Source organism: Beta vulgaris, chromosome 6 (assembly GCF_026745355.1).
Source record: "Beta vulgaris subsp. vulgaris cultivar EL10 chromosome 6, EL10.2, whole genome shotgun sequence".
Taxonomy (NCBI): domain Eukaryota; kingdom Viridiplantae; phylum Streptophyta; class Magnoliopsida; order Caryophyllales; family Amaranthaceae; genus Beta; species Beta vulgaris.
This window is the reverse complement of record NC_079207.1, coordinates 2,028,070-2,100,158: the sequence shown is the minus strand read 5'-3', so window position 1 is coordinate 2,100,158 and position 72,089 is coordinate 2,028,070. Positions and strand designations below refer to the sequence as shown.

The following is a 72,089-nucleotide window of genomic DNA, read 5'->3' as shown; positions in this document are numbered from 1 at the left end:
ACACTAACTTTTCTTTTCTTTGGTAGCTTGACAAAAAGAGTGTTTCTTAGAATTTCCACAATTTCTTCTAAATAATTTGACTATTTCAATTGGATTAGTATGTTTTCTCGCTATTATTTATACCGTACGTTAACAACCTTATTTCAAGATGCTCTCATTCTAGTCAAATCGAACGTAATTCTCACTTTTTTGATGGTAATGAAATCAAACTTGAACAAAAAGCTCTATTATCAAGATACTATGATTTCAATATGTATCATATTATGTTATATCGGATAAAAACTTGAAAAATTTGCCCAATGTAGTGCTTTACATCAAAGATGAACTTTTATTGTTGTTGAGTATATGTGGTTGTTTGACAATCGGCTGGTGCCTGTTGGCTAGTTTAGTTGACTTGTTTGACTAACTGGAAGCATTGGCTATATGTAGGGCTGTTCAAAGTGCGGTCTGGACCGCACCAAACCGCAACCCAAACCGTTTTTTCGCGGTTTGGGTTGGTTTGCGGTTTCAAAATTGCGGTTTGGGTTATGATTTCAAGCAAACCGCGGTTTGCGGTTTGGGTTGGGTTTTAATTTTTGTAAACCAAAACCGCACCGCAAACCGCAAAGTTACATATTTAAAAAAAAATAAAATTAAATACACTTATGAAGGTGACATACAAGTATAAATTGAAAAAAGAAGTTTGAGGTAAAAAATTTAACACTTTTGATAAATCATTATATATGTTTAATTATGAATTCAACTTCATATCTATTTGGACTCTTAGTAACAATTTTTTTTTAATCTTAGATTACAAAAGTAATGTCGCGGAGGAAAAAATGGTTAAACCGCAACCCAAACCGCACCAAACCGTTTTGCGCGGTTTGGGTTGGGTTGGGTTGGGAAAAATTGCGGTGCGGTTTGGGTTGGAAAATTTTCAAACCGTATATTTGCGGTTTGGGTTGGGTTACATCCCAAACCGCACCAACCCAAACCGCGAACACCCCTAGCTATATGTATTGGCGTTTTAAGCTGTCTGTTTAAGCCGACTGTTTGCATAAGTAATTGGCAAAACTAATTGGGGCTGTTGGCTGTTTATTAGAGAGTTTGTGAGCGAATAAGCCAAAAGCGAATCCAAAAAGCTGCTCCAGGCAGCGTTTTCATTTTAGTTTAAAAGTCAGCTTTTCAGCCAACCAAAAACCAATAACCAAACACTTTTTTGGCTGTTTGATCAAATTGAAAAACCAAAAAACAATGAAAAAAGTCATTTACTAATGATGAACAGTGCACTATAAAAGAGTAAAATAGTAAAAAGAATTATTAATTGCAATATGTAAGATTATCACTCTATAATGGCAAGAGTCATAATTACATTAATTTTGTTATGGCATATCTGTAGGTGCTAGTAATAAATAAATAATGATGTGAAAATGAAATGGCGGCTGAGCTAAGTGAGTATATCTATTCTGAAAGTAATTAAATTTTTCTCCTTTTCAATTTAATCATTAATGCTGCGCTAAAGAACCGTATGCCATAATGACCCCCATTTGTAATGATTACCTTTTCCAAAATCTCTCATCAGTCCTCCCCTCCACTTCCATACATTGCCATTATCATACATCAACATCACTATCACCATCAACATCACCGTCACCATCATGTGATGATCAAGACATTTCATTACCATTAAACATAATAATATCATATCGATCCTCTCGTTATTTTTCTCTGGCTAGGGTCTTGTTCCTTTCTTGCTTTTTTTTCTTTCTCAACTAGATCGATCATGCTATGCATGTTGTGGTATCACTATCATCTATTCATGTTATGTGCTCCTCTGTTGTATGGAACAATGATACATACATACATCATACATGAGTTTAATGATGTTTAAGGCGTTAATTTAATTCATATTTAATCTTTATTTATTTTTTGTTTTTAGCTGTACGTAAAAATTGGTTTTAAGTAGTTTTCGAAATTCCGTAACTGCGGGATTTAACGACGTGGCTGATAGAGTGCCGCCAGTTTCGCATTCTAAGACTCGACCGCCGTTTTGCGCAAACTAGCTTTTCTTTTTGTGGGTCAGCGGGTCAAGTAGTTTGGCTCCGTTTTTTTTTGAGGGGACTCTGCTTTTTTTAAAACTATTTAAACAAAGGAGACTACTAGTTCTCTTAACCTTTACTCCTTCCGTTTCATTTTTATCTACATACTTTGATATTTTATGTCTATTTACAATTTCACTTTGACCATCATTTGTGATTTATAAGCGGATGAATACAAATACCAAACTAAAGATATATGTTCTCAAAATTTTGCATTGACATGCGTGAAAAGTGTACATGTGTAGATTAAAATGAAACGGGGGGGAGTATATGCAAATATTGTCACATTTGGACCCCCTTTTTTTAGACCGCAACAGCTTGAAAATAAACTGAACAGAATTGAACTTAAAAGAATTGAATTGAACAATAACAATAATTGAGCCGAATTAAAATAAACTGAACTGATAATAAGATTATGTTATTTTGGATTTATTTTCAATCCGACTCGTATCGGTTCAATGTGGCTCAGATTCTCTCTGTTTGATTCATTGAAGTTCATTTTCTCTAAGTACAAAAGAACATGGCCTTAACTACAAGTAGAGTTGATCAAAAAGCCCATGCCATAGGGTCCGGCTCGAATTTTGGGCGAATTTGGGCATAAATTTTGTGGTACAGTCGGGCTCAGCTAGAGTTTTTTTTTGTTTTGGTATGGGCAAGTAGCGAAAATTGACTTTTTATTCTAATTTTTGACCCGACTCGATTTGGGCTTGAAAAGCACGCTTTCTTTGGCCCGAAATGTCGGAATTTTGGGCAAAAAAAATTGGTCCGGCCCGACCAATGGGAAAATTTTTTGAGGCTCGACCCGACCCTAATCACCTCTACTACACACCTTTTGTATATAAGCGGTGGGAAGCCATTTATAGTAATACCATGATGACAATCTCAACTGATAAACAAATTGTATGCATACAGAATTAAATAGAAATTTAGAATTGTATTATCAAATCTAATAATAACCTCAAATAATATTGGTAAGAAAGTTCCACTAAATAAATTTTTAACATCATTTTCATTGAGCAAATATATATTAAATAATCATGTGCATATTTGACGTAATTCATTGATTATATAGTGTTTGTTTTTTTTATGTTAATTCAATCTAATTATTATGTAAGAAAAATTAAAAACACATCAAGAGTTGACTTGTAAAATAGAGATTATTAGTTATTAAACTAACTACTACTGAAAAAATTCAATTTGGTAACATTAGAGCTATCACTTATCCATTCAACACCCCGCCCCCCAAATAAATGAAAGAAAATCTGCGGTGAGGCGGGTGACTGGTGGATGGTGGGGTGGGTCGTAAATTGGTGAGTTTTTTTTTTACCCTTCACTTCCCCATCCATGGCCACTTGATTTATAAAAATAGGAAAAATTGACGATAGAGCGCGAGGTCTCCACTTTGGGTGATAATTTTTAAAAGGTCTGAACTATTGATTAACCTGTGTAGGTCCCAACTTTAGGGGGTATTAACTTTTAGCGGGCCTTAGTGACTTGAAACTGGCTTAATAGGTCATAACTTGTAAAATTTGGGTTACACCAGAAGGGTTAATTGAGGGAGGGAAGTAGGAACTAGGTGAGATTTTTAAAAAAATCGTCAGTTTTAAGTCATTGAGGCCCGTTAAAAGTTAAGACCCCCTAAAGTTGGGGCCTACACAGGTTAATCAATAGTTCAAACCTTTTAAAAATTATCGCCCAAAGTTCGGACCTCTATTGTCAATTTTTCCATATCTTTTTTATTTTTACAATTATGTTCAATTTTTTTGGTTTTGTTGAAGACATATCAAGATATTATTATTATTTGTATTAATTTTGGCAAGTATTATGACTTTACTATTGATATTTAGTCACTTTGGTATTAATTTATGGCTAAATTTTTATATATTAACTTTTTTTAGCTGTTAAGTCTACAAATCAACCTTTTCGATCTCCTTTATCACCAGTTTCCCCACCTGACTCACCTATGGTTGAAGAATGAGACAGATTTAGGTTGAGTTTGTGGCATGTGATAGATCAATGTGGGTGAGGATTTGGGTCCAGTGTGATAGAGTGGTGTGAAGTTCACCTGCCCATATTGACATGTTGCGTGCCCTAGCTGACATGTCATCTAATGCCCCGACTCTTAAGCATCAATATTAGATTAATTAATCAATTACTAGCATCGAACGACCTAATTTAGTAGGAGTGTTATCGCCGTACCTCACATCCGAAAGTATAAGGCAACATTTTTTCATAAACTAAACATATTATAATGATTAATCTCGAAAAATATATAATTAACTTAAACAAAGTTAAAGTTCCATATTTTAGAGTAAGTGGACTTATAATACATGACCATCATTGTTTCATAATTTCAAAGTTAATCATTCCTCACTACTACGTCATTCCGTTATCCCCATCAATACCTAAAACAAAAAAGCAAAATGTCATGAGCCGAGGCTCAATAACATACTACTCTAACAACATAAATTCATTTCAATTCATTTTATTTGCAATCAAGAAGAAAAAGATATCCTAAAACATTTGTAAAACCATTACGTAACCAAAACATTATTCAAATGGCATCATCATGATTCTATAATATCAATTATTAGCATTATCATCATTATGTAACTTGGCACCTGGCACATAGAGTTTTGTAGGACGACTCCTACCAATGCGGTACCCCTTTTGGGTGTACGGCGAACAATGCGATTGTTGACTTCTAATGAAACACTATAAGAGGGGGTGAATTATAGTGTGACAAATACACGTTATTTTTTGCAAAATTATAAAACAACGAAAGGAACAAGAGAAATACACAAGAGATTTCAGCAAGGAAAAACTTCCTAGGCCCAATAAGAAGAAACAACCTTGACCACAAGGGATTTTAACCAAACTTTATCTATGTATTTAGATTTTAGGAGATACCTTTAAATTTTGAAAATAGAAAAGCATAACATAATCATAAACTAGAAATCGATTTTCTATATCTCTTAAAATAATCGAAAATATTTGATTAGGAGAAACAAAATATTTTTGAAGAATTCGCCATGATATATCTGATTCGTGCATAATATCATGAAGAATAGATAAAAAAATTTTGACTTAGTGTCAGCAATAGGTCTGAAAAAGTATTTAAATCCTCTTGCAAAAAACGCCAATACTCTAAATTTCACGATACTTTTCTAATATATATACTTCATATATATCTAAAACCCAAGACAAACAAATGACGTGCTGCCACATGTACTCTTTCCTACCTCACATGGCCTCTCATTTGATATGATAATGCACTAACAAACTATACTACAATGCTCATGTTAGTGTTTGTGGGGGGAAAAATCATTTAAAAACAAATTTTCTGTTTTTGAAGAATTCAAATATATAACAGTAAATAATTCGAACCGTATAACTCAGAACAAGAACTAGTTATAGTCTAAGAAGTATATCTTCGATAATAATTATTCAATTCATATACTACCTCCGTTTCAAATTAATAGTTACACTTACACTTTTCACGCATGCCGATGCACTACTTTGAACCTTTATATCTCTAACTTTGTATTTGTAAAAAATATAAAAAGTCGATATTCTAAAACTACATATCAAGACGAATCAAACAAGACCTACATGACTATATTTTCTCTTAACCATAACTCACAAATGATAGTCAAAAGGAAATTTGTGAATAATGTCAAAAGTGAAAATGTAACTATTAATATAAAACGGAGGTAGTATATAGAGCTCAAAATTGAATGGTTGTTCACATGTTTGCTAACTTTAAAACCTAAACCCAAATAGCGTATGATAAAGTCCATCTATGATAAACATAACAATATAAATGAAGTGTATTATACGGGAGTTGACTGACAAACCATTATACTTCATCCGTTTTTTTAGATGCTACACTTTCTATTTTAGGAAATTTTAAATTAGATGTCACACTTTTATTTTGGGTAATAACTTCTCTCTATCTCTCTCCTATCACATGTTCACATGGGACCCTTTTGTTTTTCATTCTCTCTATCTCTCTCCTCTCCAAAAATTACCTAGGAGTCCGTGATTTGAAAAGTGTAACATCTAATAAAAAAAGGAGGAAGTATAAAATAGTTCAACTATGTCATATTCCTTACAGCAATAATGGTATGGTGGAGTAATGGTTGGATTTCTTACTTTCATACTTGTGGTTGTGGGTTCGAATCTTTACGTAAACAATTCTTCCTTTTTGTACTATATGAGAAAGACGTGGATGGAATGTTATTGGATGAGGTGGGGTGACACGTGGCACATATACGTTCTTAAGAACGCCTTTTAATATATTAGTATAGATTAGTTATTAGGTCCGGGTTATGCCTCGGGTAAGAAAAAATTTCATTTATTAATATAATACTCTATGATAATGAGCGCTTGTTCTCCCCAACTTATTTTCAGTTCAGTTCAGCTCAACTCCATTCTATATAACCATTTTGTTAATTATTATTATTATGTTAGTATAATTTATTTTACTAATTACTCTTATTATTATTATTATTATTATTATTATTATTATTATTATTATTATCATTATTATTATTTATTTTTATATCATTACTATTAAGTATTACTATTATTATTTTTATATCATTACTATTAAGTATTATTATTATTATTATTATTATTATTATTATTATTATTATTATTATTATTATTATTATTATTATTATTGTTGTTGTTGTTGTTGTTGTTGTTGTTGTTGTTGTTGTTGTTGTTGTTGTTGTTGTTGTTTCTATATATTATTTTGTTTATTATAACTTTACTCATTATTATTACTATTATTATTAGGAGAAACATGGTTTAGGTCAAAACACAAATAAACCTACGTTTTTTAGCCCATAAACCAATCAAATCGCGTCAAAACGGTTTATGATGCCATTTTAGCGGTCCGATCCAATTATTATTTTTATTATTAAATATTATTATATTATTAAATCTAATTTTAAAATAGTAATATTAATTTACTTCTTAGATATTAGTGTTATTATATAATCATCATCAAGTATTAATATATTAATACAAATAATATAAAATAATTATTAGTAATTATCATTAATTATTATTATTATTATTATTATTAATTTATGATTATTAATATTAATTATTTATAACTATCATTTAAAAATATCCAAAATACTATTATTATTATTGTTCATTATTATTACTTATCATTATAACTATTATTTAATATTCATATTATTATTGTTTAAATATTATTTATATATTTATTACATTCAATTATATTTATTACATTCAATTTAATTCAATTCAATTCAATTCAGTTCAGTTCATTCAGTTCGGTTCAATTCAGCTCAGTTCAGTTGTTTTATGCCGAAGAGAACAGGCCCTAACACTAAATACAACTTAGCCGAGCGGTTAAAACTCTAGTATATGTACTTGAGGTCTCGTGATCAAACCTTATACTATGCAATTTCTTAATTTTTTTTATTGTACATGGATTACATGAATTAAAATTCCTTAGGGAGAGCGTCACGTGGCACAGTTTCTTGTTTTCCTACGCTTTTTAATATATTTGTATAGATGGAGACTTTAGGTGTGTCTTAGGTGTTTATCCATGGAGACACTTTCTAAAGTGGCTCCTTGGAGAGATACCATTTGGAGTGAATGAGAGATGATTCTCCAATATGTGGAGCCCGCATACTATTGCAATTACTTAAGTTTTCTTTTCTTCTTGCAACCATTTATTGATCTTTTTTATAAAAATAAAGATGGTAATAATTACTATCCCAAAGACTATAATTTTTCTTTATTTATAAAATGAGCCTAACATTGGTTATATTTCATACACAAAATCTACTATCTTTTTTAATTTATGAAGTTAAATATTAACATTAAAAATTATTTTTTAAAAAAATAATCCACAATACATAAATTATGAAAAATGTACTTTTTTGTAATTATATTTAATTTACATGAATAACATTATTTATATAACTTTGATCATAGTATGAAACGAGGTTCATTTATTGATATGTGGATTACAAAACAATGAGAAGTTGAATGGAGAATTCTTTAAAGAGTTTTATTGTTATTAAGTACGTGTTTTTAAATATAGTTTTTTAGAGTAGCTTGAAGTGATAAAATAGATGAGAGGGAGTGGAGAGCTAGTTGGAAAGCTATATACATTCTCTAAAAACGTACAAAATTACGCTTCATTAGACTAGACGTATGTGGATTAAGCCGCCTCCTCTCTCTTGTTTTTATTTTCTCTTCTCTCTCCTCTTTCACAAAACCCTAATTTTCAACCTAGGGGCTACCACCACCCTTTTGGGCGGTGGTAATCCCTTTTTCTCCTTTTGTTATACTAATTTTTTGTGTTTATGTTTCTAGTAAACTTCGATCTTTCTCTGATTGAGAGTTTTTCTACCCATATATTAGGTTATATCTACCGATATATTGGAGTTTATCTCTCTCCATGTGCAAGTTTGGAGATTTTGTTTTTGAGTTTTTTTGTAATTCAAGATGTTGATTTGTTGATCGAAGTTTGTGCGGAGTTGCAACATATGTCAAGACTTCATTTACAATCGATCACTTGAACTAAATCCAGTTATATTTCAAAACTACAAAAGATCGACAGACCCCCTTACAGAAAGTTGCATTAGACATCAATGTGAAAGACGAGGGTTTTCAGAAGTGTTAGATCTATTCAATGATTGTGGTTTTGTCATATTAGAATGGTATTTATTTCATTTTGATATGTTTTTTTTAGTTTTTACTTTTATTGTAGATGTTGTATGACTTTGATTCAATCCACTAATGTTAATTTTTTAAAAATTTAAATGTACATGCTCTAAAACGTTAGCTAAAATCACATTTATGATCATAGGACGACGGTAGCTAAACAAAATAGGGGTAGCATATGCTACCCTATGCCACAATTTAGTTCTATCACTGAATCGTGTGAGGTTAAATATTTCGTGGAAGAAGTATATAAACACTACAAGTTTTGCTTAAATTGTGTTACAAATTTTCCTTTACATCTATAAATAACTTTCCACGCGGACCACATATATTGATATTTTTATTACCAGATAATCTGTCACAATTAGACTAGTATTAGTCAAGATGAAAAAGTTTTTTAAAAAAATTACAAACCCTAAAATTGTGTAATTTATACATTCAAAAATACTTGATGATAAAAGTAAAGTTAGTAATTTTTTTTTTTGAAAGGGACCCTCAAAGGGGTTACTTCATTGAATCTTCATAAGCCAAAGAAACAATAGACTTAATTCGGAAAATAAGATCCTCCACACACGTTGGCCACCTTCCACAGGATGAAAGTGAGCTAACTCATGTGCAACCCTATTTCCCGAACGTTTAACATACAACGGACACAAAACACGGAAGCAAGCTAAAAATATCCTCTAATACAAGGTGGAAGTCACTAGACCCCGATTGCTTATTTTTCAAAGCTTGAACCACAGTCAAACAATCCGATTCCGCCACCACCACATGCCAATAGCCCTTCAGTTTCGCCACCTTCAGGCCTTCAAACACAACCTTAGCTTCAGCAACCCGTGTCTCCCACCTCGTTGGCGAATGAATAGTTGCATATCCCACCAATTCGCCATTCGAGACCCGACAAGCCACTCCCACACCCATGCCCAACCCTCCCAATTCACCCGCATCAGTATTGACCTTCAGCCAACCTGCTTCAGGAGCACTCCAACTCGACGGATAATTCTCGCGTGCCTTAATACCCTTTCCCTTGCGGCCCTCAACAATTTCTCGAACTTGCTGGCAGGTGTGCAATGCATATGAAACAATCGACGCATGATCGATAACCTCCCCCTCGATCGAGGCACGACAAATAAAGTGCACCCCAAATCGCCCAGCAGAACTGAACTGAAATGAGTAGTGATATGTGATAGGAAAAGTATTGTCCAGAGCTGAACTGAAGTGAATTGAATTGAACTGAGCTGAAAATAAGTTGGGGAGAACATGCCTTAAGTAATACAAATATACAATTTGATAGGAGATCCTCCGTTAATATTGGAATGAATTCCTTGTTGAAAAGGAAGAGTAAATACTTCCACAATAAAATTAATTACTGATCATTTTACAAGGGTCTATAAGATTACATGAATTTTTGGGTGTAACTGTTTACACCATCATTTGGGTGTAAAAATTCATATATCATTGCTTCTTTTGTAAAAAGACCTCAAATGACATGAAATGAATGACATTGTTTGTATAGTACATGTCATTCTTGTTGGAGTATTGCATGTCGTCATTATACATGTTATATGATAAATAATGATGTAACATGTTACACCAAAGACACTCATAAAATTATCTGTTTATGCATCTACAAATCTCTTTCTATTATTATTTTACAAGGGTCTACAACTCTACGTTGATTATTTCATTGAACATGTCGGGTCGTGGAAGATTTTGTGTTTGAGATAGTGTTGATTTTTGTCTATAAACCAACTAGAAGATTAAACAAGTCTATGAATTAGGTTTGTTATTTACTGTATTATGGTCGGATCAAGAGAAATTACCGCGGTGACGAAAGCTCTTACGAATAGTTAATTAGCATATTAACATAATTGTTTGATTAGGGCGTAGAAATTGGATTATGTTCCTTGTTCAATCTTCACTTTGTCTCCTTAAGCTGTATTATTGGCTGTTAAATGTCCAACAAAAGTCTGGTGTCATATATATTTAACCCTTCTTAGTTGGATGAATAACATACAATTATAAAAAGAGCCTTCGAAATCCACAATAAGTAATTTCTACAACCTTTTTTTTTTTTTTTTGACAGGAATTTCTACAACCTTAGGACCACAAATAATGGTTGATTATACTTCATCTACAGTATCGCCAATTTTTTAGCAGTATCACACCAAATGAATTTGATTATGTAATCTACTACTTGTGTTTATACCTACTCCACCAAAAAAGAAGTTGAGCAAGTTAGCTGGATGTTGGTGTATGTCTGCATGGGATATCCCGTATACCTTTCAAAATTGGATATGAAATCAATAAAAAATAATGTTTAATTGGTGGAAATACTTCTTAAATTGCAAATATAGGTGAGCAAGTAAAAATTACACTAAAAATCAACTTAATCAATTCGAACGAGTAATTGTTTTCTCTGTAAAATAAAGGTAAACTAGTTGTTGCCCCTGGGTTATGTATAATTCGTTTAATTTTACATGCCCCTATATTAACATATACATTTAGATGACACGTGACTATCTCTAATGCTTCATAATTTTCAATTAGTATTGAGTATCGGGTACATAATAAATCTGTTATTGTGAAATCATTCACTTTCCGCAAAATGGGGCACTCTTCTAAGTAAAAATGAGTCATTTTTAAACAAATAATAGTTGTTTAATGAGTCATATAAAAGTGAGTGGGTCGTTTAGAACTAAAAGGTTACCCGGGTCTAAGGGTGACCTTTTATCTTAAAAAGCTCACTCCTATATAAGTTCATAAGTGTCTAGTTAAGACAAATAGTTAGCCGCATCTCACAAACTCATATCATACAATGGATCAGTCCTTTAAATTAGTTGATTCTATACGACAAAGTTTGTAAATCATTTCCGGGTCATAAAGACATTTTTCTATTTCCATTCCTACTTATATATTGACTTAAATTAACTACAATAATATATTTTCCTCAAATTTCTCCTTCAAATAGGTAATATTGTATTTTCTATCTTGTAAAAGGCAAAGTATAAATTAAGGTTTCGTGGAGCCATTAGAGATTTTTACAATGCACCAAAGTTGATTTGATGCTTATCATCACTATTATGGTAAATGAAAACTTGATAGGTAATATAACTTTGTAACATGGGTATATGTTAGTATATTACTCATTTAATAATTTACTTGATGGTCATTTAATATAGGAGTCGGATTCATGTGTCAACTTAACAAGCATAACGACTTCTACTTACAATAAAAAATTATTATTATATTTTATTATTATTATTATTATTATTATTATTATTATTATTATTATTATTATTATTATTATTATTATTATTATTATTATTATTATTTATTATTTATTATTTATTATTATTATTATTATTATTATTATTATTATTATTATTATTATTATTATTATTATTATGAGAGACAACTAACAATAGCTTCTTCTTCTGTTTTTACGGGAAGACAAAAATATTAATAATAAGCCATATAAATAAAGTCTGTTAGATACAGATTTAGCAAATCACAAAATTTTCACAATTGGACCAATTAATTTTAAGCTTCCAACTCTGCCACTTCAAGCTTGATGCAACCAATGTGTTTCGATGTCTTTGTATCTTTTTAAGTGGAAATATTCACAATCTAATTATGCGGTATAATTGTTTCCAGTGATGAATTGCTGAAAATTTGAACCCTCATAGATCAATATCATCTTGCAAATTATTGACACCATAAAAACAAGAAAACTCATACAAAGATAAAGGGGGAGAAAAACTAACAATAGCTTATTAATGAAGCTTCAACTCAGAAATTTTGTACTCAGTATAAGAGCATTGTCAATGGTGAACAAAAAGTTCACCAAATTTCCCTGCTTACTCATGTTTTGTTCATTTCATGAACAAAAATATCACCTCCATTCCACTCATGAACAAATAGATCATTACTATACCTCATTTCATTTTAAAAAAATATTCCGAAATATCATTTTATAGAGGGAAATAAATTACGAATTTTGGTATAATTTTTTTTTTTGATAAAGGAATTTTTCGGAAAATTCCATGAAAATTTCCACAAAATTTCTCAAAGCTACCTAGGACATGTGGCAACTTGTCATTAGCTTGTTTTGTAAAGTTTAGGATGAACAATTTGTTCACGTGATGAACAATGAACAATTTGTTCATGTCACGAACAAATTATTATCACCAATAGGAGAGGTGTTTTTTCTGTTCACTCAAAAAAATTGCAATTTCATGAACAATTATATCACCATTGGACAACACAATTTCAAGCTTCAAAAATCTACCTTAAAATGCTAAATTAATTTTTTTAGTAGACTTCTCATTTGATTAATTAAAATTCTAAACACTATCTTAAAAAAATTACAATATCTATGACTCAATTAAGAGGCTAAGACAACCAGTCAATATGGTAAACATGGAACCACAATTTCTACCATAATGTCTCAAAGTTTTACCCCTACTCCGACTGTCCAACATATGAATATATCATACCCCGGGAACATACAAACAGCAAGTGAACACAATATCCTAGAGTGATATTTTTCCCTAGTAAAGCACTAAAGCTATAACTAAAATCTACATGGAAGTGAAATTTGTAAAATTTATGCCCTAAACTAATTAAGCAAAAGTCATGAAATATTCTTTCCGTACAAATATTCCATCTTGACTCCAATCATAGTCTAGGTTGAATATATGATTAATTAATAAACAAAGTATAATGTTCTATAGCACAAAACACTACCAGCAATGTTTTTCTGATCAGAAACAAAAAGGCCACACATAATTAGGCAGATGTTTCTTCTCACATGACCAAATTCAAATAGGTTGGTACGTCCAAAAAAAAATATGAGAGGAAAATCCTTAGTCCATGTGGTAGTAAAAGATCAGATAGGTAACATGTTTCCCAATTTTTTGCTTAATTGTCCTAAATTGTGGGAACTATACCTTAACTACTAAACGTTCTGTTAAACGAGTTCTAATAATATAGTATTAGTCAGAGCAAGTATATATTGAAAATGAGGTCATCAGAGCAAGTTGATTATACATTTATACTATAATTAGTGATTATCAGTTAGTAGGGTACCTCAAGGAATATTAGTTGGGATTAACAAATTGATGATCGACATGGATTTTTTGTTGGGGAGACGATAATTCATAAACCATGAAATGTAATTTTTTTTTGTTTTTGTTTTTCTGTGCAGATGATCTTTACATGTCCTCATATAATCTTATATCACTATATAATTTTAATTTGTATAGTTTATATTCAAAGAATTAGATATTATACACCGTCTATAAATTTATTACACTAGTTATTTAATAGAAACATGTTAGTGTAGTGCTTGTACGATGCATATCTAAAATTATATAAATAAATTTGTTATTATATTTTAAAGATTTTATAAATTATTTTATAGTTATCATATAGACGCACGCTAGATAGTTCTATATATCACTACACCAAGTTTTTTTTTTTGACATCGAGAAAACTTGCATTAATTAAACAACAAACTACAACCTATTTCTAATACTATCAAACATAAAACAAAGAAACACCTAAAGGAGCTTTAGTAGCTCGTACATGCTCTAAAAACATAAACAAATAAAAACGACAGAGAGTTGCATATTAAGTATATAAGGAGTCATCGGTCGATGATTGTGCGGTTGGAGTCAAAAATCTGATAACAGATGGAAGCTGTAGGAGAAGCAAATGTCAATCACGTTCTGGACAACGAACAACGAACAATGAGGAATCCCAACGAGCATCTATCGCTTGGAATTCTTGGCTCATCAGCTGTTGAAAAGTCACATTCATATGTGACTCATGACTCTCTCGAGAGAGAGACAAAGAGAGAGTATTTGAGGTTTCTCCTTTAGGTAGGAGAAACAGGGCGTGGTGAAATCCACCATATGTAACTGGGGTGTCGCCTGCAGATTTGAATTTTTCACGACAATGACCATTAAGATCATTGTCAAGCTAAAATGAGAGATAAATATTGTGAGCTCTCGAAACACCTCTAGCTTTGGAAACCGGAAAACACATATCCGAACCATATATACTGATCATTGCCTTGACTACGATCACACTTCTCATCCTTTCGATCCACATGTTCCTTCAGCAAAGAGTCCAGAAGAACTACATATTCTACGACTATAATATTACACCACCATATTACCAGCCTTATCAACTCGAAATAAACAACTTACAACTGTTTCACGAGTTACCACCCAAACTAAGAAAAGACCCAACACAATTGTAGCTAACATGGCCACTACCAGGCGGTTGGGGATAACAACCTTCGACCAACTAAGAGGGAAGGAGACTCGACAGACTAACATGAACAGGGGAGGGGAAGGGGATGCCAACTAGCAAAAAAACAGGAGGTGAAGGGAAAACCGACGCACAACCAGGGGAGGGGGATGGGAGGCCCAGTACACCAAGCTAAAACAGGGAAGGGGAGGGGGGGGGAAGAGGAGGCCCAAACAAATAAAAATTAGGGGAAAGGGTGGTGAAAGGCCGAAACACAACTAGGGGAGGGGGCCGGGAGGGGAAGTCCGACGCGCAACTAGGGGAGGGGGAACCCGACACGACTCAACTACGGGAGAAGGGTGGAAAACCGACAAAACAAACCAAGGAAAAGAAACAGGGGGTGGGGAGGACTAATCGACGAACAAGGGAGCAAAGGAAACTCCGCGACGAAAATACGGGAAAACCACGGAGGAGCAACGACGAGACCATATCTAGATACTTCGAGTCAGAACCAAAGATAAAAAAGGGGGAGAAGGGCTCGACAGCCGTCGTGAGGGCGCGGAGGCGACTAAGGCGGTTGTCGAGCCCTAGGATTTGATGGCTAAGTAAGCGCTTAGTTTTCGCCTAGGGTTTCGCTTAGACAGAGAGCGACTTTGGGAATTGATCTTTTAAGGTAGTTCACTACACCAAGTTTAATAGAAACATGTTAGTTATTATTTTCCTACCTCGTGTCATATTTTTATCTTGTTGGGCTAGTTGGCACGACCCACAACATGGTATATATTAATATATATAAGTCAAGGGATGAGCTATGGTATCTCCCATGCAATTAAATGTCTTTTTTATTTTTAGCTAAATATATATACTTAATTGGATATTCAGATTTTGTACAAGTATATCATTTCCTAATTTAAAGATGGGTCGAAAATTCCAATAATAAACTAAATAAACATTAACAAAGTACTTGACATAATGAGAAAAAGGGTTACTCAATAAAAAAAAATACAAATTTAATTTGACTACAAAACTTTATTTACATCTAAAGATGTTTATCTCAATTTCTAAAAACTTTATAGATTACAGTAGGTTGTATAACAATAATTATAAATCACACTTCTATAATTATATTTTGATGAAATTTATTAAGAATAGACCCAGATAATCAACGCACGCATTACGTGCATAGAAGATTAGTAACCTCATAAACTAGCGATTGATATTTTTACTAATCCTTAACCCCCAAAGTACCTTATAGGCTATTACGTTAATATAGATGAAATCTGCATACACACATAATTTGTCCTAATCAAGTTTATAAAACCAAACACTGTACTTGCTTTCACCTAAAATGACCATATAATCTAAGTGATAAAATAACACAAAGTCACAAGTGCTAGTTTATCTTATTTCATAGTTTAATTTTTATATCTCTCGTACATCTATAATATATTTCGTTGATTTTTTAAATACTTGTAAGCCCATTTTAAGAATTTTTATATATTACTTGCAAATTATAACCTTGACGTTTTTGACAATATATTGTTCTCTCTTTCTCTCTCCTTGTACACGACGTTTCTTTTTTTTTATCTCTTTATATTTCACCTCTTCTTGATCCCTATTAACATTATAAAGTGCAAGTATTAAAATAGGAGGAAGTAACATTGTTTTGGTTATTAAAACGGAAATAATACTTATTGCACCAAAATGCCGGTTCTTCATGATTCTACTAAAAGAGAAACAAATTATATTAACAGTGCAATGTACTTCTTTTATTTCAAATTACTTGTTATACTACCCTAAAACAGGAATTTCGCAAACTCACAATACTTACTACATACAATAAATGGCATAAGCTTTCTTAAATCTCTATTATATAAGCCAAGGGAGGAGGTGTGGTGTCCTCTTTTGAAGGGACTAAAATACCCTTAATGATCTAATTAATCGAATGAAAAAAATTACAAAAGCAAATCATTTAAAAATTCTCATTCCAACTTGCCATTTAAAACAAGTTTAAAATGGTATATATGCATCAAATACTTCAATAAAAAATTAAATGAACAAAATATTTATACCTTATAAAAAAAGATGGCATACATAACGTGCACATGAAAAGTTTGAACATTCACTTCCTTTGGTACTCTTTAATTCAGTTAAACCAACTCATTATTTTTGTTCTTTCTGTTCAATATTTATTCACAAAAAAATAATGTTAACAATCACTCACAACCTTTTTATTTTTTTACATTAGCGAATTAATATATCTAAATTCATCTAACTGTTGAATTTTTCACATTTAAGTTTAATAATAAATAAAGTACGAATGGAGTATCTAATACAATAACAAATTTTGAAATTAACGTACGCATCGCGTGCATATGAAGGCTAGTACTGTTATAAGCAAATGATAATGGTCTCCACTTTCTCCTTAAGGCCCTGAATTTTTGGACTTATTTTCACTTCAGCTCGATAGTTTTCTCTCTCATTTTTCATTCAATTTAGCTTAATTTTATCCAATTTAGTCCAAAAGAACAGGGGTTGAATATCCAAAAAAATTCTTCAACAAATGACTTTTTATTCAAAAAATGGTTGGCCTCACATTTTTATTTCTACCTTCCTTAAAAACTCATTTTTTTTTTATATATAAAATGTATTTTTCAAATGGGAGAAATATATTACATTCCGGAAAAGTGTTGCACTCATTCATTAACTGAACTTCTATTCATCGCCCTAAAAGTACTTAAAATTACCCCCAAAAAAAGTTGAAATTACATCTCTAACCTTTTCCTCCTTTTTCCCTAAACCACCACCCACCTCACTCCACCACCATCCACCTCCTGCCACCACCACCCCATTGCCACAACCACCCACCAGCCACCTGGAAGGAGTCGAAATTATTTTAGGAAAATAATGGGCGAACGTCTGGCCTGGAGATTCGCTCCATGGGGCAAACGTCTAGCTTGGAAATTCGCTCCATGAAGCGAACGTCTAGGTAGCGAACGTTTGACTAGGACGTTCCCTCCATGGGGCGAACGTCTGGCCTGGACGTTCGCTTCATGGGACGAACGTCTGGTCAAGACGTTCGCCCATCGCCCTAAAAAAATTTCCACTGCTTCCAGGTGGGTGGTGGAGGAGGTGGCAGTGGGAGGTAGGTGATGGCGGGTGGTTGCAAGGGGTGGCAGGTGGTATTAGTGGTGTGGAAAAGAGGAAGGGTATAACAGTCTATAAAAATGAATTTGAGGCGATTTTAAGTATTTTTGAGACGACATTTGATAATTCCCATTTGTGTTAATGTTAAAAAGTAGAATATCATTATATAATAATGTCGGAGATCTAAGAAGAGACCATGGTCTTCTTTACTTCCGTTACGTGTTTTCAGGGTCGACGACGTAAATGAGAGAAAAGGTTTGACGCCTAACGAATACAAAATTGACCTATAATACTGGTATAATAATATAAAAAACCTATTTCTCCAACCCCAGAAGTCCACTACCCATAACTTTATTGTTGCGGTTGACCGGTTGTCCCACTTTGGTCTTACCAATTTTAGAACCAAAATCACATAAAAATATTAATTTTAGTTAAGACTGTAAGCTGTAGCTTGTAGCCATCCCCTGAACAACGATATCTCCCCTGCTACTATTGTAGAACTGTTCTTTCGCCTTTCGCCCATGCGCATTCTTAGGTTCCCCATTTTGCCCTTTCTTATCTAAAGCTCTTATGCAGTCATGCTTTACAGTACTCTTCACAAAGGTTATTTTTTTGGGTATCATGAATTAAGACCATGTTTTTTTAGAGCTCATCAACTCCGATCCAGTACGATTATTTAGCGGATTTGGGTACAATTTTTGGCTTGCGGTCGGGATTGGCCTGATTTTTTTTGTTTTAGGGCAAGTTAAAAATGACTTTTTTTATTCTATTTTTTGGGACGACCCGATTTTGGCCCAAAATAACGGGATTAGGGCACAAAAATTTGGCACGTCCCAATGAATAGACAATTTTTTTAGGTCCGGCTTGACCCATGATCACTTCTAGTTCTTCTGGACTTATTTTTAGTTTAATTATTAATTGCATTTTAGTTTAGTTAACTTCATTTCAGTTCGGTTGATCTTTGCCGTCCAGTTTCTCACAGTTTAGTTAATTTCAGTTCATTTTAGTCTCTCTCATCTCAAAAGAACGGGGCCTAAGAGTCCTGAATAACTTTTTCTATCAAATAATCCAACATAAAAGGATGAGACATTTTGGTAACATCTCTTGATAATATGCATGCGATACTAATGTGTTACTTCCTTTGTTCCGACATAAAAGGATGAGACTATTATTTTTAGCAATCTTTTTTTCAATAGAAAAATCTTAACAAATACAATTGCCTTAAAGTTCTAGTTAGATTATACATAGATAATACATTAATATAAATAAAAAAAGGATAATTGCCTTAAAATCGGAGTCAGATTTGATGCCGGATTCTTTTATAGGCTTCGACTCCAACCCTCCTTCGACTCGGAGTCGGATTTTTTACACGGATTAGGATTTTTTTTTTGCCTGAGTCGACTAAGATTTTTTTCCTTCGAATCGGAGCGTACTACAGTCAGATGCTGACTGGATTACCATTACAAGTTTTCAAATTCACCATATACCCCCGATATTTGTACAAGTAATAAATCACACTACCTTTATGACGAACGTAAGTCTAACATCGTTAGTTATTAACCCTTAATCCCCCTCTAATGCTAATTAACTCATTTAAACCTAACCCTCCTCTACCCCTAATGTTAAACCTAACCCTCCTCTACCCCTAATGTTAAACCTAACCCTAATCTAATACCCTAACCCCAACCACCCACCCACCCATCACCCCTCCTCCCACCCTCACCCTTGCAGCCTTACCCTTTCTCCCCACCGCCCCACCACCCCCACAACCCCCTTCCCCGCTCCCCCACCTGCACAATCCCCCTTGCATCCTCCCAAACCCCTTCCCAGCAAACCCCACAACCCCTCTCCCCCTCCCCCCTCTCCTGCAGTAGTGCAACCCCCTCCCTTCGCTCCCGCAGCTCAGCAACCCCTGCATCAATGGTGAACAATCCATAAGAATCAAAGTTGCAAAGGAGGGGGTTGCGGGTGCTGCGAGGAGGGGGAGGGGGTTGCAGGACTACATCTTGAATCATAATTTGCATTACTCCTTTTGCATAAATAAATTAGTGAAATTATTTTATAAGTCATACCTACACACTATAAATCATAATTTGCATGACTCCTTTTACATAAATAATCTTATGACTCTTATAATTAGCTAATTGTATCAAATATCTTATAAACAAACAACATAATAGCAAGCTAGGTTAACCTATCAAAACAACCGATCAACCACTCCTTATTAGTCCTGACCTCTCTCGACTTTTAGAGTTTAGCTTAACGATTAACCGTTTTGAGACTCCACAAGATTCGATTACTCTTTTATTGATACTCGTATCTCTTCAGTCTTCATATTGATATCGGAAATAATTAAAAGAAATTGTATCTAAAACCTTTTCAATTATTATTAGTACCAATTAGAAGACACAGGTACGTACTATGTTGCCATATCGGCGCGAACACTGTCCCCAACTTTTGTGTCATTGATTTGTAATAGATTGATGAATCCATATCAATAACTGCCGACGCATCAAAATCAAAAATCATTACTCATTTTAGATACTTAACCCATATCATAATTGACCTATGTTAGGTCCTACGAGCTATAAGCTTTGATCAACAAAGAATGAACCTCATAGGAGGATGATGTTGGCACACAGCTAGAGTTGTCAAATCTCGACAGGCCGAGTCTTGTTTTCTTGTTTACGTGTAGGGGTATTTTAGTAAAAGCGAATAGCATCCGACATTAAGGTAGGGTGTGTCCTTAGAGTTTAGGGTCAGTCAAGTCTATATGAAGAGATTATGCACCAAGATAGTTACCTTTACCCATGCTTTACATCTCTACTTGTTTCTGCTATCTATATGTCAAATGAGGGTACGTACACCCCCTTTTGAAGTAACCTTCCAATCACGGTGTCTATTGTCTAATTGCTCAACAGGGTAACAACATATGGATAGACATCACGCATAAATGATTCAGCCTCCTACATATTTGCTTGAAGTTTCACATCATTCAATTATTTAATTTGACCTATATGTAGAATTTTAGATACTTGGTGCTTATATATATACTTCCTCTGCTTTTATTTATTTGCTACATTTTTCAAAAATGATTGTTTTTTTTTTATTTGCTACATTTCCTTATTAGGAGACTTGGCCCACCAAAAAAAATAGTATTATATTTGTTTTCCTTCTTTTTCCACCAAAAAGTACTACTTTTTCCCTTTTTCCCACCCTATTTAATGCTAAAAGGGTCAAAAAATACACTAAAAAAGAATGAAAATGACATCTCCTAAATTCTTGTGTAAACCAAAATGTAGCAAATAAAAAAAAGCAGAGGGAGTATATATAGTTGATATAAAAATTCATAAGAAGCAAAATTTTATAAGAAATAAGATAAGATAAGATTATTTGATTGACAAAAATATAAAAAACTGTAGTTCTTAAAGTTCCACCACAAAATGGAGAAAGTTATTTGCCTACGAGCTAAAAGGACCCAATTGAATAGACTTCCCATTGAAGTTTTTGTTTCCACGATCAACCAAACAACTTTTAATACTCTAGTTACTTGCCTACGAGCTAAAAGGACCCACTTTAATACTCACAGTGCAAATTTTAATATTTGTGTAATTGATGAAAAAATAGAATTTGAGATCATATGTTGTGAATGAGAAAGTACAGTGATGAGACAAATAAAAAAAATATAAAGAATATTCTAGAACGGAGGAAGTATTATATTATATTATATTTATACTTAGGGCGTGTTCGGCAAAAGTAGCTGTTAGGTAGTTGTTGGCTGTTGGAGTAGCTGTCAGAGCTGTTCGGGTAGCTGTTAGCTGTCGGCTAGTAATTGTTAGCTCTTAGCTGTGGAAGTAACTGTTTACAATATAAGTATTCGGTAAAAGTAGTTGTTATGCTTATACATGATAAAAATAACATATTTTTTACTTATAATTATATGGTTAATTAATTACTATATGGTTCATACTAGGATGACAGTGTCCTCATCAGTCCACTTAAATACCTCTTTCGTCCCTTTTTTGTTATTAGATGAAGCCATAATGCACCAAGCCATCTACGTATCTAGCCGTCATATTAGTATATTAATCAACGTTGAAAAAATATAAGCAGAACGAAAACAAGAGAGTTAGTTGATAAAAAAAATTTAGTTGATAAAAAAAATTATCTTTGATAAAAATGAGAAAGTGGGATTTTTTATCCTTAAAAAGTGGGATTTTTTTTTTGTTAATCTCAAATTTGTATCATGAATATATGATATTCTCTTCTTCCCAAATTTTTATCCTTAAAAAGTGGGATTTTTTTCCTTTAAAAAAAATAAAAAAAAGTAGAACGCTACTTATAGGAACGCTATAAAAAATAATGTTTGGGAAAAGCTATTCAAAAGCTATTTGAAACTCCAACCGCTACTCCAACCTCTACTATGCCAAACACTTAATTTGTTTTGATTTAGTCAAAATACTAAAAGCTAGTGCAAAAGTTGTTGTAGAAGTCCGAACAGACCCTTAATTTGTAATAAAATACTTCAACTACTTTGACATGAATATCCAAGTTAAAGGGCAGCCCATCTTTTTTAGGTAGGCAACTGCTCGACATGAATATAGTAATGCATTAACAAAGTACTGCTATACAAATCTCTATGTTAATTACTCCGATCCTAATGTCCTATAGTCCTATTATGCATGCGAAGAGCAAACAAATCCATAAAAGATCATGGAAAATTTTACGTAATTGCCCATGCAGTAGTATATCCATGAATATAAAATTACGGATCGATATGGACAGCTGAAACATCTGTAAGGTACTTGAGGCGGGTAAAGTCTAAAGAGGAAGGGGGTTATAATGAGGTACAAGAAAACAAAAGCATACCATTATTAAACTGAAAGCAAGGCCACCTTACTTCTTACTAGCTAGCTTCTCTCTCTCTATTCTATATTACGTTGCCATTGCCAACAAGCATCCACGCATGCATATACATCAGTAACATCACCATATACATACATACATACATACATTATACATACATATATATATACATACATACATACATACATACATACATACATATTTATTTATCTATTTCCTACAATATGTTTTAAATGAAATGTAGTAACTTGGTACAGATTTTTAGGAGAAGAAAGACATAGAGAAAGAGAAAAGGAGGGACCTATGTGATGAGAGAGATATATAGAAAGAGATAGAAAGAAGTGAATACCAATTCTTTGGTATAACCGTTGTACCATTACTTATAATGTAAAAACTTACGCATCTTTTGTTAAAAAAAAAAAAAAAAAACTCATATGACATTAAATAAACGACAAAATGATATTAGATTTATGTCATTGTTTGTATAGTCCACGTCATCTTGTTGAAGTCTCTGTCATTATGAATGTTAGACAATAAGTGGAGTATAATAGACATGTTACACCCAAGACACATGCTCTCAAATGGAAATAACATTTCATTGATTTTAGAATGGTCTAAAATAATAAGTATTTTATTTATTTTATAACACAGGATGTATATTAGATCACATGAACCACACCATATTTTATGCAAAGAAGGATCACCATATGGAAAAGACAACATCACTTCGATTCAAATCACGATGGTTTATTGTTTTTTCTTTGATATCGAAAAAATTGCATTAATTAAAAACGAATGTACAGCCTAATATTAATACATCCAAACAAAATACAAGCAAGCAGAAGCTAAAGTGAGCTCGACTAGCTCTTACAACCTACTGAAAATAAAACAAACTAAACATTACAAACCATCGTTCTACCTTGCCGGCCAGTCTGATGCGTCGTGCAGAGGATATGACGGGTTTCACATAGGGAACTTCCCTTAGGCGATTGTTGGTGGAGATATCCCTTGTGTCTTGCAACGGAATACCCGCTAACATGTGATGGATAGTCGTGAGATTGAACCAAAACGGTCTTAAAAAATGCATTGTCCAATATGTTCTTGTGGAACTACTAGTTCACAAGATATAGTAAATCCCAATACTATTGAAATAAGGAATCTTCCAGTGATTTTTTAAGATGAAACTAAAGTCACTATCTTTCTTGACTTCATACCTTGCACAAAGGGTATCATGAGTTTGGCCTTAGAGACAGAAGCTAGGCATTTGTGGAGGTCAAAACTTTCCCCAATTTCAATTAAATTGCCTCTCACGAGATGCATTTTTGAGTTGTGATGAATCCTAAAGGCATCATAGAAGCATAGGGTAATATGAATTTTTTATGCTTTAATTCATCACCCAACCACCTGATCTACAAATCGCAACCAAAACTTAAAATCCTCAACAAAGAAGATCGAAACACGACTAATTTGGGTGCAAACTAAACATGAGAACAAGGATCTTAAACTAGATAAACATCTCTATTATCCGCAAACCCATAGACCTAGAGTTCTACCTATCCACGCATGGTAAGCTCTAGGATGAATTAAACTAGTGATCTGATTTCCTAGATCTTTCCTTGTCATAGAATAATCGGATCTACCTAGCAAGACAAGTACACCATTGTGTTCTCGTGGTTGGGCATGAGTGAGGATAAATGCACGGAAAGAAATGTGTTGATTATTAAGGACAATTGTTGGCCCTGGATGCACATTGGTGACGATAGACTCGACTCCGTATGTATCTGATGTTACAAGTTCTCAATGTACATCATGACCAACCTTACGGGTTGAAATCTGATTATTATTATTATTATTATTATTACTATTACTATTACTATTACTATTACTATTACTATTACTATTACTATTACTATTACTATTACTATTACTATTACTATTACTATTACTATTACTATTACTATTACTATTACTATTACTATATTACTACTATTATTATCGCTATTAGTGTTATTATACATGGCTTTGAGCACATGATTATATTGGAAAAATATTTTGATGTGAAAATTAGCTGTTATATATATATATATATATAATATATATATAATATATATATATATATATATATATATTATATATATATATATATATATATATATATATATATATATAACTAAGATGAATTTTGTGAATACAACAATCAGGACCTCTCGTTACGAGGGGAGCTATGGAGCTAAAATTAGTGATTATATAGTCTAAAGAGGGTGTGTTAACGAGTTTTAGACTTTGGCATCATATATAAATGTAAAATACTAGTAAATACTTCATCCGTATAAAAATAATAGCATCATTTCATGTTTACACGCTTGTCGATGAATAGTTTTAAATTTTAATATATTTAATTACCGATAAGTAAAAAATATAAAAAGTTGATTTTTAAAGAAATATATAAATTGAAACGAATTTGACAAGATCTCATATGATTATATTTTTAGTAAAATATAAATTACCAAATACAATCAAAATATAAACTTGTGAATAAAAATACTACTCCCGCGCTCTTTTTCTATTGCAACAATATAATTGTCACGCTTACTTATGCACAACTTTAGCTATTGACATCTTTAATTATTTAGTAAAAAATATTCAATTTAGATATTTTGAAAGTATAAATGGAGACGAATCTAACAAGATTCTACATGACTATATTTTTCTTACGTAAAAATCACAAGAGATAGTGAAAGAATGATGAGTAACTAATGTAAAAATCTAGTTATAACTATATAAAAAGTATGGAGAGAGTATTATGTAATTAGTGCAACTCTTTCTAAACATCAACTACTACCCATCAAGGAAAGAAGCCCAAGGGTTTCAAGGGGAATAAACACTTTCTCTCTTTACCCTTCTAATCCTTTGCCTTCTCTCTACAAAAAAAACCCTCGCTCTAAACCCTAGAACTCGCCGGAGATCCGACGCCGCGGAGGTCTCCGGCGAGTTTGTTTGTATTTTTTTGTCGTTTTCTTCGCCTTTCCTGTCGTTCTTCCATCGGTTTTCAAGTTTTTAGGCCCTCTTCGTCGTCCCCTTCGCCGGTTCCCTTCGTTTGTCCTAGAGTTTCGGCCTTTTTGGTCGTCGCTGCTCCCCCTAGTTTTTCGGTCGTAGTGTTTCGTCGTCTCCTGGGCGTTCCTTCCCTTCAGGTTTCCTTGCTCCAGTTGTGGTTCCACCATCTCCACCGCCCGATCATAAGCTAGTATAGTTTGGGCTTCCCCTTCCCCCCCATGTTTCGTGGTTAGGTATCTCGCTGCCTCCCCGTAGTTTGTCAGGTTTGGGCCTCCCCCCCCCCCAGTGTTGTGCCAAGAAAATCAATTTTGTTGTAGGGTATCCCCTCCCTTTTCCCCCCCTTAGTATTGTGTAGGTAGTGAGTCTAGTTGCAGGGCTTCCCCTCCCCCTCCCCTGTTAGGGTTGCGTCCCTGTCAGTCCTCCGGTGGTTGTTTCTTTAAACCCTTTCACCTAGTGTTTCTTTGGAACTTGGAAGTGCGTCCCCCTTTACCCCTTTAAGTTTAGTTTTCTGTTTTCGTTGTGAGTTCGTTCTTGGTTGGTTTAGTATGGTGGTGTTGTGTGTTCAATCAATCTGCTTGATTTTCTTGTTACTTGCAGGAGGTAGTCTTTGTCTTCAAAAGGTTGGATCTGGTCTATGTGGTTGGTTAGGGTTTGCGTGGCAAGAGATTTCATGCTTGGGGTTTATTTTATCTGATTTTAATAATCGGATAGTTCTTCGAGATCTAATCTTGGTTAGATTTCAATCTCGCTTGGTAATGATTTTATTAATCATTGTCTTGGCAAAACGATATCTGAAGACGGCTCCCCAATTTGTCAATTGGGTTTATAGTACGTTAACTTATTCGAGCTTCTCATCAAAGGGAATCCTGAAATGTCCTCCACAACGGTATTAAGTCACACAGGAATGTGAGTCTTTCAAGACACACACGACGATAGAATTCCATGTGACAGAAGGTCACTATAATTGATCATGTTGCGAGTTCATAATCTCGTTGGTCCTTGGTTTCCCCGCTTGTGAAGTCAACTCTCTCCTCCTACTCCTTGCATCAGGATTCTGGTGCTCCTCATCAACTAGAAGAAGCATTTCAATTCAGCTATCTATCAATTTCGTCCTCCGGATCGAGCAGTTTTATCTTAGCTTAAGTTATTTACGTTTATGTTGGTATTGTGTAAGAGCGAGTATAGCTCAATTTAGTTTCTTTATGTTCGTTTGGTTGTATTAGCATTAGGTTGTACTTCCGTTTTTCATTAATCTATAATTTTCCCGTTGTAAAAAAAAAAAAGAAAAAAAAAAGGAAAGAAGCCCAAAATATATGGTAGTGGGTATGAATAAGCTGGATGGTCCCCCTAGTAGGCTTCCTTGATATCGGATCGGATGCCAAATGTCTCACAAACAAGAGAGGAGCTGGAGACTGTTTATTGTCCAAGCTTTGTCCCCCTCACCTATCATATTCATCATTCCACCATTATATAACAATCTTTTTAATTACGTCTTGCACTTGAAAAGTTGTAAACCTAGGATGACATCATGATAGAATCATAAATTGTTTTATTAATTCATTTCTAAATACGTGTATTAAAATTAAATCTCGGTTAAGCAAAATAAGAAAAACAAAAGTACATATAATTCTCATCTGCAATAAGAGCACAATAGAAAGTATGAAGGTAAAAAAATTAAACATGGAAGGATGCTTAAAATGATAAAGGTGAGAAGGGATTTTAACAATATAAATTTAATACCTAAGATTAAAATACAAACTTGATAATTGTACGTGTGTATTTTTTGAGCTAATTTAAGATACATAATATTTAAACTATTTGGAATTCAATTTGCATGTGTATATTCTTTGAATATGCATAATATTTGATCTAAATGTGTATAAGATAATTGAAAATGAATATTCAAATTTGTAAAGGCCGTTGAACTTCGTGAGAGATAATCTCATTTTTATTCCCAGTTGCCTGCCTTGAGGAAATTCTTATATGAGAAAGTTAATTTTGTAATATAAGTTTGCATTGAATTTGAAGAGCTACATTTTTTTTGGATTAGGAGAAATTTATATGAATTAAGAGAAATTGAACTGGAAATAAATTCAAAAAATATGACCTAAATTAACTGGTGAGTGACTTTAAAAAAGAGATTTTAACATCTTTTATTTGATGATCTAAGCCGATTTCATTCTAGAATATGCTTTGATTCAGAAGAAAATCAATTTGAATTGATTTGTTATCAAGAAACTTTTTTTTGTCATTTTCCTATGGGAATGATTACATATAAGAAAAATTAATGAGAATAGTATTATGAACTTGATTGTGTTATTTTTTCATCATTATATTAATTATGAATTATTCCAAAATTTTGACTAAGGGGGCCTTTATAAATAGTAGTAACTAATTAGATAAAACGACGTGTTTAGATGATTAGGATCTTGTTCGTTTGAACTTATTTTGGCTGAACTGAAATTAAATAAATCGAACTGAAATTAACTAAACCGAATTGAAATTTACTGAACAGCTAAAATTAACTAAAACAGGGGAATGAACTGAATTGTATATTTAATTATCTAAAATACAAATAATAGGTAATTATCAACAAGTATTAACATTTTTTTTTTTTGAGGGGAACAAGTATTAACATAGTTATTAATACTTATTATAATGATAATAATAATACTAATAATAATAAAGTCCTACTGCGAGTACTTCAAGCCTTGTGCCAATTGCAAATGCTTATGATGTGTTACCCAGGGATGAGATTGCTGATGTGGTGCATCCTTCATTTACTGATAAAGGCAAAGCTCCTTGTACAGACGGCGGGGACGTTATCCCCTTTGGTTCCTTATGAAAATTCTTACCTGGAATGTGAGGGGTTGTAATAAACCCTTCAAACAAAAGGAGGTGAGAACCTTCTTTACTAAGAATAAATTTGATGTTTGTGCTATACCGGAGACTCGAGTCAAGAAAGAGAAGTTTGCTAAAATTTCTCAGAAAATTTTTAGACATTGGCCTGTGATGCATAATTATGAGTCTGCAACGAATGGGAGACTCTGGATTAGTTGGAATCCCAGAGTTGTAGACGTGGATAAAGTGGAGGAGAATGCACAAGGTATTTGGTGTCATCTTGTAGATAAGTTGACGGGTATTACTATGGATTTTGTGGCTGTTTATGGTCTTAATTCTAATGAATTAAGAAGGTATTTGTGGAGTTTCATCTCTCATGTTATTTCACATAATGGTTCGGTGGTGCTAGGTGGGGATTTCAACGCCATTCTATCTGTTGAAGATAGACTTCATGGGCAATCGGTAACAGAGGTTGAGATAAAAGATTTCACTGAATGTATGGAACAGAATGCCTTGCATTCTATTCGCACTGTTGGTAACCACTTTACTTGGTGCAATAACCAAGAAGGTGAACATAGAATCCATACTAGAATTGACCATTTTCTCGAGAATGAGGTGTGGTTTGCTGAGCATCCTGGTATTGTTGTTGAGGTGCTTGAGAAAGGAGTGTCTGATCACTGTCCTCTTCTTTTGGACTTCCATTTAGCAAATACAAGGAAGACTCCCTTCAGATTTCTTAACGTTCTTTCTGACCATGAGGAGTTTTTTCCTATTATTCATCAGGGGTGGATTCAAAGGAAGCACCATAATCCCTTGTTGAATATATGGTATAAACTGAAAGCTCTAAAGCCGGCTTTTAAAAATTTGAATTCCACTCAATTCTTGAAGATTTCGGAAAAGGTTGAAGGACTCAGAGCTGAGCTTCTCAATGTTCAGCATAGGATGTCGGTAGATGGAAATAATATTGATTTACTTGCTGTTGAGAAACAGGTGTTGCTTGACCTGGAAAAATGGAGCAATATTGAAGAGAAAATATGGCAGCAGAAATCTAGAGCTTTATGGATTAATTTGGGTGATGCGAACACCAAGTTTTTCCATGCTTACACTAAAATGAGACATAGTCAAAATGCTATCAAGGTACTCTTTTCTGAAGATGGTACCCGATGTCAGACTCAAGATAGTATCAAAGCTGAAGTTGTAAGCTTCTATCAAGCTCTTATGGGTAGTAATGCTGCAAGTCTTCCTATGATTGATAAAGAAGTAGTCCAAAGAGGTCCTGTTTTATCTTCCTCTCAGCAGCAACTTCTGTGTCAACCTTTCACTGGTGAGGAAATTAAACATGCTTTATTCTCTATGGATTCCAGTAAGGCTCCAGGTATTGATGGTTTCAATGTCCACTTCTATAAGTCTTCTTGGCATATTATTGGTGAGGACATTATTCATGCTGTGAATTATTTTTATGATTCTAGCATAATTCCTAGCCAAATCAATTGTGCTTATGTTTGCTTGATTCCTAAATGTGACAATGCTTGCTCTGTCAAGAATTTTAGACCAATAGCTTGTTGTAGTGTGTTATACAAGATTATTTCTAAAGTCTTGAGTAACAGAATGCAAGGTGTATTGGATTTTATCATTGGAGGGAGTCAATCTGCATTTGTGAAAGGGAGAGTTATTTTTGATAATGTGATTCTTAGCCATGAGCTTATTAAGGGGTATGGAAGGAAGCATCTTTCTCCTAGGTGTATGATTAAAATTGATCTCCAAAAGGCCTACGATTCTGTAGAATGGCCTTTTGTGAAATATTTGATGTTGGAACTACGCTTCCCTAATATGTTTGTAAACTGGATTATGGCTTGTTTATGTTCAGTTTCTTATACTTTCAATGTAAATGGGGAACTCACTATGCCTATTGATGCCATGTAGGGTCTGCGACAGGGGGATCCCATTTCCCCTTATCTTTTTGTATTGTGTATGGAGTACTTGAACAGATGCATGTTGGGTTTACAATACAATAGGGCATTTCATTTCCATCCTAAGTGCAAAAAGCTAAACATTACTCATGTTTGCTTTGCTGACGACCTACTGTTATTTGCACGAGGGGATCTCTTGTCTGTGCAGCAACTTTATGAAGCGTTTCAGAATTTTTCTATGGTGTCTGGTTTGGTTGCTAACCCTTCTAAAAGCTCAATTTATTTTGGTGGAGTTAGTAATGACATCCAAAATCAGATTTTGGGCAAATTTGGGTGGAATAAAGGAGAATTGCCTTTTAAATATCTAGGTGTGCCTCTTTCTTCTAGAAAGCTCACCATTATTCAGTGCCAACCCCTGACCAAGAAGATCCTACACAAGATTGATTGTTGGTCTTCTAAATTATTATCTTATGCTGGTAGAATCCAGTTAATTAAATCAGTCTTGCTTGGGGTTCAGATTTATTGGTGCCAAGTTTTTGTGATTCCTCAGAAGGTGTTGAAGCTTATTCAAGCGGCTTGCAGAGCTTTTTTGTGGACTGGTAGATCAGGAGCTACTAAAAGGGCATTAGTAGCTTGGGAAACACTTTGTCTCCCCAAAGTTGCAGGAGGCTGGAATATAGTCAACATAAAACTCTGGAATATTGCAGCTATTGCTAAGCTCTTCTGGAATATTGCGCAAAAGAAAGATAGAGCTTGGGTCCTCTGGATACATGGTTATTATATCAAATCTCGAAATCCTACAACCATGGATGCTCCTAGCCAGGCATCATGGGTTGTTAGGAAAATTTTTGGAGTTGTCCAGCATTGTTCTCGAGTTCATGGTGGAGTTGAGCTTCTTCAACAACCAAATTTCTCAATCAAGAAGATGTATACGCTGTTAAGAGGTACATATGATAGAGTACCTTGGAAGAAAATGATCTGTAATAATCCTTCCCCTCCAAAATGTGTGTTTATCATGTGGCTTGCTCTTCATAAAAGGTTGTTGACATGTGATTATTTGCAAAAAATTGGTTTTTACTGTGATCAGAGATGTATTTTGTGTTCTGGTGATGACGAGACTTTGGAGCACTTGTTCTTCATATGTCCTTTCTCCAGGCAGATTTGGAGTGCAATGTTGAAATGGATGGGATTTCATAAATATGTCAGGAATTGGAGCGAGGAGCTTTCATTGTGTATCCGACAATTTAATGGGAACTCCACTCTTCATAAGGAGTACAGAATGAGTTTCTCTGTTACTGTATACTTGTTGTGGCAGGAACGTAATGTTCGGAGATTTCAAAACAAGCATCAACAACCGATGGAGATTCTTAGAAAGATTATGTATTGGGTGTGTTTGAAACAAGAGAAATTACGTTAGTTTTCTCTTTGTTTGTTTTTGTTTGTGTGTTTTGTTGGTTGTAAGCTTGGTTCTTCCTTGTATTTTCTACTTTGGTAATAAAATTTACTTATTTACCAAAAAAAAATACTAATAATAAAAATAATAATAAATAAATAAATAAATAAATAATAGTAAAAATAAATAATGACAATATAAATATAAAAATATAAAAAAGTATTGCTATTATAATTATTATATTAATAACAATAACAATATTAGTAGTAATACTGAAAACAAAAATAATAATTAAAACATGAAATAAGATTGAACTGAAACGAATTGAACTGAAATGAAATTAACTATACTGGACTGAAATTAACTGAACTGACAAGGACTCAAATGTAGCATAGCTTCGGCCGGAATAAACGAGCAATCAAGCACCCTCCTCACTCAATGAATATGCCAAAAACCATAAGGGTCCAACACCTCAGTACATGCTTGATCCAAAAAAATATTTTAAAAGCTTAAAATCTTGATTACACAAACTGTAACATCAGGGGAAAATCCTTGCTTTTGAGAACTGATTTGTATAAAGCTCACTGTCTAAAGAAGCCAGTACTGAAATTGAAAATGTGAACTCAGGAACAAGACACTAGATATGAAATCAACTTTAACAAATAGAAGAAACTAGAAATGCAAACTGCAAATCATCTTCACATTACGATAATTAGCCTTCTCATGGATACAATTTCATTCATTGTGTACGAGTCCGGCTGCTTTCCGCATTTTTAACTGGATAGAAGTATGGGTGCGCCTACATAAATTACCAAATTACAAAGACATTAATTCAATGTTCATTAACCATGTAAAATTCAAACAACACTTATTACTCATTTGCATCATATCAGGTGTAATATAACTTAAGTTTTACCATAGCTTCTTTGGCAGTGGGCCTTTCTTGATGATCATATCTCAGCAACCTATCGACAAAATCAACTGCCTATATGACAAGAACAATTACAGTTAACAATTTGTTTAGCATGAATTTTATTTCCAAATGTCAAATGAAAAAATATAGCACCTCGGGAACTGCCAAATGTTGATTGTCCGTGTTGATAAATTTTGTCCATGGTTTCCGGCTATGCCTGCAAAAATTGAAAGGTAGCTTTACTTACAGATCTGGCACTTGTTATGTGCTATAAACTATATGCAGGGGGAAAAAGAGAGAAAGGATGGCAAGATCAAAATACTGACCTTCCCACAAGAGTAGCAAGATGTGGATCTAAGTCTATGCGATACTTGTTCAGATACGTATTCAGTTCATCTGTCCCTAGTACCTGAAGCACTAAAGTGTATTATTAAAAAAAAAAAGGTACCCTAGACTGATGTTCTATCCTCAATCCCCCATGAAAAATGCCAGCAAAATAAAAAAATGGCTAACTCTTTATTTTATTGGTGCCACCATTCAGCTAAACAATGGGGGCTCAAACGAGTAACCGCAATGAGATTACAAGCAAAAAGAAGATTTGTGCTTAAAAAACAAAAGGTAAAACGAACATGCATGCTGTAATCACACATAAGAGAATCTTTTTACTACTCGAAAACATTTCTTAAGCAAAAGGAGACGAGAAAGATAAGCTGGTTGAAAGGAAAAACGACAAATTTGCAGACATTTTATTCCACACCCAGTGCCAAGTAAACATACCTTGGCTATCTTAACCAATTGGTCATAATTATCATGTCCATAAAAGAATGGCTCCTTTCGAAATATCTGCAAGATAAAAGGCCTTCGAGTCAGCAACAGCTGAAGCAGCTCTTTCACCGCCCTCTACTTTTCTACCTTTTCAGGAAGAGAGGAAGGGGGGTGGGGGTTAAGCCCTTAGGCAAACAGTGTGAGATGAGTTATAAGATATCAGATGCAGGAAGGTCGGTGTACACATAATCAGAACCATATCGACCAACACATCAGATGAGTACTGAAGATTAATTGGGATAACAGAATGCCAATGTACAGTCACACCTGTACATGAACACTTATAAGAAGCTAGTGCTGTCATGAAAAAACACGGGAGAGGATTTGACAGATGTCAGCAAGCAGTAGCCAGTAGGTAAGTCTGACTAACATAGATACTAGTCAGGTGTCTGGTCGAATAACAACAATACATAAACTCCATGCCAGCATCCAATTACCAAGCGATGTGCAGCCTCTAATTCTTTTCGAGGTAAAAAAAAAAGAAAAAACTTCCAATGTAAAGAGAAGCCAGGTGGAGTTGGAAACAGATCTTTGAAGCCAAAAAATTTTACATCTATAAAAAATGTTCATGCCAATGAGCTTCAAAAGTTCGCGACTCAAAAGGAAACCATACTTTAAAGCACGTTTGACTTGTTGAGAAACCGACATCAGATAGTAGGTGTGGGATTCATGAATATGATATGGCTTTACCCTACTTGGTCACTCTTACTTGCCATGGTTGGCTAAAAAGGAAGACTACTACTCTCAGCATTAAACTCTAATCAAGGCCACATTACCTATTTTGGAACTTGGAAACTCAAGAGATATATGACCTCTTATTTTAGAGATTCAAATTTTCAAAATTACCTTTTCTTTCATCAATTAATTTAAATAAACCTAAACTATAATACCATCTTTATTCATAAAAAAATTTTAATGACAGACCGGAGAGCTCTGTTTAAAATATGTCTCTCTTCCTTCAAAGAAAATATTGTCTCTGCCTCCCTGATCTTCCATTCTGCGTGCTCGCCAGCACATAATTAATTGCGAACAAGTAAAAAAATTATATAAAGTTGATATATGAAAAATATATGTTGAGACAAATCTAATAAGATCCCACGTGACTACATTCTTACTTGTACATAAATCACAAACGATGGTCAAAGTGAAGTATGTGAATTTGTCAAAGTATACAGTATTCAAATTGAAAAGAAACAGAGGGACTAACTTCTCTTAGCCAAGAAAAAAGTGAAGCAGAGAGATCAGTAAGGTATTCCTATTCAATAGTTCATGGCTCCATAAATAATACGATTACTCATATGACCGCTGAACACACCATTTCATGCAAAGATGCCATATCCAAGAAACATCTAAATTTGATGTGCAGTTCTTTCAATTGAGAGAAACTAAAATGTTCACAAAATACTGACCATTCCAGCAAACATACACCCCAGGCTCCATAAGTCCAAAGAGTAATCATAGTCTTGCAAATCAACAAGAAGTTCTGGACCTTTGAAATATCTGAAAGAATCAGTTCACACTTCAGTAGACAGAAAAGAATACTGGAGAATAGGAGGAGACCCCACTCGAGGGAGGATAAGGGCAAAACACTACAATAAAATTATGAGAGTGTGCATGGTACGAACCACCAGTCAGGTGCTGGTAGTTATCAAGCTTAGAATTTCACAAATGATCGAGTTACTTTGAGTACAGTAGAAATCAAATAAAATAGATACTTTGGAGCAGACATTCTGGGAAAATTACCAATAACACCAAATGCTAGGTCTATCGCGCACTTCATTCAACATGCAACCCTGACAATGATTAATTTGTATCTTACATCTACCTTCTTTTGCCCAACCTTACATCTTACGTGGAACAGGCCTGGAATTTTCAACTGTTTACAAACAAGGCCACATACGTCTAGAACTCCCCAAACGCATCTAGGCAGGATTAGGAAAAGATTATTGTTGTTGTGAAGATCAATTCAGTAAAGCAAAAAAAGCACCTATTCTAACGGTTTTGACAAGTATATGTGTTCTTTCATCAACCTATACATGAAAAAAAAAGATAATGCGGTTCTAGTTTGATAGGACTTATTTTCCTTTCCTATTCCTGGAGATTTTTTTATGTAGTGCCAATCCAACACAAATCTTTTCTTATATATTTCACTTTTTAAACTTGAATGCCAAAATCGACATTGTATGCAGATATTTCTGATGAGAGTAATAACTAAGAGAGCGTTTATATAAAAAGTACGCAAAAATTCTATTAAGTAAGGTGATAAAAAGGTTGTGATAGGTAGCATCATTAAACCTCCCTCAACACCGGATTATGCTCAATAACTAAGTTTTGTTTTAAGCATATAGACTATAGAGCTACAAACGGACGATGCTACTGCCACACATCCCCTTGAACATCATCCTCGCATTTAACACAAACGCAATCCATAAAATTCCTTCTGAAATATGGAAAATGTCAAGCTCCAAAGCCGCAAATTTGAGAACAGAAAATAGATACGGATCCTCATCATGAACTAAAAATAGTCTACATTATGGAGGTTCCGGTTATTGCATTACTTTTATCGAGACTACTTCCTCTTATTTCTTTTGTTGCACCATTTGCTTTTTCAACTTCTCCGACACATCTTTATCCATTAATATCTGTAATTGCGCTTAAGAAAAAATTACAAAATATTGGTATCGTGAATCCTCGCATTGAAACTAACTACCAAGATCCTACTTGAATTTGTTTTTTTCTTATATATGGTGATAAATAGGGCCCAAATGTCAAATGGTGCAACCAAACAAAAAAACAGAAGAGGTATTGTCCAGTCCTAGAATAGCAAACACTTTCCTTTTATGTTTTTCCTGAACTAGTACTTTCATTCTTAGCATGGTCTCGCTATTACTATATTATTTGTTACACTCCTTTGCCCTGCCGTACACTCCACCTTTATCAACAAAAAATTACCCAACTTTCTCTCTCCTCCAATACAAAGTACCCCCACTAACTCCTATCACATCTATTTTTTAATAAAATTTGATAATCACACTACAACTTATCACCTTAAACTACGTGTCCCAACAAGTGTTCATATCTTTCTACAAATGGAGTATTTGTTCACCACCAACGAGATAGCTATACAATTAAAAGATAATGTTGCTATAATAAAAAGACAGCCAATATCTAATTCCTTTAAGGCTTAAACAAAGCAATTCCCAACATAGATGAAAGTTCCTAGCAAACTAGCCAATAGGAAATGGTACAAAAGATCAAATTAAACAATAGTTCCTACTTACCTACACTAACGAATTCTGAAGAATAACTTATGTTTAGCCAAGTAAATACGCCGGGCTATCATTTGTAATATGATATGTTCACATTTTCAGCCTGATTTCCACTAATATTAATAATTGACACTAATTAACTCATCTTAGGTGTGACAAAAGGGCACACAACGACACAAATTTTTTTTACTCATCGATGTGCCAAGTGTCACAACTTTGACCACTTATTCCAAATTTTATAGATACACTTAAATAAATAACTACCAGAAGTCCTACTCACCTATGCCTTTTCCCCTTTGTTATTTAATATGAATAAACTCGTGATCCAATTAGCTTCGATGAAACAACAATCTCATCACTAAAAAGCTGGTTTATATCCTTTTGCATTAAAAATGAAGGAATATAAACCATAATTTTTAATTATAAATAAATGAAGGGAAAATCTCAATGGTCACACTACGTTTTGGCTATCTCTCTTTGGTAGCCAAACTTAATTTAATTTGTCAATGGGAACAAAAATTTGCTACGTATTTGATGGAACTACTACTCGCATAGGAGATTACGCTAAATAAATCAAAGGCCATGACTCAGCCAAGGACCAAGCATACTATGTATATGAGCAAAAATAGAAACCAAAAAATAACAAACTAACCGTAGTCCCTTTTCGTTCTTTTTTTCCTAATGAAAAACCTAGAATACTTATACCAGACTTTAGGGCCTATTCTCTTCACCTTTGCTTATTTTCAGAAAATTAAAGTCTAGAAAAATTCTGAAAAGTTAAGAAAAATTGAGAGTACAGAAAAGTTCAGAATAATGAGAAAAATTCATGAAGTTAAGAAAAATAAGGTGAAGAAAACAGGCCCCAAGAACTCACATATCAGCACGCGTTTTGCAGTCTGATATCATCATATATCAACTGAAAGGCACCAATATTACAGTAATTACAAAACTCCAAGCTCTGTGCAATTAATTTTTCTTTTTATATAGGAGGCAAGGGCGATAACACAATAATTAATTTCAAGTATAAGCCTACAGGCTACATCCTTAAAGCAATAAGAGAGATATAATTAGAATCCAACCCACTCTCCAATTTCCAAGGTAATTCAAAACCGTACAAGACCTTTCCCCCTTGATACTCAAAACATTCTCCGGGACGAACTTTTATGTCACTCGCCTAATCTATTTTTTTTCCCCTCAACACAGAAAAACAAGGAATAAACATTCTTCCAACCCCAAGAGACTCCAATCTCTCCCTTCTAGTTCCAATAAACTCAATAATGATGTCTGGCATAAAGATGACCAGACTACGAAGACAAGTCTGAAAAATCAAGATCCAGAAGAATAGATAATAACACTGCATACTCTCATGGAAACATTGATGAGAATAATCCCAACTTTTGCTACTCTTCTCAAAAGAGTCGCTACTTGCAAATAACTCAGTACAATCCGAAGATTCACCCTTATTTTCTTGTTTCGGTCCGTGTAAACTACAACCTAGAGAGCACGTTAATTTTTTCCTTTACTAATTAACCTTTCCTCTCTACTCTCTCATCTCTCATCTCTGCACACCAAACCTTCCATTGAAACCACCCACCCTCCATCGAAACCACACCACACCCACCAAAATCAACCACCCTCACCCGACCGAAACTGAACACCTTAACCGCACCAAAAACAACCACCCTAACCACCACGAACCACAAGAACAGCGACAGCAGCAGCAGAGAGAAAAGGAGTGGTGACGAAGAGGAGAGAGAAAGGGGGTGGTGGAGGGGCAGGTGAGAGCAGAGGGGTTGTGGTAGGAAAGGACAGAGAAAGGGTTGTGCAGAAAAGAGAATATGGAATGTGGAAGGAGGAGAGAGAATATGGGGTGACAGCCATGGAAGGGGGGGAGACATTCTAAAAGGGGGAGATAACTTTCTCAATTAAAATCAAAAACTAAAAAAACTTGACCAATGGGAATGAGACAAGCGTCGCAACTAATTTGTTATACCGGTCATCAACATGTCGAGGACCATCTTGAGAACATGACCCTTAAAGTTTGGATCATACTCAGTTAATTACAAGTTGGGACTGTATTGAGAAGAGTGACAATAATGGATTCCCATCAATTTTCCTAATCTGATTCCATGCCTCCCTTCTATTTCGAATTTAAGTTTTCTATATTCATGGATTCAGAGGCATAGAGCTATACTCATGGTTTAAATTAGCTGATAAGGTACTTCAATAATCCTTTTTCTAAAGAAGTGAAAATTGGCGTTTCCAGGCTTCATTTCACGTCAGATTAATAACAAAAGAAAACTATTCCTCCAACAAATTCATATTATGGTTTGCTTGGTTTTCTCTTATATATTGACCCTTCCGCTTTGTGATTCTTCCAGCTTTTTCATTTTGTATAAAAGACGGTGGCAGCAAAAGTCAAAAAAATAAAGTTGTCTTGATTAAGTTCTACATGCAATTAATCCCTTTTCCCCCTCAACCCCCACACCTCCTCCAAAATAGAAAAGAATTATGAGTACTAACTTAAAAATGCATCAGCGAGGAGCGAGAACAGAGTATATGTAGTATATAAAAAAACCAAAAACAAACCTTGATGCAACACGAACATTGTATTCCTTCCCTGGATGATAAAACTCTGCAAGACCCCAATCTATAAGTCTTAGCTTTCGCTGCTCATGGTCAATCATGACATTATGAGGCTTCACATCACGGTGCATGATGCCTTGCGAGTGGCAATAATCTAAAGCCTGACCATAAACCAGAAACTGAGATGAAACAAAGAATAAAAATAACAGATTACTTTCTATTACACCCATAGTAAGACTTGGACATGAGAAGAAACATATCCATGCAAACCCAAATTGCCAAGTCAGCTAGCAATTCTTGTTTCAAACTTTTGCTTATGTGAGCAAACCACATGCCGACATGCAGCAGCATATTATGTCCCAATCCCATATGAACAAGAGAATACCAAAAGGCCCACAGAGAAATGATTAGTCAGGGCAACAATAACATCAACAAGACTTACAAATTCTAAACACAAATAATTATGAAAATCTGGGCTTCTCCAACTTAGCAATGAGTATCATTTCTTTGTGGACAAGTAGATATATTCACTACAAAAGAAGAGGAAGTGAAGTGAACATGTTCATTTTGCACGACATTGGAATTCAATGAGAACAAATTTGGACAAAACGCTCTAGTGTAGCAATATAAATACAACTTCCAAGACATTGGATGTAGCAGTTTCGGGAAATGGAACATACAACTTCATAAGTCCAAAAGAGAAATTCAAAGCCATCAACTAAAAAGGGTCCAAGCCGCTAGAGTTGTGATGGTCAATGTTGGAAAACAAAGTTATAGTATTCGGTCACTAGTACCTTTTTGCCACAAAAAATATTATAAGGTAGTTGATGCCTTATTTTATTTTAGGTATTTTCTCGTAAAAAAATGCATATTATGAGGTAGTTTCTCACAAATTTTACGTTATTATATACTACTACATTCAAAACATCCAACTAGATTGCTATCTAAGCAACCAGCCAAAACTTCTACTTAATTAAAATTGACAACCTACTCCAAGCGAAGTGGCATTTCCATTGACGAACAAGGGGCTAAACAACACCTGAAGTGGCTACCACAAAGAGAGTTGTCGCCTTGTTAATGCTAAGTGAGGGTAAAGCTTTATGAACTTTCACCACATTGCCTCAAGATGTCGCCAACAGGCTCTCATAAGATTGGGTGGCAAAAATAAGAGAGAGGAGCAACAAAAAGAGGTTGTGGCAATGAAATATGATGAAATTATGGTTTCTATTTAGAAAGAGAGTCTTGGTCTTTGCCTAATTAATTATCTCGACTTCTGGTACTTTCCCTCTCTTTAATTTCCTCGTTTTGGGTATCTTTCTCTCCATAATTCACTCTTTTGTGGACCCTCTAATAAAACTTCATCCTAAGCCCTCATATAAGCTACACATTATATTTCATAGTCGTGGGTAAACTTTGTTTGACTTCACATGAATTCTTAGAGCTTGTCCCTCTAATTGGGTCCTCGCTTTGTGCATCCTGACATTATATGAAAAAGCCATCAGACACTAAAATTTTTATCCCGACCAATGAGTAACTAAAAACTTACAGTTTGACAAACAGCAGCAGAAGCCTTAGTAGGCCTAAAAGAAGGGCCTTCATCTATGCCTCAGGACTACTCTTGTGATGATATAGACACATCTGCCAACTCGAGGGTTAAGAGTTTTATCCTCTATGTGAAGCAGGAAAAAAACCAAAGGTTTATTGGCTTTCTAAATGAACAAGACGTGACTTACGAGAGGAATAAAATAAATACAGTTGTAAGACACTCTCACCAACAAAAAGCACAACAATAGAAGACATAAAGAAATGGTTTCAGTCAAACTACTAGTTTAAGTTTCCATCTGAACTTCCATAAGGCTGCAGAAACACCAGTAAGGGGACATTTGGTTTTTAAAAAGGGAAAGAAAAGGGTTTGAGAAAGGGTAGCAATGAGAATGGAAAAGTTCACCTCTTAGATTTTAAAAGTTGTTTGTTTAAATACATCAAAGGAAAACCCTATAATTCCACCATTGCAACTTTCCCTCTTTAACTACCAGCAACACCACCCATGCTCTTTTGAATTTCATTTCCCGTGGCGCCACCCATTCCACTCCTCTACCACTGGTGGGATGAGTGGTGTTTCGGGTCATAAGGTAATCTTTATATTCACACAGAATCATAGTAACAAAGTAGCCTCCCATTATCGAAAGTTTCATCCCAGAACTCCACTAAGATGCTGCATTTCCTTAACTATCAACATATTCCTCAATGTCCCAAAGTCCTTTTCCAAGTGAAGCTTCACTGAAAAAAGTTACTCCCAAGTGCCATCAAGCCCTTTTTTTACTTATCAAAGTTGTGTTTATGGAACCATCATAATTCATAAGAAACCAAGAAAAAAATAGAAAATAATAATTGCTAAGCAAAGACTGCTGATGGAACATTCAAAACATCTGACCTTTTTTACACCTGAAAGCTTCTCAAATCAATACTCATAAAGAATAACATTAATAACTATCACACTCAACAGACCACAGTTTGGGAACACATTAATAACTATCCTCATATGTGTTGGAAAACCCAAAGGGAAATTGGCATGGCACATTAGTTATTCCACAAACCTAAATACCAAACAATCAAAGGCGCCAAGTAAGTGACCCGTTGTTATGCTCCATTTATCTGAACAGTAAACTAAAAAGAAACAGCTCAAGAACCTCTTACCTTAACCATAATAATAAATAATCCGTTCTTTACCTTCAACATGCAGCTCAACAACTTGATCACCAAAAGGCAACATCAGAATCTTAAGACAGCTTTTTTTACTCCAGTTATCAAGCACTCAATTAACACTACAAGGAATCTGACCAGCTACTCAGTTTCAAATCTTTTTCTCCAACTCACGCTTGAAGCTTGGAAGCAAATCTAGAGAGCTATTTGAACTTCAAAATACAGCTCAACGTGATCACCAAAAGGCAACATCAGAATTCTAAGATCAGCTTTTCGTACTCCAATTAAGCTTCAAACAAGCACTCAATTTAACTATATGAAGCAATCCCACCAACTGCTCGATTTCGAATCTTTTTCTCTAATTCGCTCTGAAGCCTAAGACAAATCTAGAGAGCTATTTGAACTCTAATATGGCAGCTCGTCGAATACCCCAAGTCAATTTATCAACAGTTTTCACTACTTGACAGCATTAGCTTAGCTCAAATAATAACAATATGGGTAAGTGATTCAATTACTGGACACCAGCCTCAACACAGAATGATTGGACATCAATTGAATCAGCAGATCCCCTCAACAGCATAATCTTCCATGAAAAAAAAAAAACCTCCTCCAATCAGATCTGCTAGCAAATATAAGACAGTCTACAAATAGAAATCCCAAAGGCATCCTCATAAATATAAACCAAAAGGAACTTCCAAAGAATATCGATCTTCTATAGAAGTTCTCCAAAAGATCATAATTTGGGTGCTTTCTCTTCACCTTACATTTAGTGAACTAATATGAAATTATTGAAATTAATTTGAGCTTCGTGGAACTCGCTAGAATTTAGCTGAAGCTCATTTTATAAGGTATGAGAACTTATTAGAATTCATTTGAATGAATTGGACATATTGAAATTAATCTGAACTTATCATAGCTCAAACTTGATTCTTTAAGGTGAAGAGAGCGCACCTTTAATGTGTGTAAAGGGCATAACCTTAAAGCCATCCCAAATTGCCTTTAATGCAATAGTATCATCTTAACAATTATAAATGATCTAAGTGGGAAGACATACTTAAAAAGATATGGTGCATATCACCAACCGTTTTGCAAGAGCTTAATAGACTAAGGATCTAAGTGGTTCTCAGAGCTTTAAGATAGGCAACAAAAAACATAAACGTCCCGTTTGGTAGTCGTTAATAAATTGCGGTGATGGGAATGAAATAAAAGTGTAATTTTATTAGGGAAGCACCCTTCAAATCTCCATGTGGAGGCATTTTTTCTCCATGGAGAAGCAATCTCACCCCTAAACTTGTGTTTTTGTCTCCAAGGGGAAGCAATTTTCATTACCACTCATTACCATTCAAGGTGATATTGGATGGGAATGAAAATTCAAGAAGGAAAGTGGACACTTTTTGATAAATTAGCATTACCATGGGAATGTGGACAATGATATTCTTCACAAATTTACACACAAACTCATTACCACCATTTATAACCATCTACCAAACCGGCCGAAAATGGTGGATCTAGGATAAAAGTTAACAAAATATGACATATTATGTCAAATAGAAGACTACTGGTGTGTTTCAACTTTCAAAACAAAATACCTACTCTTCATCAACTATTAGGTCATCCATAATCCAAAAGTGATCAACTCCAGCGACTCTCTCATTGAGCTCCCTAATCCTAGAGACAGAGACCAAGATGATTACACTGAATGAAAGGGGAGACTAACACCAATCAGCCACACTTAAGGATATTAAACCCATTCATGATGCAGCAAGTCTTATTTCTCACTAACCGGATGATATAGGGAAAGCTAGAACCCACTTATGCAGAATTCTCAAATATGTATTGCTCCACAACAAAATGTACACCACTAATAAAGGGATTATTCCGCTCATCCACCTACCTATACTTGTGACTTTGCATGCACCTTAATCTACCTCTTTTTCTACAACTTAACCAATTCTTCAACAAAAGGGAGGAGAAAAAGGGTTGTGACAACACTCTATCAGATCAATTACAGTTTGATATAATTGCAGTAAGAGTCCCCAGTTGCAAGGAGAAATGTAGATCAGGTGTATCATCATGTTCAAGTCATATTTGTTGCATAAGGAATATGAATTACTTTTGAATTAGGTCAATTAGTTACTAGTATATAATTAGTTTTAGAGATATGAGGCCAGAGAGGCAGGCCATAGCTTTTAGGAAGATTTTCAGGTCCAACTCTGATCAGGTTCCTGGTTTTCCAGCTAGATCTCTTGTCCAGTCACATATCCAGTGTCTAAAATGATCATTTAAGAGCATAATATAGATATTAACATATAACACGCATCATTTGGTGGAGATCAACATCAAATGACTTCAAGCAGATACCTAAAGGAGTCAAGTTGCCAACACACATGTGACCCGACAATCTTTTGCCAATCTTTCATCAGTATTCCACTACATCGATGTTCTGATGTTCATTAAAACAATAGGAACCATTATATTATGTATTTATTGGTAAAGAAACAAAATTTGGTTACAAAATAAGACGAAAAAGCAAAAACCAAAGCAAACGTCATAGATTTGTACAGAATACAAAAAAAAATCAAAGAGTATCAAAGGAGATCCTCTATCTCATACATAATTTGTGTCATACTATATCCCATAATCTATTATTGTGCCACATCATCTACGTTTAACAATCAATTTTGAGTTGGTGATTTATCAAGATTATGTAGAGGCCGGACACAAGATGAGACACAAAATTTGGGACATATGACCCAAAGATTCCCAACCCAACAAATAAACTTAAACAACAACACATCTTGTATAATAACTTGAATGAAGCATTAGTACACTTACCTTTAAAAGTTCATAGATGTAGTAACGAATGTCATAGTCTGACAGTGTAGGATACAGCACTTTAAAATCAGTATTATTCACATATTCGAATACAAGACTAGGGGTCTTTGACTGCTGATCTCTTACAATATCAAGCAATTTCACAATATTTGGTCCACCGCAAAGGTTTTGCAGTATTTTAATCTCCCTCTTGATCTGTAGTAAAACAAAGAAAAAATATCAATACAGAAGCTGATTGCATTAGTGCAAAGCAAACATCACAAAGGACAAAGCCCTGAAAGCCAAAAGATAATTAATTGTGTTCCCATTTCAAAAGATAAGATTATGAAGTGATTAAAATAATTATGGACGCCATAAATTTGCTTCATCGTACAAAAAGGACTGAGGCATGAATCTCAAAAGTCAAAATCGGAAGCCGGGAGGGTAAGCTTCGATCAATAATTGAGTGAAACCCTTGTCAGTTACTAAATGCCAAAAACTTCCCATCATGAAAAGTGAAAAATTAATTTGCATAGCGTCACATGAGATTCAACCTTCACAAATTCCACCATAACATTGTATATCAGGAAACTTAAATCGAATTCTATGACCAGCTATGCCTATTATGAAGATCTGATAGCAACGTCAGTCATCTATGGGAGCCTTCACATAGAGAAATGCTGAAGTAACTAGACTAGGTACATGCCCTGCTAATGTCTGCAGCATTTTGTTCTTACGAGCATCAATTAACTGTAAGTACCTGCTTCTAGTTGTCTTTCAACACATCAACTGGCTGACTCCAATTCTCCCCTTTAAAAAATACATGATTGAACTGTTGACATCCAAAGAGATTCATTTGCCAAGTTAGCATTTTGAAAAGTCTTTCTTGGCATATGGAGCTGCCAGTCGTACACCTAAACCTCATTCATAAATTCTAGGTAACATGGAATGAAACTAAAAGCAATCAAGAACATAAGATATCTGCTTTGCATCATCTAATTGCACTTCCTTATATCTTACAAACTGCTTTACAGGACAGTGCATGTCCTCAGACAATTCCAAAGAAAAAGATCAACTCATATGCTAACCACCTTGACCTGATATAGATTGCAAAGAATGATACAAAAGAGCATCCTAGTTTTCTCCTTCCCCTCTAGTTTATATGACACAAGTTTATGCTCTTGCAAATTCCCCGTGGGTATGTGAAAGAGTAAATAGGCCCACATTTGAAGATTGGTAGCAAGATGGCAAGCATAGAAGGTTGGTGAGTTACTCTTCCAATCAACATATGTTTAGAGCATACTTCCCATAAATTGAAAAAGAAAAGGATATTCAGGACAGATTCCTAAAGTCAGGTGCTTACAGAAATCCATACATCTATCTCCCATTAAAAATAAATTGTTCAAGATTCATAATGTCGGCATGAAAGATGAAGACAATCTCCACCAAAGGATTGATAAAGAGCAAATGCCCATTGCTGGGGTTTGAAATTACTTCATTGAGATATATCAATAAGAATTAAAGAACAGCCTTAAGTGGAATAAATCCAGTCCAATGCTTAGAAACACGCAAGCTTACAGGGTTCTGACTAACATATCGCATAGAGCAGAAATTCATTCAGTCTCACTTAAAAAGATTTCTTAGTACCACTTCTATTAGGAAATGTTTGCAAGCATGTTGGGTGCATCACTTCTAAAAGCCTTATCAGCATTCCTCAACTCACATTCGAAAATAATAAATTATAAAAACAGACTGTGTTTTCTATTCAAGACCTACATCCTAATCCCCAAATCCAAAAAGAATCAGAATTCATTGCCTTACTACAGAAAATCATCCATCAATAATATATTGGCAAGACGAAACACGAATCGAAAGCTAACCTTCTTCTTCTTGACAGGTTTGAGGATCTTTATAATACATTTCTCATTATTAGTACAATGAACACCCTCAAAAACCTCGCTATACTTGCCTCTCCCAACCTTCCTCACCACCTCATAATCATCTTGTTCCCTGTCAAACAAAACAAAACAAAACAAACAGAAATCAGATCGAATTACACACAAAATTGAAACAAACAAAAAGAAAATCAACACAAACCCCCATTGAACAGTAAGAGCCTCATAATCCCAATAATCTTTCGGCCGAATCACATTAATATCGGAATAAACCCTAGCTTTCGAAGCAGCGCCAGGGCGGCGAATCGATTTAGCGATTCTCTGCGCCAGCGTTTCCGATATTGTCGATGACCTAATTAATCGACGTAACTCCGACGATCTCGTCGGAGGTGAGAGACTACTGAACTGCCGGATATAAAGAGGAGAATTTACAGGCACACTTGCAGAGAATGAAAGATGATTGTTATGGTGAGAAAAATGGAGGTTGAAAGAGGAGAGAGAAAATGGAGGAACGAAAATGGAGAAGATGAGTTGGTGGTTTCGAGGAGAGAGACTGAATTGCAGAAGCCTTACGGCCATCAATCAAAATATAAACTATAAGGGCAGCGCACCATCTATTGGGGAGTTCCGCAATTTAGACACTGTTTTTTTTCTTTCTTTTATAATATCTTTTGAAGTTAATTCTATCTTCTTTTGGCTTTGTGTTTTCCCTTTTATTCTTACTTACAGGTTACAAATTCTTGTTTTTGTTGATAGGAGTAGATATTTTGTTCGTAGGATTTATGATTAGGACACAAGTTTGTCCTTGTTGCAAATATTTTGGCCAAATTTGGCACATGCTAATTAAACACAAGTTCTTATATAAGTCGTCTGATGTTAAGCTTAACGTTAGGCGGTTATTAGTTATATTTTTTAAGCAATTATGCTTTTTGCACGATTAATTATTATGTTTAGAATAAGAGTTATGATTGTGTAGTTATTAGTTGTGATTTTCGGGTTAATAGTTATGATTTTTTGTTCGATTAGTTATTATTGTCATCAGGTCTGACGTTAAGCTTAAGTCAAACTGTCTTACCAAAGACCTGCTCTCTTTTAATGTCATCCCGTCTTACCAAAGACCGGCTCCTAATTAATTAAGATTTTGGCCACGCCGGAAAATCGAAGTCAATGTCGGATTCCGGCAAGTGGTGGCTTCCAACAAAAAAAAGAACAAAAAAGGTGGCTAATTAACCAAATTTTTTTGAAATGTGGTTTCTCACAAAAAAGTGATTATAAAAGGTAGTTTCTGACAAATTTTCTATAATCAATTGATAACAAATTATAGTGTGACTTGTACTATACATTGAAAGTAAAGTGACATTGAGATAACTTTTTCACAGAGGAATAATAAATATGTAACAAGTATTAAGCACTTTGTCGTCTTACACATATACTCATATATCAATTAATGTTGCGACATAAGACATAATTATAGCCGTTAAAAACATGAAAAGGCAAAAAAAATTGGAAAAATACTCAATTATAAGCTTAGTCAGTCACCGTTCATACAAAATTGGAAAAATACTCAATTATAAGCTTAGTCAGTCACCGTTCATACAAAATTGGAAAAATACTCAATTATAAGCTTAGTCAGTCACCGTTCATGTGGGTTTATACTTGAAAATACTGAACATAAATTTGGGCCTGCTGTGGGATACTCAATGATATGACTAATAATCGGGTTGGATCGAGTTGGCTTGTGACGCCCTCAACCTTGAATCCATCTGGGTTACCTAAACGAGTCATATATTCCAAACGGAACTCGACCTATTTATTCCTATTTAACATGCATTTTGAAAGCTTGTTTTTAGGTATAAGAAATGTGTGAATCCGAAGCCGACCCAAATTAAATAAGTGAATTTTGAAGATTGAAATTGTGATTAGCCACCACTAACATCTTGATTAAAACAATGTTCATCGTCTTCTTCGTCTTATCTAGTATTAAACATTATCTAGATTTGTATGTAAGAAAAAGGTAGACCGAAAATCCAAATAAAAAATGTTCATCCTTTTTGTTTTTCGACATTTTAGCATCATTGCAATTGCAATTGACCCCCCCCCCCTCTTCCTAACAAAAATATACATATATTAACATGTTAGATGGATCGATATCAGGTTAAACCAACCTGAATTTGATAGAGTTAGTTAAAGGATTAAGTTGCTATTTTGGGCTAAAATTTTCAACCTGAACCTAGCACATATAATGTTAGGTCAAAATTGAGTCAACCCATTTACTTAAATAGGTTGAAAAATGTGACACTGACTCGCTAATAATGGGTTTGATTGAAGTTGAGTCATGAGGTAGAGTCAATTTTGTCAGCTTTGCTCAATACTTATTCCGATCCACAAAGAATGTGACATTAGAGCATCAACCATTGGAGGAAAAAGCAAGTGTTAGCTTTGGCAAACTATATCGCTCTATAAAGCTAGTAGTTGTGCTTTACGTTAGTGGGTCCTAAAGCAACTTTACACAAACCTGTGGCTGGAAATATATATAAGAACCACAAGTACTTGTAATTTTCTATTGAAAGAGGTTGTAGCTTGGTAATGTTATGGTTCAGAAATTTGATGTGGCAAAAAAAGCTACAAAGGTTGTAGTTTTCCACTGTAGTTGCGAGTTTTCACGGCCTCCATACACAACTTTGATATAAATTAACAAGATCTCACGTGGATACATCATTTATACCGTAGTGAAAATCCGTGCCGAAAGTTTTTGAAGTTTGACTCTAAAAATTAAAGTGTTGCACTCTTTTTAGAGGAGAGAGAGGAACGATATAATTTTCCTCTATAAAAGGAACTTACATGGTCTATTACAAGACTACCATGCAATTTTTAAAAACTTGGAGCTAGTAGCTTAACTATTGGAGGAGAAAGCAAGTGGTAGCTTTGACAAACCATACTGATCTACAAAGCTAACTGCTTTACCTTGCCTTAGTGGGTCCTAAAGCAACTTAACACAAACTAATGGTTGAAAATAAAACTAAGAACCACAAATGAGACCTACCAAAACCATAAATGGTCGTAGCTTTCTATTATGAGAGGTTATAAGTTATAACTTGGTAATGTTATACCTTGAAAATATGACGTGACAAATAAAACTACAAATGTTATAACTTTCCAATGTGGATGCTCTTAAGGCCTTATTTTTTAAAACTAAACTGTACTGAACTGAACTGAACTAAATGAAAACTATAAAAGAAAACTAATAAACTAAACTGAAATTAAGTGAACTAAGTCGAACTAAACTGAAAATAAGTCCAAAAGAAGATGACGCAAATCACTTAGAGGACACACCAAGCAGGCAAACACAACTACACATCTGACACGACGAGAAGTGAAAACATAAAAAGAACACAAAAGCGGGAAAACTTTGTCTCTTTTTGTTTGACTACAGAAAACAGTGCTCTGTGAATGGAAGAGGTTAAGGCCAGCGCCGCTTGGGTTGCTTCTCACTCCTCTCATGTGTTCGTCGATTCTTCAGGTTCTTAGTCTCTCTGCTCTCTCTCCCTTTTGATTTTTTCAAAAACTCCTATATATTTGCATGTTTATGTTTGTACTTACAAATTAGTTTCGATGATGTTATAATTAGAGTATGTTCTTTAATTTTCTTTTTTGGATGAACTGTGAAGGATTAGAGAAGGTAGTGGAGAAGATAAAGGACACAATACCCAAAATAAAATGGGATTTTAAGGGAATTCATTACTTTGATGGTGGACCTCTCTCTATACAGTATCTTCTTGTCTTGGATGCCTTGAATTTTTGCTTTTGGCCTGGTATGTTAATTACTCTATTACAATTTATATCATACTATAACTATTTTATCGTTGTATTTACTTATAGAGTTATAGATTAGCAACTCAGAGAGAAATGCTATTAGCTATTCAGCATATAATGCTTATTTGATTCAGATAGAGGAACATGGGAAGTGGGAATTCCTAGAAAAGAATAATGTCGAAGTTTTTAGTAGGCGAAAATATAGAGAAGTTTAATTTTCCGTAAAATGGAGGAAGTTGCATACTTAGGTCTCCGAGGTAAGTAGAACTTCTCATGATAAACCGCACAACTATTTCTATAGGAAATGGAATATGAAGGAAAAGATGATTTTCCTAGGACATATCACTTCCTATATACAATCAGACGACCAATTATGTTAGTCAGTGTGAAGAAGACAATATAAGGACTGTAAAAGGCTAATGGGTTGTCCCTCATAGTTGTTATGAACACGTGAAATTCAGACGAAAAGTTTTGAGAAGGTTGTTTGAGGTTAATTTCATGCAAATGCTCTACATTTCACATCTTCAAGTAAGTGTATATCCGCACATATGACAACATTTAGGGCTGTTTCTTGTCAAGTTTGACAAGAGGGCCTCATCCTTCCAAGGACAAGTTGCCTTCCTGTCCCACCAGATTCATTCTCCATTTGGCTGATTTTGAAGTGTTCATGATTTTTTTTCTTAAAATTAGAGCGGATCATGACTAGTCCAACCAAGGTCGCCATCGTTTAGTAGGCTTTGGCAGACTTATATTACTCCTACAACTCCGGTCCCTTATGAGTTGTAACATTCGCTTCTTTTTCATGGTCTAAGTTTGTCGACTTTGACCATAATCTTTCACTAATATATAAGAAAAAAAATACTAATACGTGTGATTTTGTCAGATTTTTTCAATGTGTATTTTCATAATTTGTAGTTGAAAATGTTTATGTAAAAAATCAGTGTTGCAACTAAATTGGGTCGGACCGACAGAGGAAGTAAATTTCTCGCCTTCTTGGTTTTAGTTTTGACATAATTAGCTCTATTTCTCAGTGTTACTTTTGATCTGTCCAACTACATTGTATGGTTTCCATTTTCCAAATGACATTAGGTGGGAGAGTAGTGCTTAGCCCCGGATACATAGCATTGTGATTATAACTTAGAAGTGTGATACTTAGCCACATCATTTAAGGCCCTATTTGTTACCTCTCGCTTTGCATGGTCACCTTAACTACTCCATTAAACTACAACATCAAATTTCTTGGGATCCACAATGCCGGACCTTCACTAACTGTGGACCCTACATAGTTCCATGAATGCAACACTATGAAGAACTGCTTGCTTACTTTTCAGATAGTATCACCCATCTTGGTATCCCTAATGTGAAGAAGAATACGTGTATGCCCAGCCTCCGCTTAATAGGTCATTATTGTATATACTATAATGGGAAGGACAAACAAAACACAATCTCAGACTTATTACCTTTAAAAGTATCCTTAGAAGTTCTCAATACTCCATCAGAAATTCTTTCTAGAAACATGACTTGTTTAACAAAATAATTTTCAGTTATTCAGTATATATATAATATTTATCTTCATGTCAGTTTTGATGTTCATAGAATTGGTTCCGCCACTAATCTTTCTTGCCATATTCACTATTTTGAGCTTTTCATAGATGAGGAGTTAAACTATGACCATCTTGCTTTGGGGTTAAAGAGAGCTTTGGAGCATGATAAATCTGCATTTGATGCAGATCGTCTCCAAAAGTATACAGGTGCGTGTACATTTGAATTACTCATTCTTTTGCCTTGACCATGTCTTGGAAGCTATGATGTACTTGCATTTGATCAGAGACAGCCTCTTGCTTATGAGTGATATAGTTTTTTTTTGAATTTGGCACAACATGTTTGTATTCTCTTATTTGAACTTATTTGTAATTATATGAATTTATTGTTATAGGAAGTTTATGGAAGTTATATTTTCTATATAAGCTGAACAAATACTGCTGGAATCTTTCCAGAGGGATAACAGCATGGGTCTTCAATACGCTAGTCTTATATTTTAGTGCGTGTTGTAAGGGTAGCGTGTTTATTATGGACTAGTGGAATTCCCTGCTCAACAATTGTTAGTCAAAGAATAGGAAGAAGTAAAATGGAGAAGAAAAATTGTAACTTTGAATTATTTTATGTGCTTTATATACTCTTGTGCATTATTACTGGGACTAAAGTATTACATATATAATTTTTAACTCAAATTAGAACACTGCCAAAGAAAGCTCTTTGAAATATTTAGATCCATGAACATGTCAAGAGATTTGGTAAATGTTCGGATGTATATATTTATCTGGCATGTATTTTCAAAACTAGTGGCAGAAGAGATATAAGGTTGCCTTGTAATGCTATATATGTATTCTTTTCAGCTGGAATGGTCCAATGGTGTCACTCCATATGTTTCAACAAGACAGCCTAAATACGAGTTCTTTGGTGATAGCTATATTAATTAATTTGCCTCCTTTTCAGTCGCTTGAGGGCCATGTTATAGATCTTGCATGAAGCAGTTTTCCATTTACTATAGCATATTTCTGGATGAATCCTGTCTGCTGTTGTAGTAGAATTGAGCTTTCAGGCAGAGATGAACCTTGGATCTCTGACTTGAGTTTGTATACAAAATAGCATAAACAATGGTTTCATAACTCCAAGTCAATAGGCAATTCCATCTTTAACTTCTTTTAACCACACATGAATGATAACCGCAACCATAATCAATCAACCTTTACTTTCAATTCTATTAGTATACATTTTCATTTTTCTTTTTTGGAGAAACGAGAAATTAGAAGAGTGGGGTGTTCTCCTTCAACCCATATCCTTCTGTTCTTAGCTGGGAGGAAACATATGTAGTTGTGTAATTATTCAAAAAGTAGAGTGGCAATCCCTTCACAAGTTTCATAATTTCATTTGTTTTCTTCTAGAAAAGAACCATAGTTTACTCTATAATTTTGAGTGGCTTTTGCTGCTGCAAATGAATTTGCAGATCTGCTCGTGCTCTAAGGTAACATGAACTTATATAGGTGACTGGTTGTTTCAGGTACTGAGCTACGAAAGATGTTGAAGTGGCCTCGACCACTTCCTTTAGAAGATGAGCGAGTTCGCCTACTCCATGAGGTGCCATTGTCGTCTGTTCTGTATTATTCGCTCTGACCTTAGCCTATATAAACTGTGAGTATGCACCATACATAGGTTGGCCGCGAACTGGAGAAGAACTTTGAGGGAAAAGCATCCAATCTTGTGGCATCATGTGGAAAATCAGCTGTTAAACTAGTAGCTCTTGTAACTCATCACTTTCCTGGTCTCTTTCTTTCCCTCCCTCTTCAACCTCCATTTGCCATCTTTTTAAAAGCTTTGGTGTCTTAAGCTCAATTATTTTGTATTGCATATTGCTGCAGGCTTTAGGGATCACACAATATATAGAGGCCATCAAGTATTTTTGTATAAAAGAGCACAAATATTTGTAGCAGATCTGTGGGGTGCATTCAAGGGCCAGGGTTTTGGGGAGTTCAGCGACATAGGTTCTATCACAGTTTCTGCTGACTACATCCTCCCCGCTGTTCTGAGGCATCTTGGTGTGCTTAAATACAGTCCATCCCTTGCTAGCACTATTGAATCAACCAGTGAAATAGGCTCTGGCACTGAAGAGGAAATAGAATTGCGGGCTTGCTCCATCCATGCTGTAGAAAAAATGAGGGATTTGATCCGGTTAAAATCTGGAAAGCAGGTGAATCTTACTGTCTTATTGTTTTAGATCTTTTGCCACCACCTTGATATCAGGTGCTATTCTGTAATTGTTCAAGGCCATACATACTCAATTTTTAAAGTGTGAACGGTTGTGTGGGGTTGGGAGGAGATGGGTTTGCTATATTAATGATCCTGATTCTAGTAATGAAGAAATAGGGACTCACTATCTTGGGGTATGCTTTAGAGATGAGGGGGTATACTCAATCTGTTGTTGACCTGATATAAGTATATACCTGTTCGTGAAGCACAATTCATGACCTATAACTTGATATTGGCTGGGCATTGATAACTTGGAAATAACTGGTTAGATTTAACCTGTTAATCAAATGATATGATTTGATTGACTCAAAAGAACCACAATAAAGATAATAGCTAGGTAGAGCGATTTTCGTATTATAGCGGTTATAACTTGTAATCAGAAAAAAGGCGTCATCCACTCGTTTGGTACTTGGGTTGACCCAATATCAGATAATTTGGGTCGCCATTCCACATTTTCCAGCCTAAAGTAGAAGACTTGGCCTAGATAGATAAACTGAACTATAAGTAACCTGACGTCAATCCAACCCGATTGATGTGTCTGTCGTGCAAGGAAATTCTTTTTTAATTTAAGTGATTTTGAGGATGAGAAATTTTGGATCATTTGAAAAGAAAATATTGCAAAGCATAAGGTGCTGGAAGTCTTATTGTGAGTGAACAGAACTTTTCAGTTACTGTTCTGTATCCATCGGCTGTTTTGATCTTTCTAGTCTGTTAGCTTATTCACATCCTTGCTCAGAGTAAGGAGCTTTAGTGAGCATGAAGACCATTCCACTACTGATATCACCATGGAAGGATGTGATGTGATGAGTGATGACTATGTTAATCAAACTCTTCATCTCATCTCAATCTTTATATGGATATCAATCATGAAGAGAAGGTTGAAAAGGCAAAGAGGGGGAAGAGTGAGCTTGCATTTTCCTTCCAAACCTTTTCAATACTGGAAGGATTTGGTTTATTAAGAGGGGAAGGAAACTGTTACCTTTTCTTCGCTTTTCTTCCATCATGTTGTATCCAAACAAGAAGAGAAAATAAATCCCTTCATTTCCCTTCTTTCCTTCCCCTATTGAAACGAACTACAAGTATTTTTAGTAGATCTTTGCGCTCCAACATAGGTTATGGACAATCAACTCTTCATTTTGGACCAAATTCATTAAAAAGTTTTTTCCAAAACTAAAACACAAACATTTATTCTACGAGTAGCTGATTCTGAGTAACAGGGTTACATTAACCACAAGGGTAGGAGTTACATTCTTTAGATGCGAAAAAGTTGCTGCTTTGCATCCTTTGAACAGGAGTGTGGATCAGTAATATAGACGAGATTGATAAAAGATTCTATATATGGATGACATTGTTTATGTTCCTTTTAGTTATCTGTCTTCCTCCATTCCTAAGGTTTGGGGTAGTCAACTTGAGTGTCAAGAACCAAGATTTTCCCTATTGCAACTTAGCTTTTATATTCTTAAATGTGAACTTTACTTTTCCTGCTTACTATGAATTCCTTATGACATGTGACTTTTTGATTATGATATCAGGTGTTGAGTGTGGAGCTTGATCTTTGGTTATGGTCATATGGCATTCAGTTGCCTTCTCTTGTGCACCACAGGACACTCTCCATATACTACTGACACTCTGCTGTTCAATTAACTCCCTTCTTTAACACATTTTGTACATGTTGGAGGATACGTGGACACTGGCATGGCGTGCTCTGATTCTAGTATTAGAATGTTCGTGAATTTAGCTTGATCTTTGGTTATGGTTCATTTGTTTATGGAACTGGCATCAATGTGCTATTTTCATCCTTATTTTTTGCTGCACAAACAAAAAGTATTCATATTTTTCACTTAATATTATATTTTTTTGGTTTAAAGTTTTGAACTGATAATTTGGGGAGAGGATGAGATTAAAATAAAATAAAATGAAAGGTGCAGATTTTTCTATATTTGAACTTCCTTTATGAACTACAAGGAAACAAGAGCCTGCTGAAGAGCAGTTATTTTTCTTGCTGGCATTAGTCAAGCTGAAGCAGCTGGATTTTTTGTGATGGGCAAATTGCCATCATAAGTGCATTTCAACACGTCTGGTTTTCTCACTAACCTTGGCCCAACAGGAACTTCTCTGCTTCGCGGACGAATGTCCTGCAGCCACCCAACATGGCAAAAAGAAAATTCCTGTGGTCAAATAATGAAACGAGCTAACATGGTTGTTTCCTGTGCATAAAGCTTGATTATTAAGATACCTGATCAAAGATGGCTATTGGGATTGCAAGAGTCGCAACAGCATTTGGGGCGTCAACTATGCCAGAAATTCTTCCTTCACAAGGGCAGCAAGATAGGAGGAGATAGACCTGGAAAGCAATTCAAATACCTTCTATGGTGAGAAACTTTTTACCTTCTTTTTAGACCTTTGAATTAGCTGCTGCATCTTTTTATAAAAGAATCAAACCTGCTCTTTTGAGTAACCAAATCTGGAGAGATAATCAATAGCATTGAGTACTGCACGCTTGTAAGCAACGCTTGCATCAAGATAGTGTTGCCTTCCACTCTCATCAACACTAATGCCCTCGAATACCAACCACTCCGAGAATCTCGGTTCAACTGGGCCTATCTCGAAGATTGGGTTTACATGCAGAGGAGTTGGTCCCATTGGTGTGAGGTATTTCTGCATTCCGCCTCTTATGATGTCACACCTGATAAGTGATAGGTATTTGTTATAAGCACGCACACACATTATGTTACTAGGACTCGGATATTCGTGTCGGACACACATGTCCAAGTGCATGGCTCAACTATATTAGGAAAATTTACCATGAAGTGTTCGTACCGTGTCGTTTAGAGTATCTGACATGGGTTTTAAGTAAAAATGAAGAGTGCGAGTGACATAAGATTTAAGACACATATATACATATATCTAGCTTTTTTTCTGATGCTACAAATGTTGAATCATCTTACTTCATATCACTACAACTGGTTAAGTAATTTGACAGAAAAGGCAATGAATAATTATTGAGTAATATTAGTTTGTTGGTTCTTTTTGTTGCTTCTTTCACTACCAAAGGTTTTAAAAAAGGTACATCTCTTAACCAAAACTGCACTGTCATCTGAATTCTAATGTTATTTAATTTGCTGCCTTTTTTTCTGCTTTTTATGTCGGCCTATCTAAGAATTCTGTACTTCTGCTCAAGTACAGGAGATGTCTGCTGTTTGTGTCAGTTATCTGGCAATCTAGGTGGTCTACTGGTTTGTTATTTTACTTGAAATTCTATTTTGTTTGCTTTTTAAGTGCAGAAAAGGGAAGGAAAACTAGAGTACTTTAGCTCAAGAAAGCCGCTCATCTCAATTGCACCACAGAATGAGACTTCACCATCCCCCTGAGAGAAGTGCATATCGCCTGTGCTAAGATTTGCTCCTTCTACAAACACTGGAAGGTAAATCTTTGAACCTTTGCTAAGATTCTTGATGTCACAGTTTCCTCCATTCTCTCTCCCTGGAATTGTTCTTGCTGCCTCTGTAGCAATTCTTTCCCATTCTGGCGTCCCCTTTACTATCTATGCATGATCATTATAATACATCAGAGTCATCAATTTCTTTTCTTTTTTTAGTACACTAATAAACTGCTCCTTAATACTCTTACCTTCCCTAATTGGCAACCTTTGGGTGATGGTAAATTTGCTAATGGTCTAGAATGCAGAACCTCGCACAGCTTTAGGGATTTGAGACCGTTTTCTTCAACTTCTCTTTCTCTCCTATTCCATATATCCAGGAGTTCCTTTGATGGCGCTGTCCCAATTATTCCAGGGTGAGTCAAACCCGGGAAACGTACTCCTGATATATGTTCATGGGGAAGCAAAACATGTGTCAGCATAGCAGTCACCTCACAGATACTTGCTAGGTACTTAACTATTTAGCTAACCGTTTAACTAAGGTCTTGTACTGTTCAACTGAAAAAAGATGACATTACTTATCAGTCAAGATTCAGTTTTTATTAGTGAAAATCAGTTGCCATCTGTAAAACATCAATATAAGTTAATAACTGCATATGAGAGAAAGGTAGAGAATCAGCAAAAATACAGTTCAAAATTCTAATCACGAATTTTTTATGGCAATAAATCAGTGTTTTAGTTGTAGATTGATAAATTCACCTGGTATGTGAGGTGAGTATGCGTATATCCCTTCAAAATACCATATAGCCTTAGTAGCACAAGGGAAATGATCAGTCAAAAACCCACCCCCATTTTCTCTATCAAATGTTGCAGTGTAACCCCACTCATCTCCAGGCAGAGGACCTAGATTGCATATCTCCACCGCGAGAAGATCACCTGGTTTGGCCGGAACCTCATATTCATCTAAAATCTTGATTGGCCCACTTAGGTAATGTACCTGGTTGAATTATAGGACAGTTATAGACATCAGTAAAGCTCCAAAAGACAAAAGTTGTGATGAAGTTTAACCGCAACAATTGTTGATAGAATCCAGTATCTGTGCATTTAATCTGCGAAGTAGTCCTTAGAAGTATAAGAATGTGAAGTTACACTTCCTAGGAAGTCTACTTCGCATGAAATGGAGGAAGTTGCTTATGCAGGGGTTTACTCCCCAATCCCCATAATCAACCAAACAACCTTTTGCATTTCCTAGAATATAATACTTGTTATATTATAACTATACGAGTGTACGGCCACTTAAACCATTACCATAGCTTATAAGTATGTGGTTCTTACAGTTGAGAGGTCAATAGTTTTTACATCAGAAGCAGAGTCATTATCACAGATAACACCTCCTGTCCAATCCACCATCTCAACTCTGAAAAATTCCCCTGCTTTTACCTCTGCAACTGGAGGTATTTGAGGGTGCCAACGATTATGAAGAGGTAGTTCTTGCTCCCATGGTTGCCTTTTCAAGTTCACTGGTACCACTAATCTTGGTGTTTGAGGAGCCATAGACGTTATTTTGCTTTGCTAGATTTTTTTAACTCTCTCATGTTAGAACTTTCTAGTAATATTCCCACATATTGGTTAAAGTTTTTGTGTGTTTTTGACTATAGAACATGGCTAGGAAGTGACAAATTTTAGTGACCTGTTTTTCTTTCCTGGTGGTCCTTTCAAATTTATTTTCATATTGGACACATATGAAGGGTAACTATCAATCAAGATTACTGAATCTGACGTTTAGGGTTCTAATTTGCTACCTTAATTAAAAGATGACGGATATCTTCTCTACAACACTATCGATCAAGATTACTGCATCTGACGTTCAGGGTTCTGATTTGCTTCCTTAATTTAAAGATGATGAATATATCCTTAGAACACTTTATGTTACCTTTTAATCTGCAGGTATATATCTTTGATTCATGAAAACACTATTACAGTCGTTCTTTCAGTTTTGCTCCGAATAAAGGGATGCAACTTGCTATAAGCTATAAGCTATAGGTATGTGGTTCTTACAGTTGTAAAATATGTATGTTCTTTCAGTAGTATATTAGCGTATATTAGTATATATTCCATCCGTGCCACAATAGTAGTTCCACTTTGGTTTCTAGTTAACCCACAATATTGACCACCGTTTTTAATCATCAAATCAGTATAACTTCTTAAAAACAGATATATATTTATTGTGACGGATCCAAAGACATTTAACATAGTACCCTTCTTTATATAAATTTGAAAAAAATATATGCTCAAAGTTGAACAACTACTGTGTAGAACGGAAGGAATACTATTAATGCATGCTTGCGTATGTGTTTGTATATTTGGCGTTTTGGGGTAAAGGGGATACAATAAGTTGAGTTGATACATTAGGGGTTTGGTCAAGTACATAATACTTCTTCTATGCTTAAGAACATAAAAGAAAAGAGCAGTGTGAACTGTAAAAGCAAAGGTTTTCCTATGAACTGACTAATGTTGGATTATCAGGATATTGAAAAGAGTTGATCTTGCATAAGTTTAGAGGATAGTAACAAAGTTCTCATATGAAGAGTAATAATTCATAGCATATTTATTGAATACAACAAAAGAAAAATGAGGAGAGAAGAAGCAGCATACAACAGAAAGATCAGCATGCTTGATGTCCTCAGAAGAGGAGTCATTTTTTATACCACCTCCAGTAAAATCTACCATTTCTACCCTGAAAACCTCTCCAATCTTCGCTTCTGCGACATGTGGTATGTCCGGGTGCCACCGGTTGTGAAGGGGAAGCTTCTGTTCCCATGGCTGCTTCTTCAGATCTACTGGAACTACAGTTCTTGCACCATATAATAAAGCCATTGATTGATTTAATACACCTGAATAATTATAAGAAAATAAGCTAAATGATGGCCTATTCAGTATTCACTATACATGTTCTGGGTAAATATGCTTTTCCTGTGAATTATTTGGTCTCCCTGTCCATATCGAATGAGTTTAGGTTTATTTTTTCGTTGCGACTAGCTGATTCTGGGTGACTTTGTATGTTATATTGTTTTAGGAATACTGGTTGAGGGTTGACTACTTGACTTATATATTAGGAAAATTGACATGAATAATCCGAAATTTCACCAGTATTTTTAAAATAATCTCAACTCTGGATTATTTTAGAATAATCCCAACGTCAGGGGACATTTTCTCAAAATAATCTGAATTATTAATTTTCTATGTATCTTAGACCTAAAACGGATTAGTGTAGGCATGAAAAGTGATAGTTTGGTTTATTTTGAGAAGATCCCGTCAAAAGTTAGGATTATTCTAGAATAATTCAATGTTGAGATTGTCCTTGTGCATGGAGTGGATGTGGCTGAAAAGCTAGGAGTATTCAAGGGCATGAAGTTGATCAGTGATCCAGTAGCCTCAGAGAAGTGAGGAGATGCCTCATATAAAACTTCATTCAATGTTTTCTTGTTCAATGTTTCTGTATTCTTAATTTGGAAGAACTTGATGTAGTGGATGTATTGAATGTATTGTACATTTTCAGAGATTAGTAACCTCCGCTAAATCGGGTGTACCAAGTACTATAAAAGTTTCCCTTTCTGAAGGGAATACCTGGTTTCTTGATAGAGGGTACTAAGCTCTTTTGATAATTAATGAAATTCGAATTATCAAAAAAAAAATTCAATGTTGAGATTATTTTGAAAAAACTGGTGAAAGTTGGGATTATTCATGTCAATTTTTCCTATATATTATGGTTGGTAAACTTTTATATTTATTGAAGAATGACTTAACTACGTAGTATTGGTAAATAATTGTTGTATCTATCTTTTCTTTCAAAAGAATTTCAAGGTTTGCTTTTCATGGTCTTTAGATCGTAGAAGTATATAATTGTGAGAATTTATGGTTAAAGTTGGTGAAATTTGACTCGAAAAGAGAAAGGTTGCAACTATTTTAAAACTAAAATAGCCAATTAAAATAGTGAATTAGTAATAGGATTCAATCTTCTCTTACCCTACTTGAGAGTTAAGATTAGGGTCTTTTTAGACAATTGGTGAGTTGATAACTTGATATTGATGTATTATCGTTTTATTGGTCTATTGACATTGGTGATTTGTGTTTCTTCTTTTTTGTGGATGAACCGTCCTTGTTAATGTGATGGAAACTCCTTCAACAAAGAATTTTCTTAGGACAGGATTAAGGAATAATTGGTGGAAATATACGTCAGTTTTCATTAAGGAATCTTTCATTCTTTTTTTATTGGGAACTTTCAGCCTTTCAAAGGACAACATGATTTGTTTAGGGAATATTATGATCAAAATCATGTCATTTCTGTTTGTGAAGTTGGCATTTTGCATTTGATTTTGTGTTTATTTTTATTATATTCAAAATTTATTTTAATTTAAGTTGGCAACTATATATATATATATAGAAGTGAGTTCATATGAGAATGCATACATACATGAGAAATGAGAAGAATTTTACACGCTATAATTCTTATGGATAAGTGATATAATAGTAATCCTAATGAGAAAGTGATGTAACTTCAAAAAAAGAATATTAGAAAAAAAATCCAAGTTTTTTTTTTGGGCTTAAAATTTTTATAGGAGGGTTAATTTTAATGTGGTTCAGATTCATTTTCATTTCTCATGTAAGGAGCATTCTCAAAAAAAAAATTCTAATATTTTTTATTTTAGAGTTACATCACTTATCCATAATAGTTACATCGTGTAAAATTCATTCTCATTTTTCATGTAAGTATGCATTCTCATATGAACTCACTTTTATCTATATATATATATATATAATATAATATATATATATATATATATATATATATATATATATATATATATATACTAAAACAGAAACCTGAAGCACCAATGTGTTTTTGCATGACAACTTAAATAGGACATAAATGAAGATGTGAAGTGGTACAAAAGAATTTGATATGGCTCAGCCCAGGTGTTTGGAGCTATCTCATTAACTTGGGTCCATCCAACTAAAGTGTAGTTAATGTTTTGTAGTGTCCACTAATCTCTATTATATAAGCCAAATGGAGGAGGTGTGGTGTCCTCTTTTGAAGTAACTAAAATACCCTTAATGATCTAATGAATGGAATGAAAAAAATTACAAAAGCAAATCATTTAAAAATCTCATTCCAAGTTGCCATTTAAAAACAAGTTTATAATGGTATATGCATCAAATACTTCAATCAAAAATTAAATGGACAAAATATTTATACCTTATAAAAAAAATGGCATACATAACGTGCACATGAAAAGTCTGAACATTCACTACCTTTGATACTCTTTAATCCAGTTAAACCAACTCATTATTTTTGTTCTTTCTATTCAATATTCATTCACAAAAAATTAATGTTAACAATCACTCACAACCTTTTTATTTTTTTACATTAGCATATTAATATATCTAAATTCATCTAACTGTTGAATTTTTCACATTTAAGTTTAATCATAAATAAAGTACGAATGGAGTATCTAATAGAATAACAAATTTTAAAATTAACGCACGCATCGCGTGCATTTAAAGACTAGTTACTCCTAAAGTCCTCACCTAAAGTTTGATTTGACACGCATAAGATGATAATGATGTCATTATGGCTTTAGGGTTATATTATTTTTTTTTAGAAAATTTTAGGGTTATATCTTAATCAAACTGGAATAGCTAAGTGGAGTAGACTGCAGTACACATAAGTTATAAAGATGATTTAGCAGAGGAAACTCCTTTTTTATAATGATAGTATTTGCACTTTTCTTGTTTTTTTTTATAAGGATAGGAAAACTTAGATAGACTCCCTTAATCCAGGAGCCAATCTAAAATATCCTTGCAAATGATAAGAGAAAAATCCACATCATAAGGAGGGAAAGAATAAACAAGCGAAGAGCAATGATGTCCTTTGCTTGCCATGAAGTCCGTTACACGGTTAGCCTCTCCGAAAATATGGACCACTTGAAAAGAAGTAAATTGGTCTAGGTCCCGAGCTGCATCTGAAATGATATTTGCAATTTTCCACGGAATACGCCAAGAATTCCTAAAAGAATTAATAATCGCAAGGTTATTACCTTCTATAATGACCTTACTAAGACTTTGGGCTAGAGAGGCTATAATTCCTTCTCTAAGACCCCAAGCCTCTGCTTGTAAAATGGAAGGAGTGCTACCAAGACTCCAAGAGCCTTAGCACCTACTAATTGGACCTCCCCCCATTCATCACGAATGACGAACCCACACGAAACTTTACCACACTTCAGCTTTGAACCATCAAAGTTTAGCTTGTGGAACCGGGGGGGACCAAATAATAGCATCACCTTGACGGGGCTGCTTGGAAGAAAAAGGGGAGGAACTTGACTTACTCGGCAAGAACTGAGGGATAGTTGAATTAGTCTTTAACCCATTTTTTGAGAATTTTTTTGCACTTGTTAGCAGTTTATAATATCACTTGCGAGAGCACATACATAGGACAATCTTGAATTGCAAATTGTATGAGTATTTGACGGAACTACATGGCGAACGTATTAATTACAGTTACAAGACACAAGGTATCCTGTTAGTACAATTTTTCTTTTGAGGTGGCAATCAATTTATTCGAATTAGATATTCGGACTTTTTTTTGGGGAAAAGTGAGGTGCATATATTTACTTATGGACAAAACGTTCATTAATATATAAAGGTACACCTCTGCTGGACAGTGACACTCCTATGGTTGTTTAACACCAAATGGAATATATCTAGCTGGGTTATGGGTTACAGCATTGCCATCCCTGAGCATATGAGATCAAAACAAAATCTCTACTAAGTGATAAAGCATCCTCAAGTACCGTATCTAAATCAAAGAAATAAATGGCACCTCTAGACAAGTGATTTTTAATAGTAACACAATATGTCTCAATTTATTTGGGTTAGATTGTCGGACTTCATGAGTCATATTTGGGTGCTTCGTGTTTCGGGTGTATTTCACTAGTAGAATTTTTGTTTATTATTGTAGTGAAATTGTTTCGTTTTTACCTATACGTAGCAATAAACCGCGTCAAAATAAAAAAAAATCGAAAATCAATCTGTTGCTGCGATTTTGGGTGAAAACCGCAACAATATACTTCAACAGTAACATTTCAAGATGTATTGATCAGTTCTGACGAAATCTATTGTTGCGGTTTCTTCCAAGAACTACAAAAATATATTAAATTTTTTTTAATAATATTTGAACCTATTGCTGCGGTTCCTAACAAAAACCGCAACAATACTCTTTAAATTCAATAAATTCCTAGTTAGGGTTTCAATGTGCGTCGTTCTCCTCACTGACTCACTCTTTCGTTCTCTCTTATTCACATTTGAGATCAATATTGTAATTTCAAAGTAAGCAAACACTTATGCTCATTTGGTAAAATGAGCGAAAAAGTTTGCTCATATGGGGCAAAAATATTTGCTCATTTTCTCAAATACGTAGAATTATTTCCCAATTGAGAAATTTTGCTAATTTGGGCGAATGAGAAGAAACTATTAAAAATGAGTGGAATTTTGCTCATTTTTTTTTTAATATACAATGAGTAAAAAAATAATCTTAATCATAGTACATTTTGCTTTACTATAAATTTTCTCCTTTTACTATAAGGAGGGAGCTAGTTTCTTTTTTCCCTCTTAATTTTGACTGATCTCTATTATATAAGCCAAGGGGGGAACTATGGTGTCTGTCAATGAATTGTCTTTTTTATCTTTAGCTAAATATATATACTTAATTGGATAACAATTATATCCTTTCCTAATTTAAAGATGGGTCAAAATTTTCAATAATAACTAAATAAGCATTAACAATGTAACTTAACATAATGAGAAAAATAGTTACTCAATAAAAAAAATTACAATATTAATTTGACTACAAAACTTTACATCTAAATGTTTATCTCAATTTCTAAAAAACTTTATAGATTACAGTAGTTTGTATAACAATAATTATAAATCACAATTCTATAATTATATTTTGATGAAATTTATTAAGAATGAACCCAAACAATAGACGCACACATCGCGTACATAGAAGACTAGTGCTAACATAATGTTAGGGTTAAACCTCTCGAGAGAATGTTTAAGCTCAACTTTGATGGTTCTAAAGTGGCGAATGGTGGTAGCTCTTATGGTTTTGTAATTCGGGACTCTCAAGGGAGTATCTCCATACTGGTTGCAGGGAGGCTTCACCATAATTTGTCCATTTTGACAGCGGAAACTTGGGGTATGAGAAAGGGCATTCGAGCAACCATTTCTTTAGGGATTTCCCATCTCATTATAGAGGACGATAATTTGGTTGTTATTAATTCCCTCAAGCATAGTTGGAAGATCCCTTGGGAAATTAACAATTTTATTTTGGATGCAGGGTCTGATCTAAAGGTGTTTGTTTCGATTTCCTTCAACCATTGTTTCCGTGAAGCTAATCAAGCAACGGATTAAATGGCTCATATGGGTCACTATGTTCTCTCCCCTCACCGGTGGTTTGAGCTTAATGATTCTAGGTTTATTTCCATCATCCGTAAAGATGTGTTAGGTTGGTCCTATTTCAGAGGCTAATCTAATATTTCTCTCCTAATAAAAAAAAATAATGTTAGGGATTAAACTTGATTGTAAAAGCTATAAAACATGGTAGATGAATGAGCAATGATATTCACATACTGGATATGGGCCAATACCATGGCATTTATGTAATTTTTATGACAAAAGTAATATTAAAAAAATATAAATTTTTTGTGTTTTTTTTTTGGGGGGGGGGAGGAATTAGTTGAAATCTTATATCATATACTAACAATCTCTATTATATAAGGGAAGGGGGGAGCAATGGTGTCATCTTTTGAAACGCCTATTTTGCCCCCCCTTCTCTTTCTAAATTACAAAAGGAATGTCAAAATCAGAATACCGAAAATAATTTTACAACACTCACTCACAAATCACTTAAAAGAAGAAACTTTACCAATCACCCATACAATTGAGAAAATCAGGTTATAAAAATCACGCAAATCACTCAAATAATCATGAAACTTTATTAAAACTTAAAATTAATATACAAACTAAAACTATAATCTAGAACGTCAATACATACAAAAACATTTACAAAAATTTACTTACAAATCACTATTCTCAAGAACCATTCACAATTAATGGTGGGTCATGGTAAAAAAAAAATAGAGGTGTATTTGTAGTAAAATCAGAATTTAGAAATTAGACAAGGAAAAAATTTATTTACTTTTTTATAGTGTTTCCTATATGTAATGAAACTTTTACATATATTTGGACGTATTTTTTTCTATTATATAATAGCGATAAATTATCAAGGTAAAAAGGTTTATATAAAATATCATTCAACAATTAAAGTACAACATATATCTATTATATAAGGAAAGGGGAGAGCTATGGCGTCCACGAATAAAAAGACTATCTTACCCTCTTCCCATTCTAAATTACAAATTCACTTACAAATCAAAGGGAGCTTCAAACAAAAATATCAAAAATATAATTATAATAATCACTCACAAGTCAACTAAAAAATCATAAAATTGCATAATTTACGTTATGCAAATCACTAAAATGAGGAAACTTTACAAAAACTTAAAAATTCACTTACAAACTACAACCTATGAAAAAATTGACTTGAAATCAAAGTGTCTACTTTCTTTGCAATTTATGAAGTGTTGTATTTAATTTAAAAATCAACTAAAAAATTATAATATTAGAAATCATAAATAAATTTGAAAAAATTTCTATTTTATTCATAGAATTTAACTTTGAAAAGTAAAAAAAAAAACAAAAAGAATGGTGAGAGACTTAAGTGACAAAAACTAAACCAATCAAATTTTGCAACTAAAACCAGTTATACTTCGTATGTCTAATGTTCAAATTTTGACTCTTATGCCGAGAAAATTGAGTTTTTGTTCGAAAAAAATTCAAGCGCGCATCGCGTGCAAAAAATTCTAGTATCATATAAGTTAGCTATTAAATTATCTTTGGACTATATCTAATCATATCAAGTAAATGGTATAGGAAAAGTTTCCTCATAGAAAGTATACTTTCTCTAGATGAATAGAGTTAATCAATTTGATTAAAAGTGCCAACTATATAGGAATCTTAATAAGGATTTTTTTTATTGAGTTTGGATATGATTTAAAATGTCTAGTGATCTAGTCCTACACTCCTAGTCTCCTACTTGAATTGCTTTCCCGAATCTAGAAAATGTTGGTTTCTTTTAGCTTTATGACAAAAGGACGGACCCACTCCCACCAGCTTGCTAACTCAAGTTTGTGATATTTCAATAATGAGGATGACGATGTTGCTGACTTTTGTTGTTAATATTTTTCTTATACTAATAATTTACCGTGGTAGATGGTAAGGTTCATCTCGAGTCTAGACTCTAGACCGGTTCATCCACGGGATGACAATTGAGTGGGATGGGTGTGGAGGATGATCCCTCCACATCTATACTTAGCATAAATCTTCATATCCATCCTCATTTCACCACCCTTGTAAGTACCCATATTCCTTTCGTACTCGCGTTGTCTCCATTTTATGCCGCAACTATTCTCCCAATGATTTCGAATAATATACCAGTATTGTGATGCAAAATACAATTATTAATTAATAATACAATTTTTTCACTATATACTCTTGACGAATTTTTTTGCACCATACACTCTTTTGAGTTTCCAAATTCACCATATATATACCCTAGTTTTTTTAAAAATATATTCACTTGCCCTTTATGGCTAACGGTGTTAACGTCCGTTAATCATTAACCCCTAATTCCCCTTCTAACCCTATTAACTAACCTAAATCCTAACCCTCTCTAGCCCTCACCTTAACTCCTAATCTAATACAACCCCCTCTAGCCCTCACCTTAACTCCTAATCTAATACCCTAACCCTAACCACCCACCATCCCTGCAACCCCCTTCCTAGGGATGGCAGGTGGGTATAATTTGGCGAGTTTCGCACCGCATCCGCCCCAGTTGGGGCGGGTATGGATATGACTTTGGTGGGTAGTGGGTGGGTATGGATACGAAAAGTCAAATCCGCCATGGGTGGTGGGTAGGTGATGGATATGAGGTCACATCCGCCCCAAATCCGCCCGCCCCGCCCCATATACGCCCGCCTCGTATAATATTTACTAATTTACCCTTTATAAAATAAATAATTATGTTCATAAATCTAAAAAATTGTGAAAAATAATTAAGAAATATGAATACTAAGAATGTGTACTTTTTTTTTCTTTGAAATGGGTGTTTCTAATAATTAATTTATATAATAGGTTATATATAAAAAAGTAAATCAGGTGGGCGGGTGGAAAATCCACCTAGGTGATGGGAGGGTATAGGTGGGTAATGGATATCCACTTGGGTGGTGGAGCAGATGTGGGTATAACCTTATACTCGCGTGGGTGGAGGTGGATATGGAAACTTGTACTCGCCATGGTTGGCGGGTAGGTGGTGGGTATGAAAAATTTAGGTGGAGGTGGGTGTGGTTTTAGGGGTATCCGCATCTGCCCCGCCCATTTGTCATCCCTACCCCTTCCCCCACTCCCACCCCTGCAACCCCCCTCCCCCCCAACCCCCTCCCCAACCCCTGCAGCTCTCTTCCCCCAAAGCTCCGCAACCCACCTTTCCCCCGCAGCCCCGCAACCCCCCTTCCTCACGATTTCTGCAAATTTCGTTCTTTGATTGTCAGGTTCTCGTTGATGGTGCTTTTTCGAAAAAAATTTCATTTCATGCGTTTCTCGATATTCAGGTGCACCTTTTTGGTGTGCTTGGTCTATGGCCAGCCTAGCTTGCGCACATGCAAGTTCTATTCAAGTTCGTTCTTCTTCCGGTGGGGCGCGGGTTTCAGGGTTGCGACGGTTGTGGGGGAAGGGTTGTGGGATTGCGGGGGAAGGGGAGATGGAGGGGGTTGCGGATTAGGGGTAGGGGGTAAGGGGTAAGGGGTAGGGGTAGTTAGGTGGTTAGGGATAGAGTATTAGATTAGGGGTTAGGGTTAGGGTTTGACTTAGATTTAGGTTATTTTAGAAAGTATGGAATATATGGTGAATTTGAAAATTCGAAGGGGTATATGGTGCGAAATTTTTTTATCAAGGGTACATGTTGAATTTTTTTTTTAATAATATAAGTGTATATTGGTTTATAATAATAAATACTTCAATATATAATATATTTTTAATATAGAGTATGGCATGATTTTAAGGAGAAGCGGGGCTGGCGGGAGATGGTGAGGGTGGGGATCGGGCGAGTATAGTATAAAATCCACACCTGCTCCACCACTCATTGCGGTATGAATTTCATCTCCACCCCAGTTGGATGAGGATGGGACTTGTCTGCTACTTGACCCGCCCCATTGTAATCCCTAATTTACGTCATGTTCTTTTAGACTTATTGTTAGTTTAAGTTTAAGTTTAGTTCAGTTCAGTTCAGCTCAGCTCACTTCGGCTCAATGTCTTAATTATTATTTTTGTTTTTGATATTACTATTGTTGCTGTTTTTATTAATATTAAAATTATTTTCATATTATTATTAATATTATAATTATTTTAAAATAATTATTAATATAATAATTATTATTAATATTATAAGTATTTTCAAATTATTATTAATGTAATAATTATTTTTAGTTTATCGGTAATATTATAGTTATTTATTATTATTGTTTTTTTATTATTCTTATCATTATTCTTATTATTATTATTATTATTATTATTATTATTATTATTATTATCATCATTATTATTATTAATATTATTAGGCTATGTTCAGTTCACCTTATTTTTGCTTATTTCAGATCTAATCAGATCATATCAGATCAGAAAAAATAAGTTCAGATCATGCTTATATTTAAAAATCATTATATCTTTCATTACATATTAGTAAAAATTATAATAATTGAATATTAATAACGTACTCATTGAGACGAATCAAACAAGACCCCACATGACTATACTTTTTCTTATATATTGAGAAAAATCTAAAAGATAAGATCTTGTAATCAGAAAAAATAAGTTCAGATCAGATCAGAAAAAATAAGTTCAGATCAGATCAGAAAAAATAAGTTCAGATCAGATCAGAAAAAATAAGTTCAGATCAGATCAGAAAAAATAAGTTCAGATCAGATCAGATAAGTTCAGATCAGAAAATTTCAGGTGAACTAAACATAGCCTTAGTATTATTATTAGTATCATTATTACCATTATATTATTATTATTATTATTATTATTATTATTATTATTATCATCATCATTATTATCATCATCATCATCATCATCATCATCATCATCATCATCATCATCATCATCATCATCATCAATTAAATTTCTCGCAATTCAAAAGAACAAGGCCTTAGATTGCGCGCGAGTCTTGATGAATGATTATCAACCAAATTTATCTTGGAGGCAGAGGGTAAGTGTTATAAGTGATAACGAAGCAATAAATCAACGAAAAAATTAACAAAAAATTGACACAAGAATTAGCATGGTTCACTAACAATTTGTTAGCTACATTCACATGCAGAGGAGAAATTTTTTATTATCTTTTTGGAGAGAGTACAACTTAAAAATTATAAATGCATAAGTTAATTATAAGGTTTACTAAACTACTTATGACCCCCATGATTGGTTAACCATAGAGCCAAATAATTCAAGTCATATTTCAATAAGAGGAGCTAGTGGTGGTACGTGGTTATCATGAACGACAATTAAGGATGTATTCTATCACTAGTGGAAAAATAAGGAAGGGTTGCGGTCAAAACAGCCGTAAAGGCTGCGTTTTTGGCTAGT

General features: G+C 34.4%; 3 protein-coding genes and 1 long non-coding RNA gene across 6 annotated transcripts; 2 read left to right on the top strand and 2 right to left on the bottom strand.

The window, feature by feature from the left end:
* Window positions 1-32,671: 32,671 nt before the first annotated feature.
* Window positions 32,672-47,938, bottom strand: LOC104894938 (casein kinase II subunit alpha). The gene is made up of 10 exons (XM_010681317.4): window positions 47,472-47,938; window positions 47,255-47,384; window positions 45,396-45,590; window positions 39,861-40,018; window positions 35,412-35,502; window positions 33,955-34,020; window positions 33,504-33,586; window positions 33,331-33,394; window positions 33,181-33,249; window positions 32,672-33,063 (listed from the first exon to the last, which is right to left on the bottom strand). The coding sequence occupies exons 1-10, from the start codon at window positions 47,846-47,848 to the stop codon at window positions 33,004-33,006; spliced, it is 1,293 nt and encodes a 430-aa protein (XP_010679619.1). The 5' UTR covers window positions 47,849-47,938; the 3' UTR covers window positions 32,672-33,003.
* Window positions 47,939-50,630: 2,692 nt separating this feature from the next.
* LOC104894937 (uncharacterized) lies at window positions 50,631-56,756 on the top strand. 2 transcript variants are annotated; one of them, XM_010681314.3, is made up of 7 exons: window positions 50,631-50,789; window positions 50,938-51,081; window positions 52,735-52,833; window positions 54,144-54,220; window positions 54,296-54,404; window positions 54,502-54,830; window positions 56,422-56,756. In XM_010681314.3, the coding sequence occupies exons 1-7, from the start codon at window positions 50,720-50,722 to the stop codon at window positions 56,512-56,514; spliced, it is 921 nt and encodes a 306-aa protein (XP_010679616.1). In that variant the 5' UTR covers window positions 50,631-50,719; the 3' UTR covers window positions 56,515-56,756. The 2 variants fall into 2 exon arrangements, with proteins under 2 accessions (XP_010679616.1, XP_010679618.1); XM_010681316.4 differs by lacking the exon at window positions 50,938-51,081 and having other exon boundaries at window positions 50,634-50,789.
* A 39-nt stretch (window positions 56,757-56,795) lies between these two features.
* Window positions 56,796-61,145, bottom strand: LOC104894936 (uncharacterized). Of its 2 annotated transcripts, none has more exons than XM_010681312.3 (7): window positions 60,924-61,145; window positions 59,028-59,265; window positions 58,520-58,710; window positions 58,198-58,433; window positions 57,332-57,575; window positions 57,126-57,233; window positions 56,796-57,024 (listed from the first exon to the last, which is right to left on the bottom strand). In XM_010681312.3, the coding sequence occupies exons 1-7, from the start codon at window positions 61,143-61,145 to the stop codon at window positions 56,902-56,904; spliced, it is 1,362 nt and encodes a 453-aa protein (XP_010679614.1). In that variant the 3' UTR covers window positions 56,796-56,901. The 2 variants fall into 2 exon arrangements, with proteins under 2 accessions (XP_010679614.1, XP_010679615.1); XM_010681313.4 differs by lacking the exon at window positions 60,924-61,145 and adding an exon at window positions 59,604-60,183.
* Window positions 58,176-62,077, top strand: LOC125498274 (uncharacterized). Its single transcript, XR_007275148.2, has 2 exons — window positions 58,176-58,313; window positions 60,216-62,077. It is a non-coding gene; the product is annotated as an uncharacterized LOC125498274 (long non-coding RNA).
* The last annotated feature ends 10,012 nt before the right edge of the window (window positions 62,078-72,089 follow it).

Bases quoted from the DNA above. Each gene is read 5' to 3' on its own strand.
- LOC104894938 (XM_010681317.4), bottom strand. From the start codon at position 47,848: ATGGCCGTAAGGCTTCTGCAATTCAGTCTCTCTCCTCGAAACCACCAA. The intron at 45,591-47,254 runs GTTAGCTTTCGA...GTTTTACTACAG, and splicing joins AACCTGTCAAGAAGAAGAAG to ATCAAGAGGGAGATTAAAAT. The intron at 33,250-33,330 runs GTGCTATATTTT...CTTGTCATATAG, and splicing joins AACATTTGGCAGTTCCCGAG to GCAGTTGATTTTGTCGATAG.
- LOC104894937 (XM_010681314.3), top strand. From the start codon at position 50,720: ATGGAAGAGGTTAAGGCCAGCGCCGCTTGGGTTGCTTCTCACTCCTCT. The intron at 50,790-50,937 runs GTTCTTAGTCTC...TGAACTGTGAAG, and splicing joins TGTGTTCGTCGATTCTTCAG to GATTAGAGAAGGTAGTGGAG. The intron at 54,831-56,421 runs GTGAATCTTACT...TTATGATATCAG, and splicing joins GGTTAAAATCTGGAAAGCAG to GTGTTGAGTGTGGAGCTTGA.
- LOC104894936 (XM_010681312.3), bottom strand. From the start codon at position 61,145: ATGGCTTTATTATATGGTGCAAGAACTGTAGTTCCAGTAGATCTGAAG. The intron at 57,576-58,197 runs GTACTCTAGTTT...ATCACTTATCAG, and splicing joins AGCGGCTTTCTTGAGCTAAA to GTGTGACATCATAAGAGGCG. The intron at 57,025-57,125 runs GTATCTTAATAA...GGGTGGCTGCAG, and splicing joins CAATAGCCATCTTTGATCAG to GACATTCGTCCGCGAAGCAG.